The 72089-nt window shown below is 32.7% G+C and overlaps 3 protein-coding genes across 3 annotated transcripts in view; 2 read left to right on the top strand and 1 right to left on the bottom strand.

The window, feature by feature from the left end:
• The first annotated feature begins 18902 nt into the window (after positions 1–18902).
• LOC134692073 (neuroligin-4, Y-linked-like) lies at positions 18903–46396 on the top strand. Its single transcript, XM_063552439.1, has 12 exons — positions 18903–19395; positions 21112–21267; positions 27840–27984; positions 31226–31411; positions 32165–32361; positions 33512–33656; positions 34276–34305; positions 35335–35379; positions 37004–37062; positions 39633–39771; positions 41059–41194; positions 45210–46396. Exons 1-12 carry the CDS (start codon positions 19207–19209, stop codon positions 45457–45459), a joined length of 1677 nt encoding a protein of 558 aa, XP_063408509.1. The 5' UTR covers positions 18903–19206; the 3' UTR covers positions 45460–46396.
• Positions 46397–50247: 3851 nt separating this feature from the next.
• LOC134711312 (neuroligin-3-like) lies at positions 50248–65826 on the top strand. Its single transcript, XM_063571849.1, has 11 exons — positions 50248–50948; positions 54748–54903; positions 55154–55298; positions 55660–55845; positions 56526–56725; positions 57490–57631; positions 59903–59998; positions 61052–61110; positions 62975–63113; positions 63981–64116; positions 65410–65826. The coding sequence occupies exons 1-11, from the start codon at positions 50751–50753 to the stop codon at positions 65660–65662; spliced, it is 1710 nt and encodes a 569-aa protein (XP_063427919.1). The 5' UTR covers positions 50248–50750; the 3' UTR covers positions 65663–65826.
• Positions 65827–71678: 5852 nt separating this feature from the next.
• The window catches only part of LOC134692062 (cholinesterase-like), a 17422-nt gene continuing 17011 nt past the window's right edge, over positions 71679–72089 (bottom strand). Inside the window, exon 11 of the mRNA XM_063552429.1 lies at positions 71679–71967. The gene's annotated coding sequence lies outside the window, so the exon portion shown is untranslated. The remainder of the gene's footprint in view (positions 71968–72089) is intronic.

Below are 72089 nucleotides of genomic sequence, written 5' to 3'. Positions count from 1 at the left end.
AATAATAGGGTCTGGGACAAGCTTTCAATCCCACTAGGTGTGGGAAAAAACTTTGCCGTAGGGAACTGTACAGAAAGACTGAAAAATGAGCCCATACCCATAACTGTATAGGTACCTCAGACATTGGATGGTCAGTGAAGTCTTCAGGTGCACTTTCCCACCCAGGGATTGATACGAGTTGAAGATATGCATAATAGCTTTCATTCTAACTACCTGCGGTCAATAACTTTGCCGTAGGGGGATGGGAGTAAAGCGACTGCTGCCACCACCCGTAATGGACCAAAATGAGAAACTGAGTATGTTGTTGTCAGCTTCTGGTGCACTTTCCCACCTGGGCATTTTCATGAATAATAGGGTCTAGGACAAGCTTTCAATCCCACTAGGTGTGGGAAAAAACTTTGCCGTAGGGAACTGTACAGAAAGACTGAAAAATGAGCCCATACCCATAACTGTATAGGTACCTCAGACATTGGATGGTCAGTGAAGTCTTCAGGTGCACTTTCCCACCCAGGGATTGATACGAGTTGAAGATATGTATAATAGCTTTCATTCTAACTACCTGCGGTCAAGAACCTTGCCGTAGGGGATGGGAGTAAAGCGACCGCTGCCACCACTCGCAATGGACAAAAATGAGAAATTGGGTATGTGGTAGTCAGCTTCCGGTGCACTTTTCCACCCGCGCATTTTCATGAATAAAAGAGCCTGGGACAAGCTTTCAATCCCACTAGGTGTGGGAAAAAACTTTGCCGTAGGGAACTGTACAGAAAGTCTGAAAAATTAGCCACCCTTGTGATGACAAATAAGAAATGTGGTATGATGTTGTCAGTTTCCTAGGGACTTTCACACTTAGACGTAGACAAATAATTGCGCTTGTTGCGCCGTTGTTTGGCTCCTATTTCTATACATCTTCTATAATGGCCCCTTAAATAAAATCCAACCTTCCTACTGTGTTTTATAATCTTGTATTGAAATTTAGATCGGTTACTGATTCTAAAGTAGTTGCCTGCAAACTAGAAAAATAGTTTTTGTAGGCCCCATTACAAATTTGACAAAAATGTTTTTGAAACCCCCTTTTTGGCTCTTATTCCTAAACAGCTATGACAATAACCCCCAAAATTAATAAAACAAATCTTATTGTGATTTTGAACTTTGTGCTGAAATATTGATCAGAGAAATATCCCTTATATTTAGTTTATTTTTCTTAAAACCATACAAATGATTGTGTTTGGCCCCTTTGTGGTCACTGTGAACCTCCAAAACCAATCCGAAACGTCTTATCGTGGTATAGATCTTTCTTCTAAAAATGTGTTTTACATCTATACACTTTTACTAAAGTTCTTGTCTTTAAAGCAATTCATTTTCCATGAACCAGTTAAAGTAACATTTTTCGCCCCTTCTTACAAAACTGCTAGGATAAATCCACCAGAAACATTTCCAACCATACTACAGCACCATAACATAATATGAGCACAAATAAGTGTTCAATTGTATAAAGTATCGATAAATTATTGAAATTGAACTATATAGTATATAGGTGAAATAGAGCATACATATAAGTGAACAATGACTAAGTGTGAGGAGTAGAACGATGAATGTTTTAGTCAATCCGTAAACGTACTCGAAGAGAAAGCCACAGATCAATATCGTGAAGTAATAAAATGGAAGAAAATTCTTAATGAAGTGTTTAAATAACATCGTAAATGTAGAAGATGTGTAGAGTAGGTCTGGAATGAGCAATATTCAGTCAGTTAAAGACCGAAAGGTGGCATCTTTAATGTAGAACAGGTGTAAAGGAGGTCTGAAATGAGCAATGTTCAGTCAGCTAAATACCGAAAGGTGGAAACTTTGCACATATTATTTTTGTACTGAATTTGCAATGTGTTACAAGGGGACATACTTTAAAGGATCATACATGAGAAACGATGGTTTAAAATTGACTAATAACAGGAATACTTTCTTAGACACTCCTGTCAAACTGAGGATCAAAATTTCGAAAGAAAGAACAACATTTGTGTCGAACAAATTGGATTAATAATTATGATTTAACGAAAAATTATAAGATGGAGCAATATGCGAAGTGATTCGTTTAATTTTGAATTAAAAACGAAATGTATTTTAAAGCACTCAAAACAAAAACAAGACACCAACATTCAAAGTAACAAAATCATTTAACAAAAATGGATAAAGTAATGATTTAAAAAATAAATGCGTTGATAAATTAAAATAACTTGCCTTCAATTTTTAATAGATAACATTTTAGTTTGCTTTGGAGATTCCGTATATCGACAAATTATCGAAATACCAATTGGAAATAACTGTGCACCACTTATTGTGGACTTGTTTCTGTATTGTAATCAGTTAATATTATCGATTAAAATCAGCAAAGACCCACCGAATCAACATCTGATACAAACATTTAATAATATTCAGTATGTTAATTAAAGAATTTATGATTGAAGAGATGACTGTTTTATTTCCTTTTGTTAATAATCCATTTTTAGATGGTGACGTTTCCTTGTCACCATCTTATGGTGTTTATATATCTATGTATGTAACAAAGTATTAGATTTTTACCGAAAGAAATCTACATATTACTGCAAAATGTATTACATCAGTGTTTTCAATATCAAACATGTATTAGGTTTTATCATCAGTACAAGGACTTCATTTCTAAAATATAAATCAACAAGCAGAAATCTTATGTCCGCATTTAAATAAAAACGTGATTTGTTGTCCGACCCACTTTTTAAAAAAAGTGTTTGATCTTTTCAAGTAATTTTTTGTGAAATCAGTACATTGAATTAGATTTAACATTTTAAAGCAAAGAAACATACTGTTTTTTGAGGAATTAATAAGATATTGATTCCTGAATGGTTCAAAATAACCAAAATGGCATGTCCCTAGACCGCCTGTTCAACATTCATACTCTAATTTATTGTAAAAAAGGTAGAAATAAATGTTATTTTTACTTTATGTAATTTTTTTAATTATTCAAAAGTATGTTTAGAGCCAACATATCTTAATAAACAGCTTTTGACAAAGGATTTTTTATTTTAGAAGTTGTGTCCCTGACATTCCTGACCAAATGTCCACTACAAAACGAAGTCATTAAATTTTACTAATAAACAGTTTTGTAAAATCAATGTTTGCAAGAGAAATAAACATAAGGGTCTTACAAAAGAAGTGGTGCTTTAATAACGGCAGTTAAACTGTTGGCCAAAACAAAAAATAGACCAGAGTGATACCGTATTTGTATATGTCCACTACGAAACGGGTCAAATCTCCTTCAGTATCTAGTTTTAAAATTATGCAAAATATCAGTGCACAGCTTAGTACGCGCTTTGATGAAAATAATCATTATTGTTACTATTGCAATATAGGGATTGTGGGGATTGTGGGGATAAAAACGTGATTTCTTGTCCGACCCACTTTTTAAAAAAAGGGTTTGATCTTTTCAAGTAATTTTTTGTGAAATCAGTACATTGAATTAGATTTAACATTTTAAAGCAAAGAAACATACTGTTTTTTGAGGAATTAATAAGATATTGATTCCTGAATGGTTCAAAATAACCAAAATGGCATGTCCCTAGACCGCCTGTTCAACATTCATACTCTTATTTATTGTAAAAAAGGTAGAAATAAATGTTATTTTTACTTTATGTAAGTTTTTTAATTATTCAAAAGTATGTTTAGAGCCAACATATCTTAATAAACAGCTTTTGACAAAGGATTTTTTATTTTAGAAGTTGAGTCCCTGACATTCCTGACAAAATGTCCACTACGAAACGAAGTCATTAAATTTTGCTAATAAACAGTTTTGTAAAATCAATGTTTGCAAGAGATATAAACATAAGGGTCTTACAAAAGAAGTGGTGCTTTTATAACGGCAGTTACATTGTTGGCCAAAACAAAAAAATAGACCAGAGTGATGCCGTATTTGTATATGTCCACTACGAAACGGGTCAAATCGCCTTCAGTATCTAGTTTTAAAATTATGCAAAATATCAGTGCACAGTACGCGCTTTGATGAAAATAATCATTCTTGTTACTATTGCAATATAGGGATTGTGGGGATTGTGGGGGAAAAACATGTGAATATGTCCACTACGAAACGGTCACCTACTAAACAAGTATGGGAGAAATAAGATGTGCTTTAAGAAGCAGTTTCGTAGTGGACAAATGTCCCCTACTAAAGAGTACATAAATTATGAAAATCATATTATTTTACAGAGTATTTAAGATTGCACTTTTTATTTGCAAACAGGTCAATAATAGAGGTATTACAAATAACTCTTGAAATAAAATCTTAGACAAGTTGATTTTCCATATTTTTTTTTGCGGTCTGAAATTCACACTTTTATTGAAAAATGCCCTTGTACGTTCATGTATTTCATTTTCAATTTTTTATGATAATATTCTTTACAGTGCAAAAAAATGTCGGCATTTACTTCAAATGCTTACCAAAACATTTAACAGACTTATTTAGAAGTGATATAGTTACGATACTGTTGTCAGGTTATAATTTTAAGATGGCATATGTTGACGTTAATATTGGTTCATTCATAGGGTCTTTGCATCGGATTATACACATTTCTTGTAAAACCAGTTGTTGGCATGACACGGGATATGTTCCTCTAAAATATTTTAAGATGGTATGATACTAAATCCCTAACGGAAGGGATTGTGATTGATATTCATATGATGAAGACATAATTTATCAATCAGTTTAAAGCTGGCATGTCAGTAAATGCTAGGAGTCCTCTGGTAATTCGTGTATCATTCCCATTGTGCTTAGTTTGTTTTGTTATCTTTTCTGACATCGAACTCGGACTTATCTTAAACTGAGTTTTACATTGCGCATTGTTGTGTGTTTGCTTTACTACATTGGCTCGAAGTATAGGGGGAGAGTTGAGATCTTACAATGCATATTCATCCCCGCTGCATATTTAGGGACTGTCCCAAGTCAGGTGTCTCTGTTCTTTGTTAGTTTTGTAGGATTTTCAATTCTTCATTTATATTATTCGGAGTTTATTATGACATCCATTATCAATGTACTAGTACATATATTTGTCAAGTGGTCAGTTGAAGCACGCCTCCGGGTGCGGGACATCTCGTGGTGTTGAAGACCCATTGGTGGCCCTCGGCTGTTTTCTGCTCTTTCGTTCGGTTGTTGTCTCTTTGAAACTCACCATTTCCATTCCCAATTTAAAAGTAAAATTGCTATAAGAAAGAAAAGTGGAACAAGTGGTTACATTGATTTTTCCATGATTTTGTATTTAGATTTAGAATCTAAGTTTGAGTGTGAAGTAAAATCAAATCCAGATCATGACAAGTTGGTAATTCATAACACTACAATTGTTGGTAGATGAGTTCAAGTTTTGCGCATTTGCTTTTCAGATTCCCTCAAAATTAAAAAAAGAAAGATTCAACATGGTTTCAGTATAAATCTTCTTTTTATACGGAGAGGAAGTTGAAGCCTATCTCTTAAGAATACAAAAGAGTAAAGGATTTAACGTAATAGACCTTTTATCGATAATCAATGTTAAAGATCAAAGGCTTCTCCTTTGGATGACAAGTTTCAACTCATGGACACTTTTTGGTGTTGCACTATTTAAAACATTTTACTAAACAGGACAAAGACCCCCTTTCCCCCCAAAAAAAGAGAATGAATAATAAAATCGAGAATGGAAATGGGGAATGTGTCAAAGAGACAACAACCCGACCAAATAAAAAAACAACAGCAGAAGGTCACCAACAGGTCTTCAATGTAGCGAGAAATTCCCGCACCCGGAGGCGTCCTTCAGCTGGCCCCTAAACAAATATATATTAGTTCAGTGATAATGAACGCCATACTAATTTCCAAATTGTACACAAGAAACTAAAATTGAAATAATACAAGACTAACAAGGGCCAGAGACTCCTGACTTGGGACAGGCGCAAAAATGCGGTGGGGTTAAACATGTTTTACGAGATCTCAACCCTCCCCCTATACCTCTAAACAATGTAGAAAAGTAAACGCATAACAATACGCACATTAAAATTCAGTTCAAGAGAAGTCCGAGTGAAGACTACTCATTATTCAAGTTTGTATTTGCGATGGAGGGTAAACAAAAAAGGATCGCTACCGCTATCACTTTACTGACCACGTTACTGAACAATATCGCGGTACGGCTCACAAAAATGAAAATTTGAAATATCAACTTACAAAAGTATTTCTTATTCGTTTTCACATTGGGTTAAACGCACATTTGTTTAAGAAGAGTTGACAATTAGCAAGGGAAAGATTAATTTTATACTCAACACTATTTTGTTCAAAGAAAATAGGAAAGATAATTACGATTATTGACTCATTTCGATTGATGCCGAATTCCTCAGACAGTCTGGCGTAAAATTGAATAAAGGGCCTATTAAAAACAATAAAAACAGAAATTGACGTATATCATAATGTACTTATACAAAAGGTTGCATATCCATATGACTGTGTAGATAAAAACAAGAACTATCTTTAAAAAAGATATCCGAGGTATTTAAATTTGAGTATATGTTTAAAACTATCATTTCGATAACCTTCAGAAGCACAATGGCTTAATGATGCAGGGCCTCTTTAATAAAATCTCCATCTGAATGTAACTACAAGAAGTTCTTTACTAAGTCTGTTTAAGGCAATAATATATACGAATATTGTAACGACACCTTAAAAAATTCTTTGTCAAAAAATCCAGTGCAAATAACAAGAAACAAATATACATTTACTACTGTTTACATTAAACTTAATTCATGGTTATCAAAACTAGAAACTATTGGTAGTATAAGTAGTATCTTTCTGTTTACATTCACCAAAACCCCGCGGAAATCTCACATGCGTAGGTGCGTTCTAAAAGTCATGTACGTTCGTACAACAAAGTTTACATTAAAAATTATAATTGTTCCGAATAAACAGCTGTCATGGATGCAAAGAGCTATTGGAGAAACAATTATTTTAATAAAAATATAAATCTTTGTAAGATCTAGTGCAAATATTTATAGGTTTTCACTTGCTTTCCATCACGATATAATTTTCGAGACGTTTTTTCAAACACAACCAAATCACCCACCATGACAGCATTTTGTCCAATCACAGAAAGGATTTTCGAGCATGCGTATTCTATTGCCATAGTTAAGCGTCTTTAAGTTCAAAGGGCACAACCCGAACCTATACCGACTACGTCGGAAAAAACAGATTGAAAGAAACAAACCTACCACCAAAAGAAGATTTGCATAAAGGAATTTGATGCGACTGTCAAGTGGGACGTTTAGCGCTATAAAACCAGGTTCAGTCCACCATTTTCTACATTTGAAAATGCCTATAGCAAGTCATGAATATGCCAGTTGATGTTCATTCGTTTGATGTGTTTTATTATTTGATTATGTCATTTGATTAGGGACTTTCCATTTTGAATTTTCCTCGGAGTACAGTATTTTAGTGATTTAACTTTATAAATGGTGAACATATGAGTGTTGAAGATTTTGTTTATGTTCAAATGCTCAGTATTTGAAACATTTGAGCAAAACTTTATGATGTAAGCGTCAAAACTACAAAATTTTAATTGGAACTGCTTTCAGATAACAGATGTGCTGCTTTTGCCTGAAAGGGCAATTAAAGCAAGAATTTCCATGAAAAAACAAAAACATGGTAAAGCCTATAATCAATTTGAGGTTGGCCATGAATAAATACAAACAACTTGATACTTGTTCTGTTATTAGCAATTTATTTGGTAGGGCTATGGCACAACCATTACCTACAAGGAGATTTTGATTGGGTAAATCCATATGAAAGGGAACAAATTTGAAAAGTCTTTAAGATAATAATTGAATGCGACCTTAAATATAAAAAAAAAACCACTTGAAGCACCAAATGATTATCCACTTCTAACCAACATAAAAAAAAACGCAACAAGTATGTGCTCAATTATTGGAATCTTAAACAATATGTGTCATTAGGAATGTAATGGACTTGTATCATATTTTTTTTTTGCTCATACCCTATTGCTTGATAAATATATATATATCAAAATACAACTTTCAGATCAATAGCCATGTCAGGATATGTTCATGATGTGAAAGATCTATGTTTGCAAAAACTATAAATAATATATGCATGAGATCCGATTCATAAATGCAAAAATAAATGTGTGGCTAAACCAACGTTTTACACCAGAGTTACTTATACAGAACAGTTGATAGCAGTTCATATAAAAAAAACAAAGCTGAAATTTATTTAGCCAATTTTACTTTTAAAAACATGAATATCACAATTTAATTACAAAATTATACGAAAATTATATGAAAATTATGTTAAACTTTTCTTTACCGACACAGATAGTGTAGTTCGTGATATTCAAACGGGTCGATATCTTCCCACATGTTGAAAAATTGAAACAGGTGATGACCAAACTGAAATTGGCATTATTTATGATAGTTTAAATAGTGACGAGTTTGTTGATTTAAATACCAAAATGTACACCCACATAGTAGATGGTAAAATATATGTAAAGCAAAAAGGTGTTAAGAAAAATGTCATTTAAAAACTATAAGCTTTGAAGAAAAGAAACAATGTTCAGTATCACAGCAAATCAATTAATATTATTTAGAGACATCTTCCCAATATTTTTAAAAAGTTGACAAGAATGCTTTGTCAGCTAAAGATGACAAGAGATACATCTTGACCGTTAAAATTCATACATCAGTATATGGACACTATAAAATGTATACAAAATATTAAATACACACAAATTATAATTAAAAATAATGACATTGAAAATGGATAGGAAATAATTGGTTTACGACATTAGATCAGACGTCAAATATGTTGAACTTGGTAATTATTAGTTTGATTATCTTAAATCAGTAGACGTTAACTGTTTTGTATAGGAAGTATCATCAATATCCCGAATATCTTGTAAAGATGATAAATTAATTTGTAATTTGGCTGTAGTAAATTTACGCCCTTACAAGTACATACAGCTAGAAGATACGTTTAGTCTTTCAAACAATAGCACATAGATGGTGTGCAACATTATATACTCCATTTCTCGACCCCTGAACAAGCCGATGAATTGATTCGTGTTTCGAATACTTAGTAAACAAACTCATTAAAGATACCGAAGGCAGTAAATTTTCGCTTTCACTGCTACATAGTAATTGTAGATACATCACGTTTACGGAGTATTAGTTTACTAACGTGTTTATTTGATTATAATTACTATGATTTGCTGATGTATTTATACCGTCCATATTTTCCAATGAATTTTGATTTTGTATCTCGACTGCTATGCCCTTTTTATTCTTGGTCGATTCGTCCAATGCTATATGAGAAAGACCCCGATGATGCTTTGAATGATTTTAATATCCCTTGATGTCTTTGGGGGGGGGGGAATTCAAATCAAAGAGATTATTCCATCAGTATTCAAAGTTACTTCTACACACAAATAATCACACGTTGATTTTTAAACTTTTATACTTACGGTGGACGAGTTTGCGTATCTCCTCAGCCAGTTTATTTGACAAGTTTTCTTTTAAATCAAGTTCAAATCAAACATTGTTTCCAATTAGATATTTAACAATACCACAATTTATTATATTTTAACTATAGAATTGTTAAATTCGATTGCGTTCGCTGCTCAAATTCGTGTCGGTTCCAATACGAGATTTAACAATACCTTATCTAATTTTTGCGAATAGAAGGATTGTGTTCACCTAGTATTTTTGTCACAAACAAGATTTCGCATATATCCTCCTTGTGTACAGAATAACATAGCTCGTGTCGATAGGCTGTCTGGTCCTTTCGGTTATTTAGATATAACTTTAGTTTTGGGTGTTTTACAAGGGGTTTGTTTTTTTGTTTAATTCTGATCAGGGACCAGTAAAATTATGCACTTCGAAATACATTTCAATCAGTGAAGGATGAATAATCAACACAGATCCTTTATATTCGACAAAATTAAACTTGCCCGAACAATCCCATTCTTTTGGTGTCAACCATTGTCGATCCTCGTTTCCAGTATGTTCGCCGTGTTTGTTTTTATTGTAAATTTCATACAGTAGATCATCTTTTTATTTAAATGAATTGAAGTGAACGATTTTTCTTCACAAGAAACTACTACACAGAGAAATGACAGCTGAAAGCAGTGAACAATTAACTCCTTTGTAGATCGAGCGTAATGGATTATGTTTGTATGTATACGAAAATCACTGCATAAACTCTAGATGACTGGTTTGAACGAAAAGTTTTCTGAAGAAGACATATATTATCTCATCTCTTAAATAAGCGTCTTCATTTGATACAGAATATGGTAAACAGTATACACTCATTATCTTCCACACAGCATAATATGTTTTTTTTACAAAACAAATAGATATCCGATCCACTGTTACTCGAATGAATTTGCTAACAAAAAAGTTCGAAGATTACTGGTTGTTGACGGTACAACTAAGTCATCTCCGTTTATCTGTCACAAAATTGATCAAACAACTCATAAATACCAACCAAGAATCTAGATCATATGCATAATAATAAATCAACTGTTAATAAAAATTCAAATTTTTGAAATACAAAGGCTTTTCTACCTCAGGAATAGAATACCTTAACTGTATTTGGCAAAACTTTAAGGAATCTTTGGTTCTCAATGCTCTGCAGCTTGGTACTTTATTTGGCTTTTCAAACAATTTTTGATTCCAGCATCACTGATAAGTCTATTGTAGACGAAACGCGCGTCTGGCGTATATATAAAATTTTAATCCTGGTATCTATGATGAGTTTTTTTACAACCACTGGGTCGTTGCCACTGCTGGTGGAGATTTATTTCCCCGAGAGTATCACTAGCCCAGTAGTCAGCACTTTTGTGTTGACTTGAGTTATCATTGATATGTGCATACTTATAAACTAACTGTTCACAAAACATCAAATTTTTGAAATACTAAGGCTTTTCTACCTCAGGAATAGGTTACCTTAGCTGTATTTGGCAAAACTTTTAGGATTTTTTGGTCCCCAATGATCTTCAACTTCGTACTTTTGTTGGCCTTTAAACATTTTTTGATTCGAGCGTCACTAATGAGTCTTTTGTAGACGAAACGCGCGTCTGGCGTATATATAAAATTTTAATCCTGGTATCTATGATGAGTTTATGTATCGAGAACACTGTCGTGATATCACAAGAGCAGAGTTCATGTCTGCTGTGCTATCGGTGTTGGTCAGAACCACATGGTTATGCCACCATTAATCTCGCCAGTCAGAACTAAAGAAATTATTTGGCTAGTTTACATAAAAGTGTAAATGAATACTCTGAATCTAAATTAGAGATAGATGCAACATCTAGAATACATATACATCACAGCTTGGAATAATAGGTTTAATAAGCGCTCAACGGAATATAACTTCCGATGAATGGAAAAAAGACGAAAAAGAATATCGTCATACCAAGGGCATGATAGATGAGCGGAGAGAAGTTTGCTATCGATGTCGTATGCAAACTTTATTAAATCCAAATCGGGGGTGAAAGTGAGTGCTGATGAGTGTGTATGTACACAAGTGGAAATTGTATTTCAATAGACAAAGTCGAATTTGAATACCAATTTGCCGAGAAACAAAAATCAAATCCGCTGAAAATTATTTTGCGAAGTGACTATTTGCCATTTCAAAATCCATCCCTTCCTCTACCACTGAAATAATGACTCACTTGGAGAATCTCTTAGATCGGTCAGCCGTCAATCGTTAAGTTGGACTTTAAGTATGCGACATACTGGGTTCATCCCACCATATGCTGACCAACTCTGACTTGGTCTTGGCATACGTGTTATTGTCCACTTTAGAATCCTTAGTTACCTCTTCCTCTGGTTTTATGGCCCATGTGCAAAATCTGTTAGTTTGGTCAGCCGGATGAAGTAAAGTTTGACTATTTGACATAATCAGTACCTCACTTCATGCTGACAAAATATTGTATTGGTCTAGGGCATAGTTAGTTCTATGGGATATATGTGAAGTTAGAGGCCGTTTCGTTATTCGTCATTCGATATTCAATATCCAACCGGCTGCTAGCAGTCGGTTTGATATTGAAATTTGGTTAAAAATCCAAACAAAATTAAAATATTCGATAACTTTCAAAGCATGATTGTCATATATAACATTATAAGAGGAGTCAAAAGATATGTAAGAAATTGTCTAATGACCCCTTCAAGCTGTTGCAAACTCTCGTTGTCCTCAAATAAAAACCCTTATGTGAGTCGAGATTTGTGTTTATGAAATGTAGATCTTTATCAATAGAACGACAACAAAGATGTAACTTTAGATATATTATTTCTTAAAACAAAAACAAAACCCGATCACGCTAGAAACATTTAGAAATAGTTATGGAAAGACAAACATAAAAGACTTTTTAAGCGAAAACATACTGAAGACCTCTTAAATGACAGTGAGACACACCTGGTCTTTCAATGTTCATAAAATTCGACTACTAGTATGTATATGTTACAGTGAATCTGTATAATCAAGGATCATGTAGAATCCCTAAAATATAATCACTAGAAAAAACGTGAGGGATTATACAGAATAACTGAAATGATACTAAAATATATAACATATTGAAATATATTTTTAAAAAGTTAACTGTTACAGTAATATATCCAAATAATAACCTCAATATTTTAAAACGTTAGGCATAATATATTAATATGAAAGACACAAAAATATTGAAATGTCAAACACAATATATTTAAATGATAAGCACAATATAATTAAATGATATGCAAAATATATATAGAATAATTGATGTTTTGTTTTTAATACTGACTTTATCAGTAATAATATCAAGCGAGCCCTTTTTCATACTGATTGTATCAGTATTAATAATTTGAAGCGAACCCACACGGGCGGGTTGATAAAGTCAGTATGAAAATATTAAATGGCATAATGATTATCCTTTTTATCGTATTGTTTTAGTATTTGTTTTTAGGTTGAGAATATGAAATAAAATGAAATTGTTGTTATCAAAACTATTTCTATGGGTACAATCATTTTGACAAATGTAATAAAAGATAAGAAGTTAGCAATATCCTTTAACTCTACTTTCCGCTATATAGATGATGTTCTTTCACTAAACAATTCAAAATTTGGTGACTATGTGGAACGCATCTATCCCATCGAACTAGAGACAAAGGATACTACAGATACAGTTAAGTCGGCTTCATATCTTGACTTACATCTAGAAATTGACAATTAGGGTCGGTTGAAAACAAAACTTTACGACAAAAGAGATGATTTCAGCTTTCCAATTGTGAACTTTCCATTTCTAAGTAGCAACATTCCAGCAGCACCTGCATACGGGGTATATATCTCCCAATTGATACGATATTCCCGTGCTTGCATTTCCTATCATGAGTTCCAAATGGTGAAGTTGAAATCATCCCTTCGTAAATTTTACGGACGCCATCACGAATTGGTTGACCGTTATGGAATAACCATTTCACAAATGATATCGGATATGTTCCTTACGTCGTAACTACAATCCCCTTCTCTTTCATGAATGTGACCTACCGAATTAGACTATTTACCGGATTTGTAATCACATAAGCAACACGACGGGTGCCACATGTGGAGCAGGATCTGCTTACCCTTCCGGAGCACCTGAGATCACCCCTAGTTTTTAGAGGGGTTTGTGTTGTTTATTCTTTAGTTTTCTATGTTGTGTCATGTGTACTATTGTTTTTCTGTTTGTCTTTTTCATTTTTAGCCATGGCGTTGTCAGTTTGTTTTAGATTTATGAGTTTGACTGTCCCTTTGGTGTCTTCCGTCCCTCTTTTAATGTTATGCACAATGTTTTAAAAATAAACATTTTATTTACAAACTAAATTTGGATTGCATCTACTATTACACATTTGCCCTGCTTTTTACAGGCATATCTATCAAATTCACATCTGTTTTTACCACAATATCAACATTGAAAAAAACCTTGTCCGCCATATCAAATCAGATTTTACGGCACGTCTCAGAGAAATAGAGTTTTCAGTACAACAATCTAAAGGTACCAATGAATTGAAATCAGCAACCGCAAACTGATTGCTTGTATTAAAGATCCGAGCAGGATTCCATGATATATGGCAAGGCGATATCCTTCTTCAGTTTTTTCGTGAATAATGACCATTAGTTTTTGGGATCTCCCTTTCCTGGAACCACTAGTGTAATTGGTTTGAGAAATGCATATGTTGCATTTTGTTTTTCCTCTGCAATTTGCTTTAACTTTTGAGGATACGTTTTCTTCAACCCAACATAATGAGGTTCAACACTTGAATTAAGTATAAAGGGGAAAACTCATCACTTAAGATTCACATATAAGTAGATCAGGAATGAAAACTGTTTACTTAAAATAGTTTCAAGGAATAAGAAAAGAAAATGATAATTTGTCTATGTTAATTTGTTTCATCATCTTTTGAAGCTTTAATAAGGTGATTATCCCTGAAATCATATTAGGGAATTTGTAGAATAATAATTAAAATTATCAGTGATTATAAAAAATCACTAGTCATTTTCAAGGAATCTTTATAACACTAATTATTTTAGTGATTCTACATTATCCCTGAAAAATCAGGAATTCTACATAATCCCTGATTATAAAATTCACTGTAACATATATATAAAGATGCAATCAAAATGAATTTCAAGAATGATGTCATCTGTAGTATCTACGGAGGGCTTAAATTGTCACTTTTCAGCTTAAAACTGTCCAAAATTCAGGTTAAAGGACATTAGGCGATGTTAAGATCCCTGATCTCTCAATCTTCCCAATACTATGCAGATAATAAGTTCATATAAAGATAAAACGTGACTTTAATGCATTTGGGTAAACTTCTTGTCTTCTATGTTTACGGAGGGCTCAAAGTGTCAGTTTGATATTCAAAATATGCACGAAGGATAAAAGCCGATGCGACAGGTTACTCCAGTCACCCAACGTCAAAACAGTAGCACTACAAAAAATGTATACGCAAGGTAAAGTAATGTTTAGTGAAATGTCAAAAGGAGGGGGGGTCTCAATGTTTTTACAGCGGTCACCGGTAACTATAGGTTTTCACTATACTTTTTTAATATCGGACTGGCACTTTAAGCACTCAAAAAATATAGAAGACGAAAAGTGTAACCGATTTCCTTTTGATATCATAAATATCTATATACTAACTAGCTTTGTGTCTGAAATTTAGGAAGATTGATAAATCAGGGAGATCTAAATAAAAGCAACAGTAGTATACCGCTGTTCAAAACTCGTAAATCTATGGACAAAAAACAAAATTGGGGCAACAAACTAAAACTGAGGGAAACGCTTTAAATATAAGAGGAGAACAACGACACATACGACCTGTGCCCTTCTATCTTATTTTTTGACGATTGTTATTTGAAAAGTGACACTGTAAGCCCTTCGTATACATCGAAGATGATATTTCTCTTGGAAATCCTTTTCATAGCATCCGAATATATATAAACAAAAAATAGACAAACTTATCAAACTGTATGGATATTGAAAGACAAGGAGGGTCACACTGGTTTTTTTTCAGTTGTCTCCGGTAGATATTCACTATATATTTTGAATATCGAACTGGCACTTTGAGCCCTTCATAATTGTAGAACGAGAAGGATATTCAAATTCCTTATTATATCATGTATATCTATATATTAACCAACTCTATGTGTAATATTAGGAAAATTAATAGATCAGGACGATTTAGCCAACGCCTTGTACCCATCTATCTGAATTTTTACGATTTTCATTTGAAAAGTAACACATTAAGCCCTCCGTACATATCGAAGATGGTATTTTCTAGCAAATCCTTTTGATAGCATCTATTTATATACGAAATAGGCAAGATTAACAATGGTTAGGTATAGTGACAGACCAGGAGGTCTCACTCTAGCGATTTCTGTTAGATTTTCGCTTATATACTTTGATTATCAAACTAGCACTTTGAGTCCTCCGGAAATATAATTAATATTTAGTCAATCAAAAATATATTTAGGTTTGGCTTTCCATAACTTTTCAAATCATATTTTCTAGTCTTACTAGAGCGACGTTACTGTATTTTTTTTTTTAACTTTTTGTCAAAATATCATCTTTTAAGTGAACATCTCAGATTATATTTTTGTCATACATTGTAAAGACGAATATCCGATGTACGTAATGGTTTATATTTGAGGGCGAAGATTTACGATAACGTCAGCTTGTCGGCAAAAAGGATTTCCTACATCTCTTAATTTGAATTCCTTTTAACTATTACTATCATGCCGTTTTAAAATTGACTAATGTTTACTCATTTTCTGTGCTTAATCAACCCTTAATTTATTGATGATTCAGTGTAAATCATTTCACTAATGACATACTATCAATGAATGTTTTTTTCGATCAATGTGAATAGAGGCATCAACCTTTTTATTTACTTTCATTTTAATTGTGTTATAAGACGCAGCCCTTACAGAAAGTGGGATTGAAAGCTTGGCCCAGACCCTTTTATTCATGAAAATGCCCAGGTGGGAAAGTGCACCGGAAGCTGACAACAACATACTCAATTTCTCATTTTGGATCATTACGGGTGGTGGAGGCAGTCGCTTCACTTCCATCCCCCTACGGCAAAGTTCTTGACTGCAGGTGGTTAGATTGAAAGCTATTATCCATATCTTCAACTGGTATTAGTCCCTGGGTGGGAAAGTGCACCTGAAGACTTCACTGGCCATCCAAAGTCTGAGGTACATATACAGTTATGGGTATGGACTCATTTTTCAGTCTTTCTGTACAGTTCCATACGGCAAAGTTTTTTTCCCACACCTAGTGGGATTGAAAGCTTAGCCCAGACCCTTTTATTCATGAAAATGCCCAGGTTGGAAAGTGCACCGGAAGCTGACAACAACATACTCAATTTCTCATTTTGGATCATTACGGGTGGTGGCAGCAGTCGCTTCACTCCCACCCCCCTACGGCAAAGTTCTTGACTGCAGGTGGTTAGATTGAAAGCTATTATCCATATCTTCAACTCGTATTAGTCCCTGGGTGGGAAAGTGCACCTGAAGACTTCACTGGCCATCCAAAGTCTGGCTCTAACTCCAAATATGGACAATTTTATGCTAAGAGGGTCCTGGAATCTTTTGAAAGCTTTCGATGTGCTATTTGTTAACCTTTTCTTATTAACCGGACCAAATCACTACTTTACTTTAAAATTCATGACCCAAATTTTTTTACAGTGTGCTTTAATCCCCCTTCTTGCTATTTGAGGCATAAAACATGAAGAAATACATTTGGAAGGGGTATACAAAAAAAATGCAAGTAACACACTGTCCACACTAAGGACTATATTCGTAAGCCAGTATATAGTAATTCTTTCGAACATAATGTATTTCTTATTTCGTTTATTTGAAAGCTTATACGTTGTACACAGGAACGAGTTTAAGTCAACTCAAATTAAATAGTTATTCTATGCTCCGCACACAACAGTAAAGACCAGAATGTTGTCTGGTCTGTAGGTTTGTTCGTTCGTTCTTTCGTTTGTCCGTGTATCCATCCATTTATACTGTATTGGATTGAATCTAAGATGACGTTGTAGTCAGATCAAGTTGAAACTAGGTACACATGTTTATTAAAATATGTTCTTTTTAAAATTATTTACGGTTCTCTGAATATGAAAAATAATCGTGCGAGCAAATCCTCATAGACAAACACTGTCGGTTTTTTTTTCTAATTCAATTCGTTTACTTTTTATTCTCATTTCGTATCCGTAAATTACTCGTATATAACTATTATGTGATTGGGGGATATACGATCCGTTTTTAATATTTTATTTGCAATCCTTGTTTTTTGTTTACGATCTCGGTTAAGAGTTTGGAAAACCGAGAAAACGTAAAGAAGACCTCAAAATATAGTTTACATTTTTTCCAAACTGCCCTTCTCGATAGAGTAAAATACGTAGAGGAGCGCACTTGCCATTCTATAAATACATATATAATAACATAAACTATGTGTTTATGTAGGGGAATGAAAATCGTTCGCTAAAAAGATTGTTCCTTTGCTTTTTGTGTATTTTTTCGCTGTGCATTTGCTGATTAAAGATACCCTATCTCCTTTGTTTTTCTATTGTATTACGATATTTTGACTTTTTACGATTTTCTGGGACGTTCTCCCTTTACTGATTTATATTGATGCTGACATTTAGCAACCAAACTAGTCAGTCCATTAGGCTACAAACGACATTGATGTTGTAGTGTCCCATCGGACTTAATATGATGGATATCTCTAGTTATTTAAAGGTTAAAAAACAATATAAACCGTATTGGTAGCCAGATTTTATTTTTAACAAAACGTTGTTTCATTATGTCGTTTTGTGGTTTTTCTCGTATACCACATTATGATTCTTTGACAAGTTGATTCTCATTGTGTTCTTTAGCGGTCGCTAGAATTGGTCGCTAGCTTGATTGGTCGCTAGGATTGGTCGCTAGCTTGAGTTTGGTCAGTATTTTTGTGATTTTACTTTTTAGTACCGTTTATGTTTATTACATGTATTATACACTGTATTGGCGGCAGTAATTTTCGAATAATGGAATAGTGTTTCCACAAGATTACTTAACATTTGATGAAGGGTGATTGGAAGAAGAAATGAGGAATGACGTGACTTGTGACTTTCAGTGTTTACAACTTGAAGATACTTACGCAAAGATTCATTAGCAATTAAGGGTAAAATCAATAGGTTCTCTACTGCAATATGGCTAACAGGTGACACATTTATCTTCTTTAAAGTACGTCGTTCAGAAGTCAAAAGATACATTACTTTTTAAACTAACGTCGAAACATAACGATAAAAACATGAAATCACTTGACTTAATTAGTTTCCGTTCAACATGTTTATCAGTGTATATCATTTCTCAATCTTATATCAGATTTACTTATAATTTTGATGTAAATGAACTGCATGGAACAATAATGCTCTCTTGTGAATGACAGCCATATGCCCTCTTCAATCCAAAGAATCTACAGAAAAGTTAAGCCACGATTTACTATCAGATAACTCATGCTAATTTTGTGTTAAAGCAAAGGAAAATGGCTTATCGATTTAACTAGTTTTCATATCTTATCCAACAACAAAAAGCGACTTATGCAGAAATAATGTAAACAGTACTGCACGTGTAGCCTCAATATTCAGACCACAATGATGCATGCTATTACTATTATCCTTACAACATTCGTTTTGTGTTCTGGACTAGACAATAATCCGATACGTAATACAAAATATGGTAAAATTCGCGGGAGAGTGACAACACGACTTCCGGGGACAGAAGTAGAAGAATTCCTTGGAGTGCCATATGCAGCTCCACCCATAAAAGCACTTCGTTTTAAGGTAAGTTGGTTTTATGTGATACATTAAATAGTTGTTGTTTTATTGCCATTCTCAAACAATTATGTATTACATGTAATATAGACTTAATATGCTTAAAACAGCATTATTATACACAAACTATCGTGGAATGTAAATGTTACAGGAGAAACTATTACGTAAACTACCTACAATGTGCATGTGCAGAAAGTATTTGTCTTAAATTATCGATTCAAATAATAATGTATGAAACACACATTTTGTAGGACATATTTTTGCTTTTATGTCTTGTATCTCTTATGAATGCTTGGGTGAACAGGCTAATGAATTTTCCCAACAATTGAAATGAGTATAAAAACTCTTCTATTACGCTTTTAAATGCATAATATGCAATTTTATGTAAAAGCAAAAATCGTTACGTTGTATCGTTAAATAACCGTTATAAACTACTATATGCTGAATTAATATATTTATTTTGAAAACGACATACATTTGTTCTTTTGGGGAAGTGACCTAGAAGCAATAACTATCATTAAGTAAAGAATCACTCATCGCACTGTTTAAGAGGAGAGAGCACTGTACTTGTAAATAAGTATACTATTGAAAATCCTCGTTATGTAGATTTTTTTTACAATCTGATTCTTAAAGTCATCGAGGTTTCCTCAACTTTTCGGTTATAGTCAAAAGTAAATGTGACTTTATATGTTCACTTATGAATAAACTCATCATAGATAACAGGACTGAAGCGGCCCTTAAGTAAGGTACGTGAATTTTCCCATAAAGAATTAAGTTTTGCGAGTACCGCTATCGACGGAAATTCATCTATTGATGTTCAATAAAAAATGTACATTTCTATCTCAAAGGATATCGAGAATTTTCGTGGCCAGTAAAACATCATCAAAATAAAAAAAATGAATGTATGCTAACATTATGTATTCTTTGAACTTTGAAATCTAACAAAAACTGGCGTTTGGGACATCGCGCGAGTTTTGCTCTATGCCTCAATATTCACTAGACTAATAGTACCTGATTTTATTTTCAAATGGATGTACTAGCTTTACTGAAGTGAAACATACTACATATTAAGCATTTGAACACTCAAAAATAAAAGGCGTAATTGGACAAAGCTCAAGCCATAAAACAGTTATTTTGTGAACATTAACGCTGTTATTCCCCTATTTTTTCTGACTTTTGTAACATTTATTTTTTTTGTGCTGAAGTTGTGACCCATTGACTGCTATTCTTTATCAGTGATCAAAACATTGATTAAGATTAAAGGAAGATGTGTTGCAATCGTCAATAAAACATCAATCAAGTATTGCACTGACAGTTAACATTTTTCATATGAAATTAATTATTATTTTTAATCATGTATTTATTTCAAAGACGACTAAGGCATGGCCCTATAATTAAAAATGATTCTATCTTTTAAACTGGAAAAATCGATATTTTCATGTCAAGAGATTGAGTACAGTAATATTATCTTAGTTGTATTTGGCAATTCATTTTGGTATTTTAGGTTTTTAATGCTTATAATCCTGTAGTTAATTTGGCATGTTTAACCTTTTTGATTCCATCTTCACTGATCAATGATCTTTCGAAGACGAAACGCGCGCCTGGCACAGCAAAATTTAATCTTGGTATCTTAGATATGTTTATTGATAGTATTGGTAATTCTCAAATTTCATAAAGCTGACATGATCTAATACTTTTCATTTCTTATTTGTATTTTAATTTAAGAGACCTACAGATCCAACACAATGGGAGGGCATAAAGAATACTACTACTGTCCCACCTGCCTGTCCACAACCAAGCTGGACTTATTTGAGTACACATAAACCAGACTTCATGTTATCCAACGAAGACTGTCTCTTTATGAATATATTTGTACCTAGGGTGAGTACCGGAGTCTGTTCTTTAAGCATGCAACAATTATAGCCAAAACTAAGGTAAGTACCGGAGTCTGTTCTTTAAGCATGCAACAATTATAGCTAAACCTATGGTTAGTACCAGAGTGTTTGTTTTAAGCATGCAACAATTATAGCCAAACATAGGGTAAGTACTGGAGTCTGTTCTTTAAGCATTCATCAATTATAGCCAATTACAACAATTGCTATTTATGTAATGGATTCTTTACCGGGATTTAACTAGACTTTCTACTAACACATTGTTGCCCAAATAACTCAGGACGATCAGTCTCGAAAGCGACATCACCAAATAAAACTCATCGCCTACCTAGTACATGTACTTAAAAAGCAATCCGATGCCACATGTGGATCAGAATAATTTATCCATTCAGAGCGCCTGAGATCACCATCTATGTTTTGTCAGGTTCGTGTTGCTCTTTTTTTTCTATGTTTTGTTTTTTTGACTGTTTTTTGTCTTTCCGTCGTTATCCTATTTTTACCTTGGCATTGTTAGTTTGCTTTCGTAATATATTTCTGATATCTTCATTTTTTTTCTTGCTACGGAGGCGTTTACTTAAACACCTGCATAGAAAAAAACCGCACATCTAATCTGTGTGAACAATAAATAAGCGTATTCGTATTTGCAAAAACCACGGCATACAGAGTAAAACGGCAAAAGCTCCTGATTTTACCACAACCGGAGTTGACTTGATATATGAACGATGTACATTACTAGACAAACGAAAATTCTAAAATAAGAATTCTCTATTAACCAATTTCTTATGAAAACAGGGGAATGAAGATACCAAGGGGAAACTCCACAAGCATGAGTCCGATAAAAACGCCAATAAAAACGGACAACACAATGGTCAAACACAAAGCGATGCAAGGACTAATAACAACAATAACAGCATATAGAAAACTAAACACTGCATGAGCAACGCGAATCTTTCTTAAACCCGGGATAAATAGTTATCAAAGCTACCAAGATTATAATTTAATACGTCAGACCCGCGTTTCGTCTACATAAGACTCATCAGTGATGCTCTATAAAGCCAAACAAGAACAAAGTTAAGTGCTTTAAAATGGTTAGCGGCTCCTGTTTCACATTTTGAACCAGTAAGATATAAATGTAAAGTGTTATTATTTTTAAAATCCTAATACTGAAAATATCAAAGAAGGCACAGCATATTAAGTTATTAATAAAATAAAATATTTATAAACATGACGAAAACGGAATACTAATGCATGGGTACAGGTTCCTATCAAACTATCCAACTTCATACTTAATTCACGTGTAAATAATTACATTAGATGTATGTTTCATTATAATACTTTATTTTGATTGGCTAACGGCACATCACTTGTTATTCCGTAAGCAGTTGCATCACTCAATAAAACTTTTCATTCATGATAACACGTGGTCCAACAATAAAGTGCACAGGTGAATAATATACAAAATTTATAAAATTCGTGTTTTCATGATCATAGCTAAAAAATGTAATTATAAGTATTGAATGCTTCTTTTTGTAACTTTATAGGGTTGTAAAAGCGTTGACCGTGCGCACATTTTTAGTATGAAGCGCTTCCGCGCTTCATACAAAATGTACTTCTGTCAACGCTTTTACACCCCAATAAATTTACAAAAAGAAGCATTCAATTCTTTTAAAAATGAAAAGGCGACACTCAGAGGAAATCGTATACATATAGGATACATGTGACCATGTTTTATATGTTTTACATCCTGTTTTAAATATATGTTATTTATTAAGTGATAATATCCGGTAAAGGTCGCTAATTTTGAATATATTGGATTTCCACTTTCGTTTTGATATATAGAAGGAAGATATCATGTCAAATAGTGTAGCACTTCTGCCATCTGACATTTACTTTCCACAAGATTCCATTTCTAATACATTTTCGGAAAAGGGGAAATATCAAGGAGCAAATATCGGAGCTATTTTAGACAGAGTTGTTTCCGGAAACATAAATATCGATGACTTTATACAAGATATGACTGTCAGTCAAACGGAATTGAAGAAAGGTACTAAAACGGTCAAACGATGGGCTTCAATGAATAACCGATCATTATGGGTTGTAAAGGAACTGCAGGTAATTGGTAAATTTACAATTCGAAAAGATTTTCAAATCGGTGAGAAGATTCCTGCAAGAATGAAGACGACGAATAATGGTGGGGAATGTGTTGTTGTTCGAAAACGGCCAGTGTCTGGAGTTTCAGTAAAACCTGCTTCATTTTGGAAATTCTATGATCAAATGACCGCACCTAAACGATTAGAATTCTTACAGAACTTTAGATCTGTTCGATTACAGAGCAGCTACTTTGCAGAAGATTTGACACTAGGACCTGAGGCAACAGACGACGACGAATTCTCAGAAAAACAGGAATGGTTCTTTAAAGTCAGCCAACCATTCCAACAAGAGCTAGCTACTTTATAAATGTCATATTATCATTGAATTGTAATCATTTGCCTAAATTGATGTTTCAAATACTTTTAAATATTCAGTTTGACTGTGTTCAAATGTTTAATGATGCTCAAATTTTGTGATGGATTTATTAGAACTTAATATCATTAGTAAACAAAACTATATCATTGATAGCTAATATAATTTATTTTATTAAACAACTGAAATTTGCCTCTTTTACAAAGAATGGAGTTTGTTAATAGTTTGAAGCCGAAATAAAAACAAACGCAGTGTGGCTTTATATGTTTGCAACTCATGCCTTTTATTCTGTTTTTATGCCCCACCTACGATAGTAGAGGGGCATTATGTTTTCTGGTCTGTGCGTCCGTTCGTCCGCTCGTCTGTCCGTCAATCCGTTCGTTCGTCTGTCCCGCTTCAGGTTAAAGTTTTTGGTCAAAGTAGTTTTTGATGAAGTTGAAGTCCAATCAACTTCAAACTTAGTACCCTATGATATGATCTTTCTAATTTTAATGCCAAATTAGAGTTTTTATCCAAATGTCACGGTCCACTGAACATAGAAAATGAAAGTGCGAGTTGGGCATTCGTGTACTGAGGACACATTCTTGTTTGTTATCTTATGAATTATAAATTCATTATGCGCACATTTTTGGAAATCAGAAATATTCATACAAACAGTGCATAAATACTCAACATTTAATGATATGAAAAGCCAACTCTGTCTCGGCATGCAATGGTTCTTAGAAAAAAATTAAAGTCGGAAGAGGAAAACGAACAGTTGGTTATTACAATTGCATTACATTTTTAATAAACTTCCGACCATTTTTTTTTCTTCTTTCAGTTACAAACTTTGTTTTTTAAATCATGAGCCAATATAGAAGGGACGAATGAAAGGGTTCAAAGTGAAAACTCATCATAATTTCCTACACTCCTAACCAAAGTAACGAATATGCATCAGGAGCCTGTAATTCAGTGGTTGTCGTTTGTTTATGTGTTACATATTTGTTTTTCGTTCATGTTTTATATAAACTAGAAAACACCCGTGATATCGCGGGTCTGTAACTGAATTAAAGTATACAACTATGCGTATACCTTATTTTGGTATTGGTATTGTCATCAGATAAAGTCATGCCGATTATAAGATGCACTGTTTTGTCTGCTTTCAAAATCTTTCTGTTTGAACCCGTCGACTTCGAACCTATCAATTATTGGTAAGATTAATAATTTGGTAAACAAAAGGGCCTGGAATGCAGTATTTTTTACTCAACTCAACAGTATACAGTAAACCTCTAAATACACCGTTTGGTGGTGCGCCTGTCAGATGCGGAACGTACAGATAAGGTAATATGTAACAGGTGAATATAGTACTATTGGTATCGGTATCGGATTCGATCCGGAACTTCTTAGTTATTGGCAATATCAATTACGTGGAAAACAAAAGAGCCTGGAGTGGTGTAATTTTTAATCAACACTATTGTACTATATTAGTTATATATTAAGTTGAATTCTTTGATTCATCGTTTTTACGTGATGACGGCTGACAAATTGGACCTCGTAATTTTAGTATTATAGATAAGCCGTTAGTTTTCTCGTTTGAATTGTTTTACATTGTCATTTCAAAGGCTTTTATATCTGACTTCTGTGGTATGGGCCTTGCTCATTGTTGGAGACCGCACAGTGACCTATAGTTGTTAATTTCTGTGTCATTGTGGTCTCTTGTGGAGAGAAGTCTTATTGGCTATCATACCACATCTTTGTTTTATATCCCTATATAACGGTGTCAATTACTTTGTTATTGGAGTAATTGAATTTGCATTGTCATTTGATAAGGGTAGCTGAATTAACTGTGTTGAGAGATGATATTATTCAAGATTAAGGACGATATCTCGAGAAACATTAACAAAGCTACGATAGCTAATTACCTTCAGTTTAATTCACACAGTCCTTAAAGTGTTCAAGGTGTTATTCATTCTTGGTTGTCTTACGCAGGTCATTAAGCTTCCTCAAATATTGAAATATTTATGCATTTTTTTTTTATATTTAGGATTTGATATATAGCTCAATATTTATGTTCTTTAGTTTTAGTGTCTTAATTTTTAGCTCCAATTCAATATCGTTGTTAGTGGGCTCACATTATGCAAAGGGATCATCTGTTCTAACAGCAAGTGATTCGGCACTGAAACGAAATAACATACACTTCAAAGTTATGAATTATAAAGTTGACCTAAGATAGATATGGCCATTAACTTAATATCATTTTTGGTTATATAGCTCCTTAATTCCTCAATGATATGATATTGAAGTTTTTAAAAGGTTGCTATCAATAAAGTATGGAGTACCGGTGGTTACTAACCAACAAAGCTCATTGCCAGTTTCTCAGATTACGTACAGGTAGGTGATTTTTTGTGGTCATTTTCAGGATCTATTTTTTTTCTTTACATTTTCTATCATGATTTTCCTTAAAATATGGTTGCTGCTTATAAGAAAGCAATCAAACCCTTAGTTCAAAGTTGTGAAGTTGAAACCATCCCTTCAAAAATTATTTCTTTTCATTATATCCCAATGACTCTGAGATAAAGGATACCACAGAAAGTAGAAGGACTGGTCTACTTCGTAACTAAATCTTTTCTTTTGACACAGCTAGACTATTCCTAACTAGAATCTAAGACCAACGTGAGGATTTAACATTATTTCAAATGTCAAATTCACAACTCTTACACGTTAAAAGTAAAAAATACCTTCTGCTTCATCGCACGGCGTTTAAATATCTCCTGCAATACATTACACACGTATCTGTCCATATCAGAGCTTTCTTATTATTCTCAAATTAAAAAAATTAGAAGTACATACGTAAGAGTTTTCTGAGTGTCCTTTACTTTTGCCTCATTGTTTGCCGATTAAGATCTTTTATGGACAATTTCATTGCGCGCAACGGCATATGTTTTCTTGAATTTTAGTACGAAATATGAATTTCGGTACGTTAGAAAGGGAAACATATAATACCACCAGGGGGGATAAATGTTCTTAAATATAAGCTCGACAGGAGAAAACAAAATACTCCTGAAATGAAAGATTGTGCTCAACACCCCTCAATCCCACCAAACAAAATGTAAGAAATCTATTATAGTGACTTCATTTGCAAGGGTGTGCTCCTTACGCAAAAAACTGCTCTTACAAAATTATGCGGAAGAACTCAGTGTCTCAACTCATTTTTCGGGTCTTTTATCTTTAGATACTGTAAAAAGTCGTCTGATTTATAATGTTACCGATCGTGTCCGATTTTCGATTGTGACATTTGCATTACAGGATAGGCATTTGTGTTATTCTAGCCACGATGACGTGCCTTTTGTAGACGAAACACTCGTCTGGCGTACAAGTATATAAGCTTCTCTCGATGATGAGGTTTGTTCACTGTGTCGACGCATACGGTGTCTTTCCTTTTGGAGTTCACCAGATTGTCTCAGTTTATATTTTTTACCTCGATTTGTATCTTTTACATCGATTTATGAAAGATGAACACAATCGCCTTTCTTTGATTCTCTTCAACTTCATATTTGATTTGACTTTACAACTGTTGTGAATCAGCTGCCACTTATAAGTATAAGACGTAGAACGTGTGTTGGGTATCGAATTCAAAGACTGGTATATTTGACAGGTTTTAACTTCAAGTTTCAAGTACCTTTTTCTGTGACTTTAATTCAAAATTTATCTCATAGAAAGAAGTATCATATTATAACGCACTTCTTAAACAAGTATCATAGTCTATTTTAAAAGACTTTGAAAACAAATATTACCGAATATAAGGTTTTATAATATATGAACTTATATGGAAATATGGGACCTAAACCATTTAAAGAACTTGACCGGTTTGTAATAGGTATCCACAAAAGTTGTTTCGACTTAAGAACGAATCTTTGAAATCTTCATATGTTCAAGGTTACACCTATGAATAAAAGTCAAACATACTCAAGAGTAAAAGTTTGACATAAAAAGGGAGCAACAATCAAATAGACATGAGAGAAGGAAAAAAATCAAGGTTATTTTTAAGAGAGGGCAGAAAACCCGAGTACATAAACATATTTAGAATCAATATAAAGATTTTTTTTTAAACTTTTGCAGGTGAAGGAAGAGTCTTTGCCTGTCTTGCTTTACATACATGGCGGTTCAAACAGAGTGGGGATGGGTGCAATGTTTGATGGAGATATATTGTCGGCATATGGCAAGATAGTGGTGGTCAACTTCAACTACAGGCTAGGTGTACTAGGTAAGCACATTTAGATACGAAGACATTTTTCCATCTTTAAGAAGAGGAGAAAGATACCAAGAGCTGAGCAATTTTAAAATGTATCAAGCGAAGAGACACTTTCAACGCTTTGTAAAAACATAAAATCATAAAAGACACAAAAGTCAACAAAACACTACATAGATATGTAATAACTGAGCAACATGACCTAAAGTAGTTAACTTCATTGTGATTTGTGCATATTTTGCTCACAAAGGCAATTCAAAAGTCAAATGGTAAATGCTTTATATTATAACATGTATTAATTAACCAAACAACCACAATGCAATAAACACTTTGATAATGATTTGGGTAAATACCACAGTTACGTAAATGAGGGTTTTTTCTGACCGAAAATCGGCGCAAATGAAAAAATGAAATCGGCTCTAATGAAAGAATAAAAAAAAAATAAAAAATCGGCGATAATGTCATACACCCGAATCATCTGAGAATTTTTGTTATTAAACGTAAACTGTTAAAAAAACCAAACACCCAAAACAACAGTCTATATTTCTCTCCACAATGAATATATAGCCATTGCAAGGTTTGGTACAACTTTTTTGAATTTTCGGGGTTTTTTTGTGCTCTTTGATAAACTCATCATAGATATGAGGACTAATTTTTTTTAAATACGCCAGACGCGCGTTTCGTACTTTTTATTTGATTTAACCAACCTGTGTTTATTCCAACACATTACTGATGTCTCGTATGTACTCGAAACACCAGTCTATTTAAGAGTGTATGTAGCTACCAACATATGATATACATTACAGTTATGATTCTTCCTCGTCAAAATTTTCTCCCCGTTATCCTAACTATTGGTTGTTTTCAATTGCGAAAAAAGAAGCCATTGTAGGAATGACGCGCTGTCCACATTAAAGCATTACAATGTTTGCAAGGAAGTTATATTTTAAAGACAAATGTAACTACTAGGTATTAACAAAAGAATCATGTAACTGCGTTCACGTTTTTTTCTTCTTTAAAAACATATTGTCAAAAGTTAAAAAATACATCGCTAGAAAAATCTTATTTAATACTGCAGTTTCACAGATGGAAGATGAACAGCCCCAGAAAACACACTAAATTTTCAATATATGCATTGTTATGATCCACTTGCAATGTCTGTTGTCAAGTGTTCTTGTTATTATTTTTTAAACATATGTAACCAAGACACACCTAATGTGTTGTTATGACTCATTAAAAAGGTATTTCGCTAACCATATATTTTGTATTTTTTGTACAGTGAATTATTAGATGTTATTATATCAAAATGTAGATTTAATTTATAAAGATAGAATAATCGGAAAAGATATAGTGTATCAGATACTATTGCTTTATAAATTTACAAGACAAAAAGGTCAACTCAAACACGCCTGAACATGAATAATGTGTACTCAACTCTTTTTTTTCGATAAGATTAAAGCCTCTTTATATGATTTTTACCATAAACAATTTGTCAAGGAGTTTAATAGATGCAAATGGATGCGTTAAAAGATTGATCTTTCTGTGGATTTGTATTCGGTGACATTTAAACTTCCTCGTGTATTTACACCTGTAATCGACTGTTTAGTGTCTTAATTTCCAATCTTACAAATATCTCTAAGCTCCTTACTATTTATACACACGTATAGAGGATGAAAAAAACAATCACAAGTGATGTACATACATTTAACTTTTAAAGCCCATAGAAACTTATGTTACCAGATCAAATATACCATCATGGCAATCTTTACCTTTTCTAAAGAAAGGGGACTATTTCATTTGTTAAGCTTCAAATGTATTGATGTGTTATGCTTTTATAGTTGACCATGCATGAGTAAGAACCTTTACGACCTTGTTCGAAATTCCAGCGTATGTATTGATACATCTTTACTTATAAAGCTGAGTATTTATTGATATATATTTGTTCAAGAGTCAGCAAACGTGTTGGCTCTACTTTTGGTTATGTGGCTTTCTATGTATCGATTCGTCTTTTAGCTGCGCATGCGTTCATTTATCTTTTGATCCTTTCAACATTTTCATCTGACAAGCCCTCCAAAACAAATTAGGTCTAATCATGTTTCAAAAAATGCCTGTAAACCACAGCATAATGAAAGTATCAATGTAGTTCTTATTAAAGTTTGACATATCGCAAACGTTTGGGAAAAGCATTAATGTTTCCTATCTTTGAAGACGAAAAATAAAATAAGCTCGGATAAAAATTATTCGTCCTTGGGACTTACAGAAAAAGGTGAAATATTTTTAGTAATTCAATACTTTTACTTTTCTGTTTTTAAAATGGAAAGATTAAAATGACATTTTAACAACTTAGATAACTTATCTTTCAAACTGTTTTTACGTTTGTACGCAATTCGTTAAATTTTATAATTACATTTTTATCTAATCTTGTTTTTCATGAATATATTTATCTTTCTATAGATAGGAAGTTTTGAAGTAAACATTGTTCCAAATACACATATCCCTGTTCACAACAAATAAGACAAAAGCACGTTATAAATGCCAATAGAATAGAATTACAAGAAAAGATAACCAAGTTTTATTTGCGATTGTAATACTGGGTTAATTTATTTTCATGTGGAAACTAGGTTTCTCCCCTGCATAGTTTAACTTACCAGAAAATACGTTAACAAGACGATAGCTTGTTTTTATTTCAGTGGCGAATACGGACATTTTGATAAGGCGGAGCACTTTCTGACTAAGAGAGGGGTCCTTTTCAGTCATGCCTCAGTGATTTCCTATATCATCAACGAATTGTTTTTCCACAAAAGGGGGCATGGGCACCCTGGCCCAACCCCTTTATTTGCCTCTGGCTTGACACTCCAGATCTACTCAATTCTGTATGACAGTTTTTCTATGTCGTTAGAACGAGTTACTAAGTCGTGATAAAAGTTAGCTAACTCGTAAAAACAACATACACTTTGAATTTAACCGGGCTCCGTTAATATTAATGATATTAATCTATATACTAGTAAATACTTCTGATTAAGTGTGCTCTTATCCGTTTTCAAATGCTGAGGATTTATTCGTAGAATATACCTCTTTTATTTTTCAACAAATATTGTCACGAGTATCCCCTTCACCAATTATATTCAGGTTTTGTATTTACCAATTATATACGATCGCACTTCATGAAAACTCCACAATGGACGTTTTGTAAATATCAGTACATCATTAATTCAAATTACTTTTCTGATATTCAAAAAAAAAGGTATGTTCATTCCAGGTTTCTATGCTGACAGAAGTAAGGGCATTGAAGGTAACCTTGGATTACTTGACCAAGTAAAGGCGATGAAATGGATACAGAGAAACATTCATTTCTTCAACGGAGATCCAACAAAAGTTACTATACACGGACACAGCGCAGGCGCTGGAAACGTTGGTCTCCATCTTGTATCGGATTTAACAAAAGGTAATTGTGTACAATTAATTCCGTTTCTGTTGCACTTTTTATTTTTATTTTAGATATATATATTTCTCTGAAATATCCCGAGTTATTCAGAATCCTCATGAAGGGCTCGAATATCCAACTCATGATTCATTCTATCGTTTTGTCAATAAAACACCCAAAGCTCCCACCATTCATGTTTCTGCTCTCATGAAGGCATTTTGATAAGAGACTACAATCAACATATTGTATTGTGTTGTTTTTTATTGTTCCTCCCTTTTCCAATTCAAAATAGATCTTCAGAATGAGACAGGTTTTTTAGTCAAACATTTTGTAATTAAGATGAGGGTTGATTTTCTTTTTACCCGAAAATAGTGTTGGACGAGTTGGAATGGAAACCTTTTGGGATATACTTTGTCTTTCAAAATGCTATCTCGAGAGTTTTTGCAAGGACAATTTATTAAATGTAGGAAGAATGAATGATCGCAACTGCATGGATATAAATATGTAAACTTAAGCAGATACTTAAACAAAAATTTCTTAGTCTAATGGTATAGGAAATCAATGTCAAAATACATATATAGAAGGCTAGCGCTTTCAAAGTACTTAATTACAGTAATTGTAACTATATATACTTACCAGCTAACATACCAAACTGTGGTCAGTAACTAACATCAAGATGTAAACCTCGATTTTTCGAACAGTGGTATACTAATTTTGCCGTTATTTAACATTTCCCCTAAACCAGACACTTCTTCTTTTTTATTTTACTTCTAGGGTTGTACAGATATGCAATCGTTCACAGTGGGTCTCCCTTAGCTTTTTGGGGTGTTTCTGATTGTATACCGACGATGAAAAACAAAACAGTTCCAAAAGATTGTCAACAAGGATCCAGTCATCTGGTGGAAAGTATTAACTCTGAGGACCCTATGTCGGAACCAGTCAATTTTTATTTTTTAACTTCAACGGGAGAGGTAATCTCGTTGTTTTACTTTTTCATAACCTACTATTAGCAATTATATTACCTTCTATACCTTTCTATGTATATGATTGGTTAAAATCGTCCGCGTGGAGACGGTGTATATTTGATATTAGATTAGTAGGGAGGCTATTTCATACACGGTTAGTAGTGGAGTTTCGTCCCTTGATAGTCCATATTAGGTAAGAAAGGAGGCAGGGCTTATTTTATACACGGTAAGTAGTGGAGTAACATCCCTTTATATTTTATTTTAGGTAAAAAGGGAGGCGGTGTTTATTTTATACACGGTTAGTAGTGGTGTTGCGCCCCTTTATAATTGACAATAATAGTCATATTTCGGATTAATGTTTTATACCTATCTAAACCTCCCGCTTGTATGGCAGTCGCATCAAATTTCATTATATTGACAACAATGTGTGAACAAAACAAGCATACCTAATTGGTAAGAATGTAAAAAAAAAGTGCTACAACATTGTGTTATAAATAAAGGCAACAGTAGTGTACCGATGTTCAAAACTCATAAATCGATAAAAAAAAAATCCAGGTCACAAACCAAAAAATATAAGAGGAGAATGACGACACAACATGAAAATGTAACCCATATAGAAACCAACTAATCATTTGACAAAATCCTATGAGAATAACAAATATGACATCAAAACTAAATTCATGAATTCGGGATAGAAAAGTATCGTGATACGTCTTATAATAATGTGAATTCACACTAAGAAATTAGAGGAAATAAACGACACAAAAGAAACATTACATAATGTAACCATATAAAACATACCAATATGTCAACAAAGAAAAACAAGAAGGCATATAGACAAGGCTCTCATAAACAAAAATGTACCAAAGTACATAATACAATGACGAGGTGTCTAGCTAAGTACCGAACCACGTCAAAGGGATACTATGAAAACTTAACAAAAAGGTAATAATTTACAAAGAAAAAAAAAGAACACTGGAACACTACATATGTTTCCTTTAAGATAATCAGGAATTTTCTAATTGTACTTAATAAAATTTAATTAACCTACAATTGATTTAGATGATAGATGACAGTATTTATGTTGTCCAAAAAAATACAGTATTATGTTTTCTTTCATAAAAAAAAATATGAATACAAATAAAATTATTTTCAGAACACACCATTTAATTTAGTGCCATTTCGACCGGTGCTTGATGGCCATTACTTAACAGATATACCTGATAAAATGTTCCAGTGTAATCAAGTTCACGCTGAATCAGTTCTCATGGCTATGGCCAAAGATGAATTCTTTCCGAGTCGTAAGTTTCCATGTACAGAAAACATTCAAAGTGTTATAACTCTTTGTACATTTGTTATGTTATTTTTTTTGTACCCACGCTAAGTTGATGTTGTAATTTTGTAACCAAAGATCACCATACAATAAGCTCAAGATCGGAGATAACACAGCATAATGACCATGGAAGGTGTGAATGAATGACACAGAGCCTTTGAGAACAGATAAGAAAGATCAATCAAGTTAATTGAAATAGCATATGAACAAATGCAGATACAATAGTTCATAAGTTTTCTTTTTGGTTGTCTGTTCTTTCGACGGGTTATTGTCTGTTTGGCACATTCCACATTTCCAGTCTCAATTTTATTTGTTTTTAACTAATAAAATTTATAGGTGGAGAGGTAAATCATTAAACAAGTTGTTCCATCAAATCACATAAATGTCTTTTTGCCAAAATAAGTCTTGTATATCGTGCCAGACATAACTGGTGTTGAAATTTGACCAATTTAATGTGGATGGGCCGTTCGCATTTCTCTTAATTTCACTCAATTGTTTTAAAGTTTATGTGAATTTTGCATTCTACTTGTTTAAGACACTGCTAAAGCTGAAGTGAAGTTTAAAATATTGAAAACTTATTGTTTCAGATCGCGATGCCGAATATCAAAGAGGTTCAGGTAAGTTGTTTAAACAGAAAAGAAGAAAGACATAACTACACATATTTATAGATTATCGTTGATCTCTCGCTTGAGCCGGGACGGCAAAAGCAATGAAAGGCAATCAAGTTGAGATGACCAATGTTTATCGCTGTTTTACCCATGACGACGTTGTCAATTTCATGTCAATTTCGTTAGCAACGCTACGTGCCTGCTTAGTATCTAGCGATAATTTTCCATCACAAGCGAGATCCATGATATGAAAAATATCACAAAAGAAGATCAAAGGAAAAATACACAAAATAGCGATAAAATTAGTTATGCAAGGTACCAGGATAATATTTTAATACGCTAGACGCGCGTTTCGTTAACATAAGACTCATCAGTGACGCTCAGATCAAAATATTTATAGAGCCAAACAAGATAAAAGTTTTAGAGCATTAAGAACCCAAAGTTCCCCAAAAAATGTAAACTACACAGACTAATTTCATTTCATTTTATTTAGACGAAAATATCTATGTTTACTGAATTTTAATTCAAGAGGATATCATTGGACCATCAGTTTGGAACTTGGCAGATACAATCATCCTACACGGTTGTCAAATCTTTGAAAGAATTATTTACTTACTTTTTTAACCTATTTAATTCTTCACATTAAGAATGCATTGTGATATGACTTAATTCAGTTTTATTGATTTTATTGATATAACTCAACATGATAAATAATACAGATACATCTCTCCATGTTAAATTATGTTTTACTGGGTTTTAAACAGAATGTCTATCTGTTTTCCTCCTACGATACCCAATGATGTTTAACAATAACAATTTAACTGATAATATCAAAGACAAATATTCCATAAATAATATCTACAATTTTCAAGTCTTATGTTGTTTAAGAATTTGAATGTTACGAGATACCACTTGATAACAATTACATCATGCACTGTCAGTCAGTACATAAAGTGGTTAAACGTTATAGCATTATGTTTTTAGTTTAGATATATGTCATATATGTTTATTCGCGAAGTTATGTTTGTCTTTTTCCAGATGAACATTTCGACTTTGGCGGTTTATTTACTAAAGATGAAGCAGGTAATTTGCAGAAAATATATATCCTATATATCTTTAAGAATAACAAAAATTAAAATCTACTATATTTATGTTGTGTAACTTTCATGGTTTACAAATTTGGTCTACCTCCAATTTCGAAATTCCATAAAACTACTAAGATTCAACTTAAATAGAGCTTGTTATGTTTGGTCTTATCACCTTTCAACCAACATTACTGTCTTAATTGTATCAACTTAAATAGATTAAAGTCGAAAGTAAAAATATAATTGCACAATACCCGCAAGTCTTAGCCGAATTCTCCAGCATTTTATCACTGGTGTATTTATTAATTATTGGTAGACTTATTGCCATAAAATACTTTTTCGATATAATTGTTTCTAAGACAACATCCAAAAAAAACCACAGACCTTCCTAGCTAAGCAATAGAATAGACATTCAAAGATATTGTCTGCATTTGTCAATGAATCATGTTTTGCTCGTCATGTAATACCCATCCTGATAAACAGTTTAAGAATCATTATAGGTATAAAGAAAATGAAGCTATGTTTTCCGCTTATGTTATCAAGATAAGTATATTATATTCATTTAATCGATGTATACGCTTCTAAATTTAAACTGATACAAACTTAGTGCATAATGATAATTTGAAGAAGACAAAATATTAGTCTGCAAACATTTTCGATCCCTTATCAAGAATTTATGGAAATAATTTTAGATCTGAATGTCGACTTGTACTTATTTCCATGATATACATGACGTTTTCATTACTAATGGTTTCATCCCCCTAAAATCGAGAGCAATCTTCTCTTTTAAATATGCTAATTTACTTTCGATCTTCAAATTTCACATAGAAACAGTTAAAATATATACAGTATTAAGTCAATGTCAGGACAATATAAACTTGAGAAACTGGGGAAGGGCGGGGTTCTACTGAGCCGTTCCCAAGTTTTGCGCCAAGTACAAAAAAGTTTATAGTTTATGACATTGACCTATTATAGTTTTTATGCTGCAACTTAAATTAATTAAATAATAGCTTTTTTAACCGTAACACAAATGTCAACCTTATTTTAATCCGTTTATTGAACTCTGATTGTTGAGAAAAGGTTCCATGATGAAATTGACATAAACACACCTTGTTGCAGTATAAAATACTATTATAATAGAATAACTTTATTTTGGCACATCAAGTTGAAAATTAAGAATTATTGACTCCTTAAGTATGCATTTTCGTTGAAGTTATCAATAAATCTTGACTGCTTTTAGCATGATTTATCTCTCTTCCACCAAATGTTATGAAACTTATAAACAATGATTAATACCACCAAAAACTTTATCCGTTCTTGGGTTATGGCCTCTTATTTATAGAAAATTAGTGAATTAACTGTTTTGAGCCATCTATCACTTTTACTGTTCATCAGTTAAGTCCCTTTATAACTGGAAATGTTTCTGTTGTCCACACTATATCTTTGTGATTTTGACCAAACGTTTCATTTCTACGATCAAAAGTTTGAATAAGTATATTGCCTCTTGCATATTTACAAGCAGGGACATTTGTGTCCTATGAACTATTTTTTTTTCTATTTTTGTACAGAACGCATGTTAAAAGTGGTGCATAATTGTTATATATATTATCTTCTTTTGACAGATACTATAGAACAAGTTTACGAGGAATGGAAGAAAAATAATATATCTCAATACCCACATGTAAGAAACTGAAATATTAATTAATATAGTACGAACAAAACTTGGAAAAGGGGCGAATTTCCCCTTGAATTCATTTTACTGGTACTGGTTCATATAATTTATTGCAAAACTTATCCATCAAGGTTACCAGTTCTTCTTTGTACTAAGGTCTTTAAAAATTGTCTTCAACGAAACTATTATTGATTGTATGTTTCAACAGTTTAACTTATTATATAAAAAATGTTTGCTATTAAGTTATAATTTATTTTCAAGAGTTTTATCTAAACTAAAATATGTCCGGAAAAAGTGAAATCACAAAAATACGGAACTCTGAGGAACTTGCAAAACGGGAAGTGCCCAATCAAAAGGCAATCCAAAACAAATGAATAACAATTGTCCTGCTCCTGATTTGGCACTGGCATTTTCTCATGTAGAAAATGGTTGACCGAACCTGGTTCTACAGCCAGTCAAACCGCCTACCAGTATGACAGTCACATCAAATTCCAACATGCTGACAACAGAGCGCGAGGAAAACAAACAGACACAACAGGCAACAAATGTCGAAAACAAGTGCAAATATTAAGCTTTCGACACTTAAAATCCTACATGCTTACGATTCATATTTAAGAAAGGTCATGCCCATGCTTCTATCAAATTTTCAAATTTTTAACTTGTAAATGAAACCTTTTTATTTCCCGTACACATAACGTCTTTAGAATCGACTTAGAAATAGCGTTCTGTAACTGTGGGTATTCTTAAAAAGTTACTTGCTGTCTGTAGTCTTTTAAGTTGCTTTTTGCCTAGTATCAGTTTAGTGTATCTATTCCTTTCAAAAGAGGAAAACACAAAAATACCGAACTCCAGGGTAAAGTTACATCGGCATTAAAGTTCCTAATCAAATGGCAAAATCAAAAGCTCAAACATTTAAAACGATTGTCATATTATGACTAGGTACAGGCATTTCCTTATGCATAAAATGGAAGGATATACTGTGTATATCATAGTTATCAAAGGTACCAGTCGTTTAATTTTATACGCCAGACACGCGTTTCGTCTACATAAGACTCATCAGTGAAGCTCAGATAAAAAGAGTTTGAAGGTCAAAACAAGTACAAAGTTTAAGAGCATTGTGGACCAACAATTCAAAAAACGTTGCGACACATACAGCCAAGGTAATATATGCCCGGGTTAAGAAAATCTTTAGTATTTCGAATAATTCTGATTTTTTCAAACAGTTAATTTATAAAAATTACCATATAATTTATAATCATGTCAACACCATGCTGAATACTAAACTGATGATAGGTTACCCTCGGAGACGAAACGTGCACCAGCAGTGACATCAACCCAGTGGTGTACATCAGGAGCATACACTTTCATTATATTGACAACAATTTGGAAACGAGACTAACAGATATAATAGGGACACAACAATTCAAAATAGGGGTACAGCAGTCAAAAGCAAAATCACAAAAAAACTGAACTCCGAGGAAAATTCAAAACGGAAAGTCCCCAATCAAATGGCAAAATAAAATGACATGGTGTTATCTATAATCCAACAAATTTTGACAGCTTGTTCCAATGTTTAGTTTAAACATATTTATTTGGAGTTGATTGGGAAACACGTTTTGCTTTATATTATTCCCTTTATCACTTTACGGGTGCAAGTGCTGCCTTGTAGCGGAATTATACTGCTCTTTTTCGAAATCTACAAGGGTGCCTTTAACGTGCAAGAGATATGGCTCTCTCATTCTTTAAGCACCTGTTCCGAAGCATTTGTAAGTTTACATCAGTCTTTCGCATTGATGGTGATGCTTGCATATAACAGGAGACATTAACTCTGTAGATGTTTCTTAAAGTTCATTATTCATCCGATTAATAGATTAATGAGATTTGGTTATCGTCAATTTGATCAAAATAAGAGATATATCGAAACTTGCTTACTCGTCGAGCATAACGAAATGAGATATATATATGGTAATTAGTTTAACTTCTATAGCATTAATTATAACCTATTGTCTCCTATTGTTATATTATAAGCCTTGTATACCATACTTTGTGGTATCGTTTGTACTTGTTGTTAAAGGCTATACCATAGCTTGAAATACTCACATGGGTTTTTGATGGATATTTGTTACATTGGTTAGTTATCACATTACATCTTGTTACTTGTAAATGAAACTTCATTTGTAAGCAAATAAACTCTCGTCGAAAGTTTCTGTTGAAGGTTATATGCAGATCTTTAAAGAGTAATTTTATCTCTGAATGTTAATGTGTAGCCATTTTTGCAATATTTAACACGAGGAATAAAGAAAGAAAGGTCTGAATTTTTTTCAACGCTCAACCTGTTTATCCTTTTTGACAGATCAAATTTCAATACATAAACACATGGCTTGGAACCATTATACGTTACCTTTTATATACTGCAAACATTATGTTAAACAAAATGTATCAATAAATATACCACTGTGTCATCCTAATAAAAAGGGATGACTTGCCTTGAATTACAAAAACTAGCTTGATGTTGCTTCCCATAGTAATTTTCAATATGTCCCAATTATAAATTTGAATATTTTTATCTTTTATTTCAGTATGCTCAGATAGGATCTGATCTCATTTTCTTCGCGCCTATGGTGAAACTGGCCGATTTGATATCAGAATGGATGAAACGGGTGTACATGTTGAGTTTCGAGTATGTTTCTCAAGATCTGACCGGACCTAAGTGGCAGGGTATTTATCCGTTTATTACCTGAATATTTTTAAAACAAATATGATTCAATCGGAAATGAGATTGAAATAGATTTTGTGTTCTTCATTATTATTGAATATATCAATATTACTTTAAGGGTGATAGATGGAATCGAATTGTTGAAATGATCAGCAACAGTATTTCAATTGGAAATAGAAAAGGACTATTTTCTACGCATATTTGTACATGAAATACCTAACGCAAACAACTTATAAAACCTACTCGAATTCGAACATTATTAGTCTTTATGATATACTTTGAATATTTCATGTGTCTTTTATTTAACGTTTTTTTTCAGTCTCCAACAGGAACCCTCCAAATTAGAATAAATTTTAATTAATTAAAGGAGGTTAAAGTACACGAGTATACTGGGAGGAAAAAATAACTGGAATGCTTTTCTTTTAATAAACTTTGTTTATTCTCTCGTAATAGCATTAACAATACTCCTGCACCAGATGTAACTGTTAAGTTAAAGCTGTATTTATTTATCATTGAATAAAAGAATGTAGGAAATGTAAAAGTTCTACTTTCAGGAGTTACGTATGCAATAGCATTTAGCTTTAATTCCACAGAAAAACATTTTGCCAAACCGTGTATTCTTTTTCCAGAGATGCCAGAATAACATTCATGGAAGATGTTCCTATTTACTTCATTCAATTATCTTTTCGTCTGAATTTCAGCGCCTATAGTGGGTATCTGAAGTAATATAAATAACAGAAAAAAATAATAATGAAAAATAAAAATAAAATTCTTCTGTTAGAACATTTTAAGGTCAAATTCTAATGATCTTACTATTTGGTTTTATATTGCTTGAAATAATTTATTTTGGTTTGAAATTATCATTTAATGTTTCTCAAACTTTTGGTTTTAAGCAAACGTGTACACTGAAACCGGTTTTGTACTTTTCATTCAAATTAGTGACGATATCAAAAGGTGGGAGAAGGTGTAAAGTTGGTAATTGAACATTAAAAGAACCAGCAACACTATGGTCTTACATATGGTGCAATGACTACTGAAACAAAAGGCAGTTGAAAAGTAGCTGACAACACCATTGGATTAAACGAACATTGACGAAGAGACAATTAAGTCTATAAAACACTAAAAGTTTAGCAACACGACACCACAAAAGCATGGTTCAACTCAGTTTACTCCGGAAAAGTATGCAAATCCGTCTCTCCTAGTGACAACCATCATGAACTTATATTTTTATTTCGCAAGAAATATATCGATTCATTGTAATACTTACTAAATTTTGAAATACTTTACAGGCGTTCCCCATGGCTGGGATCTATTTTATGTATTTGGAGCTCCACTAGTTGGTCATTCATGCCATGTTTACACACCAAGAGATATACAGGTTTCTAAGACAACCATGAAATTGTTTAGCAATTACGTTAAATATGGGTAAGTACAAATATATATTTTTAAAATTAGTATTACCATTTTATGTGTGTAGCAGCATATAAAACGAGTTTCTTGTACTTAAACTACATATGGAAAATTATTTTACATTTATAACGCATCCATAGCGTATAATCAACACAACATATTGCATTCAATGAATGCTAATCAACTTTCGAGGTAATTATTTTGGTTTATCGATCGTGATTTTAATAGCAATCAACACAGAAATATGCAAACACGCTAAAAACACGAATATAACGACGTCTTTTTCCTTTTTATTTTGTCCATGCGGGTGTGTCGATTAGTAAAGAGGGAGGGCCAAGTTTGCCGGAGATTTGTTTCATTCGATAAGATAGGTAAATCATGTTTTAAATAGCCCGATAGATGCTAATTATAGTACAAGAAAATACGTCACATTATTTATTTTCATACCTTGAATAGGTATTCCTACAAAAACAAGGCCAAGACTATTGTTCTTTTTTTAATATGGATTTGTTTTTATTAACATCCTTAAAGCAAGGTTGCATACTACTTAACTTGTCAAGGAGCCAAAAATATCGAACAAATTCAAATCATGATTTTCTCATTCTGAATATACATTTATTTATATCTGTATTTGTCCTGGTCTTTTAATGTTTTATCGTCTATAAGATAAGATGAGATAATACATGAATATATTTTGACCGGAGAACATCTTACATCAGTTGGTCATAGATCAATGTTATATTGTCGTTTCTGTCATTTTAACAAATCGGCCCTTCGTTGTGATACAAATGCAACAGCTTCTTGATGTTTTACCTACAATCACGATTTGTAGTGTAACTGATTTGTTCTGTTGTGTTGTTTTATTTTCTGATGCCTTGGGTACCGGTGTAGGGACGGTGGTAAAAAATTCAGTACTAGTATCTATACAGTTTGTGTATTGGCGACAACATTGTTGTTGACTGCATTTGTTAAATATAATACCATTTTTTTAAAAGGTTTCGAAAAAAATGTTTGTGTTGTTTTGAAACTTGTATACAATGGCCTTATTTGGATTTGTGTATATATTACACCTGCATAATGTAGAATTCATTGCTATAGAATTAATTCTCGTGTTATTAGTTATGTTCAGTTCAGCGGCAGTTGTTCCTTGAATATATGTAATATATGTAAACATACGAATAGAAAGTGCGTCAAGAGTATGGACAGTCATAAGAATGCCCGCAATAAGCGATATTTTATTTTTTCTTTGATACATGTAAAATGATAAACTAGTAAACTATATTGTCAAAATGAACCAGAATGACTCTATGAATTAAGCAAACATAAAAAAAAATATGTTAGAGACATTAAAATTTAATATAAAAACACAAAAAATGCAACTCTTTCTGAGCGAGATTCGAACCCTTGAATCAAAACCATCTATAATTAGTAGTACTGTGCTTTACGGATGGAGCTACGGCGATACTTGTATACATATCAGTTATTAAGACTCTATATCTGTACAATTTATCGATGTTACAATTTTTTCTTTAAAAATTTGTTTTTTATAAAATAAGGACACACTAAAACCAATTTCATTTTTAGGGAAAAAGTAGTATAAATAACAACAGTCTTAAAAAAAAAAATTGGTTTGAAATGTCCTTCTGGAGGGATTCCCTGTTTTTCTTACCTCAAAACACCCGAAAATCCGCATATTGGACTTTCATCCTTTTTTAGGGTTAAATAAACTATTGATCACACATATCATAATATATGTAAATCGATATATTGATAAAAAAGCATTTTTTATTTTTTTTTATTGTAAATTTTATTCTGTCGGCACTTTTTGAAATTGGCCCTGCTTTGAAAAAAATACTCGGCAAATTGGCCCTCTTTATCTTTGTAATAATAATAGTTAAATAATTTGGGATATCAAATCTGTTCTTTTAATATAAATTAACACTATCGACCTTCAAAGCTTGTTTCCATTTTATTTCTTCGCGGGTTTTCATCCGCACTTGCGCTGTGCGGTTTCCTACGTTCTGACGGGAGGTCTCTTTGGTTAAGGTCAGAACATACGAAATAGCTATCGAATTATTAGACAACTAGAAGGCAGTGATTCAATAGTAGTATATTTCTGCAGATTTTGATAAGATTAAAACAAATTAAAATCACAAAAATACTCAACTTCGTGGATAATTAAAAACGGAAAGTCCCTTATCAAAAGCCATTATCATATGATAAAACACATAAAAATAAAAATGGCCAACAACTCTCATATTCCAAACTTGGTACAGACATTTTCAAATCGAATTATTAGACAACTAGAAGGCAGTGATTCAATAGTAGTATATTTCTGCAGATTTTGATAAGATTAAAACAAATTAAAATCACAAAAATACTCAACTTCGTGGATAATTAAAAACGGAAAGTCCCTTATCAAAAGCCATTATCAAATGATAAAACACATAAAAATAAAAATGGCCAACAACTCTCATATTCCAAACTTGGTACAGACATTTTCAAATGTAGAAAACGGTGGATTGAACTTGTTTCTATAGCGCTAAACTTCTCACTTGTATGATTTTTTATGGCCCTGCAACGAAGTTGTCGGTGCCATATAGTTTTACTCTTGTCTGTCATTCCATCATTTCGTATTCCCCAACAAACCATTAAACGGAGTTTTTTCTAAACGCCTTCAGATATTGGACTGATATTTGATATGTGAGTTAACCATGATGAGTTACAGATCAAGTTTAAGGTTTGTTCCGCTCCACTAATTTATGCCGAGAAATCGGGCTTTGGACTTTGAGAATTTGTTGAAAATCACAGTTATACGGTCTTTTTTTCTAAACGCCTTCAGATATTGGGCTGATTTTTGGTATGTGAGTTAACCATGATGAGTTACAAGTCAAGTTAGAGTTAAGTTCTGCTCCGCTAATTTTTGCTGAAATTAAGAGCTTTGGACTTAGTTAAATTATTGAAAATCACAGTTATATAGATTTTTTTTCTAAACGACTCCAGATTTTGAGCTGATGTTTGATATGTGAGACTACCATCATGTTTGTGTCCACATGTGTTTATATTAAAATTTCAGATTTTTCAACTTTTTGGGACGGGGCCATTCGTGTCATTTTGACACATCTAGATGTACAATAAAGTCTATGTGAATGTGTGTACAATAAAACTTAACTATCAAGTATATGAAACATATTCAACTTTGTTTTTACTTTTGACGTATCATATGACTTGAACAGTTATTCGCATACCGTTATGTCATACTCTGGGTTAGTACTAGTTTTGGTTTTAGAAGATCCAGTTGTTGTCTGCTATTTTTAATTCCTTTACATAACTATCATCCGAAATCTAGATAGACTTTATGCAATTTTTAGATATTGAATGCAATCTTTAATTATAAGTAGATTTGAAAATGTTATACAAATATGAGTGTGATAAATAAAAATGTTTAGATAACTTAGAATGAACTGCATAAAATTCTTGCTAAGGGTCATGGGGTAGGGAGCTTGTTCTAAAATATCGGATTGCGAATGAAAACAAGGAGTATTTAAATACAAAACAGGTTGACAATCAACATCAAACTATGAAAACAGTATTGATCATGTAAGTACCAAAGCAGAAACTTAGCTGATAATACCAGCGAGTGACGCATTCCAACAGTAGAACTGTCGAACAATTGCTAAATATGCTAAATTGAAAAAAAAACACAAAAAAAACACTTTAGAAATCGGCACGTCTGGAGCGCTTTTCTGTATTTATCTTTATCAGGCGCGCTCATATCTAAACATGTATGAATATGTAAAAACGTCAGTAGCTACGAAAAGGGATAAATATAAAATAGAATGAAAATTGAATACATCGAAGTTCATTTTTACCCGTAGGAGGTGCAACCTCAGTTTCTATAAATAATTCCTAAAAATCAATCAACAAAAAATTTAAGAAAACGTAAAACCAATTCTGTCTTCTTCTCAGCTAAAGATACGCTTGGAGACTATCAGTCGAAACTATATCATCTTTATAAACTTTATTTTAGATATTTAAGTGTTGATGGTAGGCACCAACTAGATATGTATAACAGTACGACGAAATCTTTCAATAAGTTACATTACCAGAATGGGAAACCAGTGGTTACAGCTGAATACAACTTTAGAAAACCAAGAATGGACTTTTGGAACAAATATTTGTTTTCGGAGAAACCTTTTACGTGCAATCAAGCTTGTTATGTCGACTTCAGAATACATTTATTTATATGTTGCTTAATAGTTGTGTATTTATTCAACTGATTTACTACCTCATTGATGCAACTGTATATATAATGAATGTAAATACATATGTATGTTATATAACTGTTATTGTAAATAACTAGTAATTTTCCTTTCTGTTTCTGTCATTTTTGAAATGTACTTCTTTATTTAGCAACACTATCGAATACTATCTTCAGCTGACGTCGTTAGATTCTAGCGTGAAATGTGACTTTCGTGTATTCAAACTATGTTTTATTTCGTTTGCGTAAAATGTGACTTTCGTGTATTCATACTATATTTTATTTCGTTTATGTCGATCATTTTTAAAGTTTACCTACATGTTTATAGCTTCTTTTCAATTTCATATCCGAGGCACCAATATAATCCCCCAAAACACTACTGGATTGATTAAATTGGCGGAGGATCAATATGGTGTCGGATCTTGAAAAACATACGTATCATATGCATTCATTATATATAGGTTAATTAAATGTGACGTACATTTGAGTACAATCGTGCTAACTTAGAAATCGTTAAATTATATTGATATCAGGAAAAGTTTCCGTGAACGTGACTAATATCGATATGGATTCATAACGTCATATAGATAAGAGGCATACAACCTGTACAGCCGTGACTGATATCGATATCATCACGGATGGCTGATACAGCACGATTGTCATCAGTTGTATTATACAAACAATTTCCCGTTTGATATCGGTTTTTCAGGTTTTTCATTTCTATAACAATTAAATCTGCTACAGCGCTTCTGATAAAGAAAAAATGTTCTTTGTATTCATTATATCATTTCTGTCTCTCTTCGAAAACAGTAAAAATTAATGAAGTGATATCATATTCATTTGTGTTTCGCAAGTAAGAAGTGTTTTACGAGAAGAAAAATAATTGTTATCATAAAACTTCTTTGATTTGTTGTACATAATTGATTAATTGTTTCTAAATAAAATGTGTTTTTCTTTGTTGAAATTAAAAAAACATTCCTAACAGGATACAATGGTAACATGGCTATACCGGGGTTTTTTTTAGTAAAAGGCCGGTCGGCTCATTAATTTGCTTTTAAGATTATTTCTCTTGTATGAGCTGATGAATATAAAAAAGAAGATGTGGGTATAATTGCCAATGAGACAACTCTCGACAAGAGACCAAATGATACAGAAATAAACAATTATAGGTCACCGTACGGCCTTCAACCATGAGCAAAGCCCATACCGCATAGTCAGCTTTTAAAGGCCCCGAAATTACAATGTAAATCAATTCAAACGAGAAAACTAACGTGAGCAGTATCTGCTTACCCTGCGGAGAACCTGAGATCACCTCCAGTTTTTGGTGGGGTTCGTGTTGATCAGTCTTTAGTATTATATGTTGTTTCTTGTGTACTATTGTTTGTCTGTTTGTCGGTTTCATTTTTAGCCGTGTCGTTGTCAGTTTATTTTCGATTTATGAGTTTGACTGTTCCTTTGATATTTTTGCCACTCTTTCATGTACAAAATATGAACGAAAAACATATATGTAACACCTAAACAAACGACAACCACTAAAATACAGACTTCTGAATTGGTACAGGCACATAGATTCAGAATGTGGCGGGTTTAACATGTTAGCGGGATACCAACCCTCCCCTAACCCAGGACAGTGGTATAACAGAACAATATAAGAACGAACTAGGAAAATTAGTTATTAAAGGCTTAACTCATCAGATGAATAATACAAATACTACAAATGCACGTGAAAATCATTCAAAAACACGTGTCGTGTGTAATGCGTTTTCATGATACGTATATGTATCAACCGTTGAATGATAAGTCCCCTTTCTATATCATTCTTGTTAGATAAGCTGTTTCAACATTAACTTTATTAAAATGGTACATTTTGATCGAAATTTACAGTTATTGACTAAGTGGTATTAACAGTTATAATAGATAATGTCATACTTTTATATAAAGCAGGAAAATATTAAGTATTTTACTATTCCTATCTTTGGCGTAAAATATTCTATGGTACTCCAAAAACAATAGTTATGCGAATTGAAAATAAACTCATCATATATAACATGAATGAAATTTTATATTTACGCCAACGCGCTTTTCGTCTACTAAAGACTCATCAGTGACTCGAATCAAAAATGTTTAAAAGGCTAAACGGGTAAAGGAAACGGTAGCATATGATTCATTTATCATGTAATATGAGTTATATAATAATAATGTAATCAGTTTTTTTTATCAACAAATTCTACTTTAGATTTGAAATTCTGGAATCCAGTTTTTATTTGGGGTCACGTTACTTTTGTCCGAATCTTCCTAGATGTCTATATGTAGGGTCAGACGTTAGGATTGATGTTAATTGTCTCCTTTTTTTCATTTTTCTATCTTGTCATGACCGCGTAAGTCTTAGTACTTCTGAAGTTACTTGTGGTTTATCTTTTGTTGTATTTCGTAGGTTAGATGGAGAGGTCTAACAAACAGTCTTTGTATGACTCCTCACACCTTGTTTGAAATGTAGGATTTTTACATAACACTGCGTCTTACAATCGGGAAAAAAAATAATAACAGGGTTTTTGTTTGAAAGCTTCGTGCCGTGTTGCCAAATTTTTATTTATCTATTTCTATTTATTGAATGCTTTTTAAGTCATATGAAATGAGTAACTGGTGAAAGATAATGTTTATCCATTTTTTAAATAAATGCATGTATATATCATTAACGTAGTCTTCTGTACACGATTTTATCATTTTTGACGCATCCATGTCGTATAATCGTCAAAATATATTTCTTTCGGTATGTTCATATGTGAAAATATGCAGCTCATTAATTGTCGTGTTTTGACTTAGCCGTAGTTAACTGATTGTCACCTTATTAAACAACCAAGAAAGAAGCATGGATATTGAGCACGTGTTTAACATGTACAATAAGACAATCGTTTATTTAAATGACAGATTCATGCGTATTGCGATCACCAGATTTTTACAAGAAAGGTCACCCTGAGTTCTCTGTATACGGAAAACATATCGGCGAATTGTTTACTGGAAGCAAACAATTAAAAAAAGAGTAAACTGCTTCTAAATTTGGACAAATTATAGAATTTAATATATATAAGTATAGCTGTTTGATAATAAAAACATGAATTTTTGAAATACACCTCTGGAAATTAACTCATCATAGATACCAGGACTAAATTTAGTATGTACGCCAGATGCGCGTTTCGTCTACTAAAGACACATAAGTGACGCGCGAATCAAAAAAGTTAAAAAAAAAAAAGAAGAAAAAAGCCAAATAAAGAACGAAGTTGAAGAGCATTGAGGACCAAAATTCCTAAAAGTTTTGCCAAATACAGCTAAGGTAATCTATGCCTGAGGTCTAGGTAGAAAAGCCTTAGTATTTCAAAAAAATCCAAAATTTGTAAACAGTAAATTTAATAATATAACCATATCAATGACAATTCATGTCAGCACAAAAAGTGCTGACTACTGGGCTTGTGATACTCTCGGGGAAATAAATCTCCACCAGCAGTGGCATCGACCCAGAATTGATAACTAAATTGTATTTGGCAAAACGTTAAGTAATTTGTCATCCTTTACGCTCTTCAAATTCATACTTTATTTTGTCATCTCACGATTTTTCGAGCGTCACTGGTAAGTCCATTGAAAACATTGAAAACGTGCGTCTGACATAAATGCAAAATTTCAATCCTGGTATCTATGATAAGTTTTTGACCTTTCATTTTTTCGTTTGAAATCGAAAACAAAAACATTTCCAAAAATTTGATCCAAATCTATGGTAATCTATGTCTGAGATACGGTAATCCTTTGTATTTCGAATAATTTATCCTTTTGCAAACAGTAAATGTATAAAAATGACCATATAATTGATATTCATGTCAACACCGAAGTGCTGACTACTGCATATACCGAACGTTTTACCAATGCTTTCGGTGCGTTAAATAGTCGTCATATATCGCACATTTTACACATGTTTTTGATACGTTAAAGAGTCACATATAACACACGTTTTCAAGTACTTTGAATGCACTAAAGAGTCGCCATATATGGTACGTTATAAGTTTCACACATGCTTACCATGCGGTAAAGAGTCACAATATATACTATACGTTTTACACATGCCAATGCGTTAAGGAGTCACCATATACCGTACATTTAACACCTGCTTACCGTGCGTTCAATAGTCAGCATTTACCGTGATTGTTAACCATTCGTTTGATGTGTTTGAGCTTTTTATTTTGCTATTTGATAAGGGACTTTGCTTTTTGTGATTTTACGTTTTACATGTGCTTACCATACGTTTAATATTTACAATATATCGTACGTTTCAAATGTATGTGCTAGATCTTTTGAGCAGCAGTATACTACTGTTACCTTTAGTTAATAGTCCTAGAATGATTTATTCACAATGTGTTTTTTTTATACTTGTGATGTATTGTATTATATACATATGTATAATGTTGAAGGCATTGGGATATAACCCTTTATATGTCCTTATTTTGTTATTTATGTCGTAAGAATGCTGTTCAATTGTCATTTACAGAAAAACTAAAATAAATTCGAATTCGTGCCGGATTTTCTGTATTACTTAAAAATAGTTTCAGTTGCCGTTACTTTTTTTTATTGTTATAGTGAAATGTCAAATATACACATAAAGAACAATTAAAAATAAGATGAAAAATGAAAAACTGAAGACTAAGCAACGCGCATTTTGAATTTGTTAGAAACAAAATCCACCGAAATAAAGTTTATTACATTTCTTTAGGAAAACAGACATGATTTCTTTAGTACATTTTATCTCGATTATCTAGGTCAATATACAAAAATCAAAATAAATATAGAATAAGATATGCATAAATAGTCACTGAACCAGCAGCATTGGACATATAACATAGCCAGATCAACTTGTTGATATCTTACGCCACATGTTCAAAATTCTTTCGAAATTTTTAATCAACATACCATTTCATCAGTAATTTTTTTCTTAATTATCTCAAACAGGCACGATAGTCTGCATTCAATATTATCATATAACTTTTTTATTAGAGCTGGCATTCATCATCGATTTATTGTTGTTTAAGAATTTGACCTCCTGACTACGAAATTAAGCAGACAGAACGTAATTAAGAAGGAACATTATCAATTAATAATAGCGTCAGATTAATAATTTTCATGAACAATAAAGACATAACATGACAGCTGAGAAATGTTGCTAATATATTGCATTATCCATATTATGTAGTTAAAGTTGATGATCTGTAAATACTTTTTCAGTTGCCTGTTGGAGCTTTATAATAGTCGGGCTTCTTTTCTGATGAAATGATAATACTTGATACTTTGATTGTGACAGTGTTGTGCTGTATAAGTGTCACATCAACAAATGAATGGAATCCAATTAGGAATACACTGTATGGTAAAATTCGTGGAAAAGTAACGTCTAGGCTTTCTGGAAAATATGTCGAGGAATATCTTGGAATACCGTACGCTTCCCCTCCAATTGGATCACTACGATTTGAGGTAAGCTGATTTACTAGATTAAATGTAGCATAGAAATGTTGGGATACCATGGATACCTTGAAATGCAAATAACAGCATTAATTTTATCAAAATATTGTTTAAATAAGCAAATTTTAGTACCGGATTAAATGCAAATAAATTTTGAAACTGTTCATTTGAAATTTGCGATTGTATGTTATGATAATACGTTTTACGGAATATTTTCACCAATCCAAAATTTTTGAAGTTTTGCGTTGTAAGGGGAGATAACAATAATATTAAATTTTTTAAAGAAAAGTACAGCAAAGTTTTGTATAAGGTTAAAAAAAATCGCTATGCGCTTCCGATTTTATATATATCCCCTCACGGAGTATCAAAAATGACATACCTTGATTAGCTTAATAACTATTTTGATATGATCGTCACTGATGAGTCTTATGTAGACGAAACACGCGTCTGGCGTACTTAATTGTAATCCTGATATTTTTTATAACTATTTACACCACTGGGTCGATGTCACTGCTGGTGGACGTTTCGTCCCCCAGGGTATCACCAACCCAGTAGTCAGCACTTCGGTGTTGACATGAATATCAATTATGTGGTCATTTTTATATATTTCTTGATACAAAACTTGAATTTTTCGTATTTTCTTGTCCCTGGAATAGATTACCTTAGCCGTATTTGGCACAACTTTTTGGAATTTTGGATCCTCAATGCTTTTCAACTTTGTACTTGTTTGGCTTAATAACTATTTTGATATGAGCGTCACTGATGAGTCTTATGTAGACGAAACGCGCGTCGGGTGTACTAAATTATAATCCTATCTCTAAGAAAATCCTTAGTTTTTCGAAAAACTCAAAGTTTTGCACAACTTTTTGGGAATTTTGGATCCTAAATGCTTTTCAACTTTGTACTTGTTTGGCTTAATAACTAGTTTGATATGAGCATCACTGATGAGTCTTGTGTAGATGAAACGCGCGTCGGGTGTACTAAATTATAATCCTATCTATAAGAAAATCCTTTGTTTTTCGAAAAACTAAAAATTTTTACACAAGAAATTGATAAAAATGACCATTTAATTGATATTCATCTCAACACTGAAGTGCTGACTACTGAAACTTAAACCAGAACTTCACACTAACTTTTTCAGTGTTCAGTGGACCATGAAATTGGGGTCGAGCTTTAATTTGGCATTAATATTAAAAAGATCATATCATGGGAACATGTGTACTAAGTTTCAAGTTGATTTGATTTCAACTTCATCAAAAAAAACATTGACCAAAAAGTTTATCTTGAAGCGGGACGAATGGACGCAAGAACGAATAGACGGTAATATGAACGAAAGGAGACACAGACCAGAAAACATAATGCCCCTCTCCTATCATAGGTGGGGCATACAAATCATCGTGAAATAAAGACAGTACTATTTGTGGAAAGTAATCACAAAAATACCGAAACCGGAAGTTAATTCAAAACGGAATGACCCATATCAAATGACAAAAATCAAAAGTTTAAATACATTAAACGAATAATTAACAACTGTCTTATCCAGGTACAGACATTTATTTTATAGAAAATGATGAATTTGATCTCTCACTTTTTTGGCAGTCGCAATCAATTTAATTATATTGAGAATGATGTGTAAACAAAACAACATAATAAGTAAATATGTCAAAATAGGGGTACAACAGTCAACATTATGCTTTATTCACATTGCTTTATAAATAAATCACTAAACAAAACAAATATGTAATCAATTTTGAATATTGAAGTTCTATAGGACCTAAATAGTAAAGATTAAGAGACGAATTGACATAATGTCAAAACATAAGCTCTTAAGGACCTTAGTGCTTATCAAATAAATGTATGTATTATATTAATGCAGCAATTTATACAAGAACTTAGCCTGTTAATATTAATGCATTGATACTATCATTCTCCTCTGATACAATTCAAGTCGAGTAATGAGCTCGTGAAGTGATGTGAATATTTGCCTTTCGAATATGATTTCACTTTTTCCCTTGTTTCAGAGGAATTGTTCGATTTTTTAACATCAAATTCAAATGTTCCGGGTATTCAAAGTTTGAAAACCACTCATTACAACTCAGAGTTTATATTTTTTTTTAAATGAAAACAAAAGAAGTCATAATGTTTACAGAGCTACATAATAATAAAGATATGGAATGATGTTAAAAAATAATACAAACTTCCTTTTCACTCAAACAACGATATTGAAACGTTTTCCACGTTATGCCTGTTTTAGACAACAATGACAAACTCTTACTTTACAACATTAAATGCTCTAGGCAGGCAGTTATTGCAAACATGAATTAATGAACTTATCATAGATACCAGGATAAAAACAAAATTACCCCAGACTTACGTTTTGTCTCCAAAAGACCCTTCGGTAACGCTCGAAAAGTATTTAGTATTTTTGTATTTTTTATTCAAAAATCATCAAGACAGAGTATATAAATGAAATATTTTTATCTCAGTTTTATTATGATTAACAAAATAACAATTCAATTCAATAATATATATACATAGTGTTAGAAGTGTAGTCTATCGTCTTTAAATACCGGTATAAATTAAATGGCTGAAGAATTTACTCGAGTCAAAAAGACGTCAAATGACGGTGTGTGGCTTTCGTATTACCAGTAAACGACTGAGACATTTATTCTTGGTCTAACAAGCCGTGACTCTTTTTAATGTGATGAGTCGTTTGTTTGTATGGTCTTTTTATAGACCTAAAGTATTCTTGTCTGATTTATTCTAATCACTTTGAAACTTGAGTCTGATATTTATTGAACACGCTAAGCGTAGAAAAGAATGTTGCAATATCACAAAGGAATCACTTATATTTTTAAAAACTTTGATTTTTTTTTTTTTTAAATAAGGATTTTCTTATCCCAGGAGTATATAAACCTTAGCCGTATTTGGCACAACTTTTTTGGAATTTTGGGTCCTGAATGCTCTTCAACTTTGTACTTGTTTAGCATTTTAACTGTTTTGATATGAGCGTCACTGGTGATGCTTATGAAGACGAAACGCGTCTCGCGTATTAAATTATAATCCTGGTACCTTTGATAACTAATTTAATTGAGAGTACTTAGTACTTCGAGAGCCAATTCACGACTGATACTAACTTAACAAAGTGTTATGTATTTATACTTAATTTTTTAACCCACTTCATTATGACATCACAATTATCGATTACGACAATTGATCTGATTTACGGCAGTAAAATATGTAAAATAAATGACTAACGTCAAGAGTTGTATTGGTGACTCACTGTCTAAATTCCGGAAAATCATCCAAAATTTCCTTTTCTCACTCATTATTTGGAGAAATCTCTCACATTTTTTAACCTAACTTTAATTACAAAAGTAATAATGCACTACTAATTGTTTGAGCCTACATATATATATATATATATATATATATATATATATATGTTTATCCCATTAATAACCATATTTATATAAAAATAAACCTTGCGAAGAAAACACAGCTGTAACATGTAAACACAATCATTCATTAATTGAGGACTTGAATACGTTGTATTATTTGTGTCGTAAAATTGATTACACAATTACAGTGTAAACTTGATATTCACATCGCAAACCTCTCACAATAAAGATTGTTAAGTTAACTCATTGTCAATTGAAAAACTTTTTCTATTTTTTTTTCTAGCTTTCACTCATAACATCTGTGTTTTAGTTTCTTAAATCGTCTTCGTGTGAATGATTAAAAGTTTGTTTTGCAATATCAATATATCGCTTGTTAAGTACTTCTCTTACTTATTGTTTTTTTGTTTCAGCGATCTGTACCACCTATAAATTGGTCTGACATTAAGGATACAAATTATTTACCCCCTGCATGTCCACAATACGGATCTGATTACATAGATCTTCACAGAGAAGGTTTTAATAAGTTTGACGAAGACTGTTTGTATATGAATATATATGTTCCAAAAGTAAGTATAGTTTACAAAATTAAACGAATTATCGATATATATTTTTCATTTTGAGTACCTTGACATGTATTTTTAGATCAGGTAAAGAGCTTTATTAATCATCGTTTACCATAATTGTATTACAAGATTTTTCTATTAAAATGGTTCTTGTTTCCACAACTAGCGGCTGTTAATTTCATATTCATTCAGCAAAATAATTTCGAATATCCATTTCATATGACTGACCGAAACATTCGTCTTGGTTTTACAGTTAAAGCAGGAATCATTACCGGTGTTGTTATATGTCCACGGAGGATCTAACATTGTAGGTATGGGCGCCATGTTTGATGGAGATGTTCTTGCAGCTCATGGGGAAATTATCGTAATTACATTTAATTACAGGCTTGGTATATATGGTAAGAGTTAGTTTGCTATCAGATATAAATAAACGACAGAATTTTATTATGTTAAAATTGCTTTCTTTTATTCTCTTAAATTTTTCTCTCGCTTTTCCCGAGCAAATGACTGTCTAATCTTAAGCAACTGCCGGTTGGCTAGTTCAAACATCTTTTCTTGTCAGGGAAATCGTTAGAAGAAACTGTATGCGTATCTGCATAATAAACTCAAAGATTAGTAGTTTGTCTTAGATAGTTGATGTGTATACCGCGAAGGATAAATCTGTACTGAACATTTGTAATCTGTTGATTGTGTTTTAAAATGTTGAGCAATTGAAAATACGGGAGCACTTTAAACAAATTTATGGTTATATTGTTTAAGGTTTCTATGCAGACAAAAGTAAAGGTATTGAAGGGATATACGGTTTGTTGGACCAGGTACAGGCGATGGAATGGGTTAATCAAAACATCAAGTATTTTAACGGCGATCCAGAACGAGTGACCATCCATGGTCATAGCCTAGGGGCCTCAGATGTTGGACTTCATATTGTTTCCAATCGGACTAAAGGTACATTTTGTTTAAGAAAATTAGTTGTAATGAATGTACATTGTTAAAAAGATATATTTTACAAGGAATATTATGTAAAATATTTAAAAGCGGGTATATTTTACTGTTTTTCAAAGAAACTCTTACTTTTTTACCCTTTAGATGCCTGTAAATCACCCATCTGCCATCCTATATCTAATACACTCTCCTAGTACCATTTTGAATTTCCCGTCCTCCATCTCGGTCGACCTATTTTGCAGAACATAAACCCATTTCAATTGATGAATTTTATAATTAACGAAATTGTATTATTGATGATCGTTTATTCAATTTAATCCGTTTTAGTTCTATTTTGTTCGAATAGGCAGACACAGTATTACAGTCATTTCTTATAATTTACTAAAGTAATTCTAAATTCCTTTTTAAACCGCAGTTAATCATTGGAAACGTTAATGACGTCACGATCACAAGACAAAATTATGTTTATGAGCTGAAAGACAGAACACTGTCAGCCAATCAGAAGACGTGTTACATCCAAAATTGAATTAAGAATATTTAAATATAAGTTACAAAATGAATTGAAAACTAGAGAAGGAGCACAATGGCAAGCCTACATTTAGTCTTTAGATAAAATATATAGATAAAACATTTTTGTTTAGTATCAAAACTGTCATGGAATATAAACTACCATTGCATTGTAGGATTATTTAAAAATGCAATCATACACAGCGGTTCACCAATTGCCCATTGGTTTTTATCTGACTGTGTGAGAACCAGTAGAAAAACGTCCTTCCCTGTAGATTGTAGACTAGGGACGACTCGAGTTAATAATAAATTCAGTCCAATACAGGATAAATGGATGAATATATCTGAAGAAATGTTTAATGTAGCTTTAACAAAGGTGAGTACTGACACATTTAAAAATTAAGAAAGTTTTCGTAGTTTTTATTTGAATTTTCAAAACAATCAATCACCTCTCGAACATTTGTCAAAGAATTTCCAGGCGCCTACGTTTCAGTAAGAAGACAGAAACATAGAGATGAAGCTGTTATTAAAGAGATCAATGTTTTTTATATCTTTCAATTTTTGTGTTAAACGTTTGCTGTCGAATTCGCGGACATCATCATTTACCTTTGCATCCATTGATATATGATACATTATTAAGATATGAGTATGACCACGTTAGTACGAAAAACAAAGTTACATGTATGTCAGCTACTATATTTTTATCATTTTGCTCTTTTTTAAGACTTGAAATAAATTTATTGAAAATCACCTGAATATAACCTCGGGAAGTATAGACACGATGCCCTGCGTAAAAATGGGGTTGAATGTCTAATTTTGGCATTTAAATTAGATATACCATAACATAGGGAACATGTGTACTAAGTGTCAAGTTTATTGGACCTCTACTTCACCAAAACCTACCTCCTCGACCAAAAACTTAAACCTGAAGCGGGACAGACGGACGAATGAACGAAAGGTCGAAAGAACGGACGCACAGACCAGAAAACATAATGCCCATAAATGGGCATAAAAACCTACTTTATTTGGTAAATAGGTGATAACCAGTGTAATTACGATCGTTGTAAAATAATGTAACAGATTGACAATTTAGCATACTCAATTCGTGTTTTGTTTTGATTGTTGTTTTTTTTTCTTCAGGACATAACATTTGGAACATATCCAATAACTATAGACGGATATTATACAACAGAGAGTCCAGAGAATATGTATCGATGTGAAAACAACATCCATGCAGAATCTGTGTTATTGGTGTTGTCGAGAGATGAATTATTTCCATCCCGTGAGTAAGTAATATGATTTCAGTATGGTATTGACAACATTTTGTTATCTCGATTATTTTGGGGGCTTTTTATGGTTTCATTTGTGGTTAAAATTGTTTATCTATATCAGCCAAGGGCCTGTCAATACTGAGGATGTGAGTTCGAATTCAGTTGTTGCATATGCGTTCGACTCCGATCGATGTCGGGTTTTTTTCAAGAGACCCCAATTTTCTCCACGAATAATTGACCCCGAAAGTATAGACAAATAAACTCATCATAGATACCAGGACTATATTTAGTATATACGCCAGACGCGTTTTGTTTACAAAAGACTCATCAGTGACGCTCGAATCCAATTCAAGAGTGTTAAAAATAAAGCTTTTAATCAACCAATCTATCAGTCTTCGTTTAAACGAGGAACGAAAATTACCAGAGGGATAGTCAAACTCATAGATTGGAAAAAAACTGACAACGCCATGGTTAATAATAAAAAGACAAACGGACGAATAATAGTACAGAAGACACAACGTAACAAACTAAAGACCTAGCAACACGAACCCCACCAAAAAATGGGGGTGATCTCAGGTGCTCCGGAAGGGTAGGCAGATCCTGATCCACACGTGACACCCGTCGTGTAGCGTTTGTTATTACAAATCCGGTAAATAGTATAATTAGGTACGTCTCATTCGTGAAAAAGGAATGGTATAGTAGTTACGACATTAGGAACATATCCGATATAATTCGTGAAACGGTTATTCCATAACGATCACCCAACTCGTGATGGCATCCGTAAAATTTGAGAACTTCACCATTTGGAACTCTTGATGTAATATCTTCCTTGTAAGCAGCATTCAACTATCCAGAAAATACAAGCCCGGGAATATCGTATCAAGTGGATTATATAAACTCCGTATGCAGGCGCTGCTGGAAGGTTGCTACATAGAAATGGAAAGATCACAATTGGGAAGCTGAAATCATCTCTTTCGTCATAAAGTTTTGTTTTCAACCGTACCTAATTGTCAATTTATAGATGTAAGTCAAGATATGAGGCAGACTTATCTATATCTGTAGTATCCTTCATCTCTAGTTTGATTGGATAAATTCGATCAACATAGTCACCAAATTTTGTATTAATTAGTGAGAGAACATCAGCTATATAGCGGAACGTAAAGTTAAAGGATATTGCTAACTTCTTATCTTTCTTCCTAATAAGTTCCTGTATGAAGTCAGCCTCATAATTATCAAGAAACAAGTCGGCAAGAAGAAGGGCACACTTGGTTCACATTGGAATTCTGACAGTCTGTTAAAAGACACGTCCTTCAAACGTAATAAATATTTTGTCAACCGAGAAATCAAGAATCTAGATAATGTCATTTTTAGGGAATTTTTTGTTTAAATCAGAGTGATTTTATACAAAATAAGATAAATCTTCCCCATGACAAGATATTTGTATATATCCTCAAAAGTTCTTTCAACTTACATTTCGCGGTTTAAAGTGGCTGGGCCGTCTTAATTAAAACCCATTGAATTTGTTAATGATTTGTCAATAGAATTTTTCAATTGTAAAATTATCTTTTCGGAAATAAATTAAATATGGATCACCGGACTTGTTTCACCCTACAGGTTGTGCAAAATCGTCAGATTTTGTATAGATTATGCATGGACAATCCAATTTTGTGTGATAAAAAGAAAACTATCTGCTAGAATTTTGAAATAACATGTGATAGCTCTTAAAAAATATTTAATATAAGAAAAAAAAGAATAGGGTCACCGAACTTGTTTTCTTGCTTCATATTAAAAAAGGCGTATTCAAAACTCTTTCTAATATAAAAAATACTTTATCTGAGTTATTTCCCATACTATCTGAGTTATCTTCCTTTATTTGGCATATGTGTGGAAAAATTGAATCAAACACACATATGGTGTCTTTCAGAAATTACAGCCGTTAATATGATAATTTTCTATGTTTACCTTAAAAGTCATTAATTGCATCTTACTTTCAAAATTTGCACATTTCATCGAAGATCTAGACCAACTATTCTATGCAACTTCACAATTCAAGAAGAAGGCAGACACTCGAGCTTCCTTAAAGTTTTGTGGATTGTATGAACTTTATAAAGGAACACTATTGATCAAGCTTGCATTTCTTTCAATTTGAAACAACTTCAAGTTGTTGTGCAACATGTCAAATAAAAAAACACATATTAAATATATGAATATGTCTTGACAAAATTAACATTATTTTGTTTTTTTTATCTGTGGTAGATATATTCATTTGTTTATAATTCCAGTGTCAACAGAAGGGAAAAATGACAATTATAGTATTACCATCGAAGTTTTGATTAATTACTATCAAACACTGTTTCCTGATGAAGACCAGTTTGCAAGTATATATTTTATAAAATGGCGTCGGAGCTAAATATGCTAATACTTTCATAAACTTAATATGTTAATACTTTTAAACGGTTATGGAATCTGATGTACAGTAGTTGTCGTTTGTTTATGTAATATATACGTGTTTCTCGTTTCTCGTTTTGTTTATATAGATTAGACCGTTGGTTTTCCCGTTTGAATGGTTTTACACTAGTAATTTTTGGACCCTTTATAGCTTGTTGTTCGGTGTGAGCCAAGGCTTCGTGTTGAAGGCCGTACTTTAACCTATAATAGTTTACTTTTTAAATTGTTACTTGGATGGAGAGTTGTCTCATTGGCACTCACACCACATCTTCCTTTATCCATGATAAACAAGACGGTAGAATAATGGTTTAAATGCATGTGCAGACGAGCTTATACTCATGTTACCCGAATATTATTACTGATTTGTACTCCACAACACACTCTGCACCAGATTTTTAATATGCTAGTTCACGAGATAACAGTCCGTATTAGAGATTAACCTACAAAGACGCGTTTGTTTTTACTCTTGCCTTTTGCTCCTTGTTATTAATGCCAAATGCTTAGAGAAGAAGCATCAACTTTACTCCTGAAGGGAATGTTGCTATGTTCCCTAGTTTCGATTAGTCTATGCACATACATAATGTGTTTGTAATTTATAATTTTAATTTTTTCCTATTATTCCTGATAGCTTAGTATCGTAGTGCGGAGCTGTTTCATTCGATATCCGCGACATTTTGAAATAATGACATGTATCGGTTCTAATTGTTTGGTACATTCTGTGACTGACATCCGATTTTCTAGAATGAGATATTGAATCGTGCACATGTTCCGAACAGAACGCAACAATAGATAGCCATGAGACAACTGTACACCGGAATAAAGGACTAAAGAACAATACGTCCTTCAACAAAAGCAATCAGTCATTTATAATGCAAACACCGAATTTCAAAGTAATTTATTTAAATTTCAATACTCCCCTTTAGTTCATGATTAATAACATTCCAAAAGGAAAAACTTATGTATAAGAATTCCATTAATTACAGATGAAGCAAATTTAGTTTTCAATGACTGGAAAGAAAGTAAAGTTTTACCATTCCCACAGGTAAGTGTTTATTTGCTTAGTAATATGACATTCTTATTTAACTTTTGAAGCTAATTCATTTCTACTTAATCATGGACTGCCTGTCATTGACGTTACAATAAAAATATCTACGTCCATTTTGTTTTAAACAACGCCGGAAATCAATATGGACATTTTTTTTTGTGTTGTTCACTATGATGGTCGGTTGAAAAAAAAACTTTACAACAAAAGAGATGATTTCAGCTTCCAAATTTCCAAAATTCCGAATTCATTTTTAAACCAAGAGTTCCAAATGGTGAAGTTGTAATCAACACTTTGTAAATTTTACGGACGCCATCACGAGTTGGTTGACCGTTATGGAATATCCGTTTCACAGATGATATTGGATGTGTCCTGATGTCGTAACTACAATCCCGTTCCATTTTCCCGAGTGTGACCTACCGAATTAGACTTTTTACCCCTATTTGTGACATTTGTACCTATTGTTTTTTGTTTGTTTTGTTTAAACATCGTTGTCAATATAATGGAATTTGATGCGACTGCCAAACAAGTGAGAGGTTTAGCTAGCTTTAAAACCATGTTCAATCCACCATTTTCTACATAAGAAAATGCCTATACCACTTCAGGAATATGACAGTTGTTATCCATTCGTTTGATGTGTTGGGACTTTTGATTTTGCCTTTTGATTTTGGACTTTCCTTTTTGAATTTTCCTCGGAGATCAGTATTTTAGTGTTTTTACTTTTCTAGGAAATTAATTAAAATTATTCTAAATATATGTTTAAATGTATCTGTTCATTTGTTTAATCTGAAACGGCTGATTTCTAATAACGTTTTGGCTTCATCTAATCAAAAATGGATACCTATTAAACGTGTACAATTTACGAAAGTTCTAAATGTTTCTATTAGAATAAACATATTATATCATGCCATGCTCTGTGTCAGTTTAAACATGGGTAGGCATTATCTTTTTGAACATTTGGCTTCTCGCTTTCGCTCGGTTGAAAGATATTACCAAATATAATGACTACCTATGATAAAATCAGCAAAAAGCATGGCACCACAGAACTGTTTCTTAATCATATGATGGACAGTTAATTAAAAGACTATAGCAGATGTTATATCAGTTAAACATTCGTGTTGATTGACGTTTGCAAATTAATTCATAGTTTTTAACGAAAGTAACAAAGTTAATACACACGATAATCATAACATTTACTTCAATTAATGTCTAACTATGCAACGTTGTAACAAAAATTCGAAACGTCTTACATAGTACCTTATTACGTCTAATAAATCTATGTTGTATTTGAATTTATGGCAAATGAAGAATAACATTAACGGAACTAATTTTACCGCACCAGACGCAATTTTCAACAACTAATGTATCTTCAGCGATGCTCGATACCAAAATATTTAAAAATCGCCTCTTATAAACTAAGTTAAAGAGCTGATAAAACCAGAAGTATTTGAAGTACAGCAAATTCCGGGTAAAATTTTAGAGCATTGCATACCTTTTTTTTTATTTATTTAGAATACAATTTAAACAAAATTTTCATTGGCATGCCAGTACTTGCAACACCATTTGCATCACCATTTATAAGGTATTATAAGATGTAACAATTTAAAAAGTTTGAGAAACCCAACGTTAATAATATTTTTTTTCGTAATCTTATCAGACACTGATTACCTTAGCTGTATTTTTCCAAACGTTTAGGCATACTGGTCCCTATGCTCTTCACTTTCGTACTTTATTTTGGCCTTTTTAACTTCTTTGGATTCGAGCGTCACTGATGAGTCTTTTGTTGATGAAACGCGCGTCTGGCGTATATACAAAATTTTGTCCTGGTATCTATAATGAGTTTATATATTATATTTTATTTCAGGCACCACGAATACAAGCAGATCTCATTTTCTATACACCTATGATTAAATTGGCAGACATAGTATCAAGATGGTTAAATAAAACATATTTACTCAGCTTCGAATATATTTCGGAGACACCATCTGGACCATTGTGGCAAGGTAATCACAGCTTTAATTAATACACGTCTCTACACATGCTCTTAATATTATAGCGTCTCTACCCATGCACTCCATACTGTAGCTTAAATTTATTCTCATCTCTACTCATTCACTCGATACCAAAGCCTTTATTAATACTCATCGCTACCCATGCACTCGATAGATACCATGACAGCTATATTTTATACTTATCTACTCGTGCACTCGACACTAAACCTAAATGTACTCGTCATCATAGCTTTAGTTTACACACATCTCTACCTACCACTCACAACTTAATTATTAGTATTTGTTATTTATTGAAATCACGAATCGGATTCTATACAAATACTTCTTCAAATTCAGAAGACATTATGCAGACAAACTACACATAACACTAAAAATTAAATAAAAAAAGTTAATAACCCGAGGATAAGCCCCCACGCTAAAGTATTCAAAAATAATTTGTTTATTAGTGACATACAAAACAAATTGAGAATTAAAATGGGGTATATGCCAAAAGAGACAACACCACATAGTAGTTCTTCTTGACATTATTACCGATTTTGTTTCTGATCCATACTTGATACTGCAAAATAGCTCCATACATGTCTTTGGCATAGAAATTGTTTGAAGTTCATGCTATATCGTAATTGAACGTGAAACATTAAATGAATTGAAATTAAAAGTCATTGAAGATTATGTCTTCTAAAGTAAAACATATCGAATATCAAAAACTCCTCAGTAGAACTTGAATCAAAGTTAGGACAAATTGATTCAAAGGTTATGCAAAAATGAAAACTTCCACAACAAAATAATAGAATATTGTTTAGTTGATAATCAGAAATTTAAACAATCAGGCAGGTAAAATTTTGGTTTCCATTCTAGGTGTACCACATGGCTGGGACTTGTTTTATATGTTTGGAATACCACTTGTTGGACATCATCTACATAATTATACAGCAAGAGATGTAGAAATGACAAAAATTACTATGTCATTATTAAGTGACTATGTGAAATATGGGTATGTACATTATCACTCAGTATTTACGTTTGGTTGTTATCTTTGTTTGGTTTATGGTTTATGGTTTTCCTTTATATACCAGAAAACATATCTTTTAAATATGAAATAATCGTTGTTGTAAGATCGTAATTCATGCAAAAATATATATCTATCTACCAGCTGGGGGACATTTTGTAATCTCGTTAATGCCCGGATGCACATATGGCAAGGATCAGATCTTTCTATTCCTGTCTGTTATGTGCTGTCTTTTTTATCATACCGTAGATGATTCTCTGTTCTTTCATATCGGTTTCAAACATTTGTTGCCAACAAGTTTAGGTGTGTTTTTGTTTTTGTTTTTCTGTCCGGTGTCTATCATACGTCGACATTATTCATGTCCTCAGCTGGACTATGTAAAACAGGACCACTTATATCTTCCTATTTTGATTCAGTAGTGTGGTTAATGATTTTTTATACTGTTGTTACATGGAGGTATTTAAAATCACCTACAGTCCATCGGAGTTCTGGTTATTACATTTTAATTGCTCTGTGTTATTTTTACTAGCATCTCACACAAGTTTTTAAAAGGCTTTTTCCAAGTCAATAAAGTTTATTGTTGTAAGTTGTCGTTGCCACTCGTTTCAGTGTTCAATAATGTCACTCTCGATTTTTTTTCTCAAAAATCTGTTGACAATTGATGTTTAATTCTTATTTGTCAGTAGTTGCCATTTTACTTGGAGCTGATAATACGGTTATTTCTATCCAAATAATGTTGAAAAATTTATGATGTTTCAATCTGACCAGCTGTGTGATATTTGTTATCATTGACAAGTTTTTAGTGTTTGGTGTAAATTTTCGTTGTAACAATTAGATTTACTTTAAATAACTCTGCTAATGTCTTTAATTTTCCTAGGGCTACGTTGTTGTTAAGTTCTTATTTGGTTTTTTTTTTACATGTTTTTGATGGTTTTTCTTTGTTTACTTTGTAAGATATTATTTTGCATAAGTTGATTAGCTACTATTTCTGGTTCTTACCTATTAAATACCTTTTTGAATGTGCCATTCATATACAAGTACTCTCTTTTAGATATTATTAGTGATCTTGTTTGTCACTCACTTGCATTTTAGCATTTCTTTTGTGATCTGATATACATTACATGTTCGTCGCTCTGCGGCAGCCTCTTCAATATACATCATAAAAGTTATTAAAAAATTCAACAAATCGGTTTGTTTGTCACATTTTCTAACCAATTTAAGATAGGTGAATAAATTTAACGATTGTCATTCACCTTTTTTACTTCTTCTCCTGAGCAGATATTTGTCCACCAATGACACTGAATTGACAGGAGTGTACGATTCAAAATTACGAAACTACTACAAGATAGACTACAATGGTACACAAGCTGTTGTTACTACTGGAGTCAACTTCAGGAAGCCATATTACGAATTCTGGAATAGATATCTGTATAAATATGAAGACACGATTTGCGATACAAGTTCTAAGCTGAGTGTGTGTTCATATAATCTATTGTTTTCTGTCACAATATATACTCTCTTTTTTACATGAGATAATGTGTAATTTTGCAAAGTGTATACAAATTTCCTTACAATTATCAGGGTTGTAATAGATGTTGTCTTATAGAATTTTAATTTGGTTGTAATGCAGATAAATAACTAAAAGGGGTTTTGGAAGTGAATATTAACAGTTCAAGACAAAAATTGAGAATTGAAATGGGGAATGTGTCAAAGAGACAACAACCCGACCATATAAAAAATAACAGCAGAAGGTAACCAACAGGTCTTCAATGTAGCGAGAAATTTCCGCACCCGGAGGCGTCCTTCAGCTGGCCCCTATACAAATATATACTAGTTCAATGATAATGAACGCCATACTTATTTCCATATTGTACACAAGAAACTAAAATTAAAAAAAAACAAGACTAGCAAAGGCCAGAGGCTCCTGACTTGGGACAGGCGCAAAAATGCGGCGGGGTTAAACATGTTTATGAGATCTCAACCCTCCCTCTATACCTCTAGCCAATGTAGAAAAGTAAATGAATTACAATACGAACATTTAAAACTCAATTCAAGAGAAGTACGAGTCTGACGTCAGAAGATGGAACCAAAGAAAATAAACAAATTGACAATAATACATTAATAACAACAGACTACTAGCAGGTAACTGACATGCCAGCTCCAGAATTCAGTTTAACTGATTGAAAGATTATGATTTTATCATATCAATATCAGGCACAATCCTTCCAAGTAGGGGTTTAATATCATACCATCATAACATATATGAGAAGAACATAACCCGTATCAAGATCCTGTTACCCAGCCACGGTCAAAATAACACATTAGAAAAGTTCATGATGGCTATGTTTATCTGTCTTTAAATAAGGTACATATATTATCTCACAGAGTAAAAATAACATTAAAAAATGAAACATTGGTTTAAACGACTTCCTGTATATTCATACATATTGCACTGTGAAACAAACTTGTATCAGCTAATACTTTAAAAAGAATAAAATCAATGAAATTCTTCTTCTTGTATTAAAATTTGTGCATGTTTTGATGTCAAACAAATATTACAGAACGCATTTTGCTCTTGAAATGAAAGACAAATCTTCTTAACAAGTTTCTCTTTTCTTCGACATAACATGGATTGATCTTTAAAAATGTCCTCTTTAACAGACATATGATCAAATCATGCACTTATAACAGTCTTTCGTAATCAAGTTAAAGAATTTGAAGAACGATCAACAAAGAAGTGTAATTATAAGATCATTTATAACTAGAAGTGTATTATTAGATACCGAATTAACACAAAAAACATATACACAACCGTGCATCGCCCGCACACAGATAGTTCTTGATAGACAAATAAGGCTCGACCAAGATTGTATCTACTAAACTGACACAAACAAAAGTACTTACAAAATTAATCCTAGTAATTATACGCAGGGAATACTTTAACTTACAACTCAAAGTAATTTCGGTAATCTTTTGAAGCTACGATTGTTCATATAACTTCTCTCTTTTTGGGATATGAGTATTTATATTACCTTAAATTGAAAACGGAAATGGGAAATATGTCAAACAGATAACAACCCAATCATAGGGCAGATTACAGCCAAAGGCAACCAATGGGTCTTCAATGCAGCAAGAAAATCCCGCACCCGGAGATGAGTCTCAGCTTGCCCCTAAATAAAAATGTGTACTAGTTCAGTAAAAATGAACGTCATACTCAACTTAAATTTAAAAACAAACATACAAGACTAACAAAGGCCCTCAAATGATTTAGTTTAAGCGTTCCAAATTGTATACCCAGAATGATGATCCGAACGCACGTGTTTAATTTAAAAAAAAAAATTGAAAAGAAATAGCCAACGATATGAGATGGCTAGGCGGTATTATTTCATATTAGCAGTGTTCTTGAAGTTTGCGCTTAATTGTTGTAAAAGAGGGACGAAAGATACCAAAGGGACAGTCAAACTCGTAAATCTAAAACTAACTGACAACGCCATGGCTAAAAATGAAAAAGACAAACAGAAAAACAATAGTACACATGACAAAACATAGAAAACTAAAGAATAAACAACACAAACCCCACCAAAAACTAGGGGTGATCTCAGGTGCTCCGGAAGGGTTAGCAGATCTTGCTCCACATGCGACACCCGTCGTGTTGCTTATGTGATTACAAATCCGGTAAATAGTCTAATTCGGTAGGTCAAATTCATGAAAGGGAAGGGGATTGTAGTTACGACGTCAGGAACATATCCCATATCATTTGTGAAACGGTTATTCCATAACGGTCAACCAACTCGTGATGGCGTCCGTAAAATTTACGAAGGGATGATTTCAACTTCACCATTTGGAACTCTTGGTATGCAGGTGCTGCTGGAATGTTGCTACTTAGAAATGGAAAGTTCACAATTGGAAAGCTGAAATCATCTCTTTTGTCGTAAAGTTTTGTCTTCAACCGACCCTCATTGTCAATTTCTAGATGTAAGTCAAGATATGAAGCAGACTTAACTGTATCTGTATTATCCTTTATTTCCAATTCGATGGGATAGATGCGATCCACATAGTCACCAAATTTTAAATTGTTTAGTGAAAGAACGTCATCTTTATAGCGGAAGTAGAGTTAAAGGATATTGCTAACTTCTTATCTTTCTTTCTAAGAAGTTCCTGCATGAAGTCAGCCTCATAATAATAAAGAAACAAGTCAGCAAGTAGAGGGGCACAGTTTGTTCCCATTGGGATGCCGACAGTCTGTTGAAAAACACGTCCTCCGAACGTAACAAATATGTTGTCGATCAAGAAATCAAGCATCTTGATAATATTGGTTTCAGAGAATTATTTGTTTGAATCAGAATGATTCTTTACAAAGTAGGATTTATCCCTCCCTAAGACAAGATACTTGTATCTACGTTGGCCAGTCTTTTTTATGAAGCAAAGTAATACCAACTCTTAATTTGTCTTTTAGTTTGGAATGTGGAATACTTGTGTAAAGAGTAGAAAAGTCAAATGTTTTAATACTGTTACAAGATGAAAGAGAGTTAGATTGTATGTACTCTAAAAGGTCTTTGGAATTTTTAAGTATCCACATCTGATTCACGCCACCTCTAGAATAGGCAGTTTCACAATCACTTTGAAACCCGTCTTTGATTGCTGATAAAATAGATGTTAACAATTTAGAAAGGGGTTTCGTGGAGCACTTGGAAGACCCAGCAATATACCGTTGTGTGTAAGGACACTTCTGTAGTTTAGGTATCCAATACAGTGATGGAAGATCCAGTTCTTCATCTTTGGTTGAAATACCAAAGGAACAAAGAACAGACCTATGATTATCCTGGATTTCCTCTTTGGTAAGTGTCGTGAGGGTATATGTTGGGTTTCCAAGTGAATTGTCTATACCTAAATCGTTTATCAAGCAATTAATGTAATGACTTTTACAGACAAAAACGATGTTATTTGGGGCTTTGTCTGCGGGGACAACAACATATTTATCATGGAGGTCAGATAGGTGTTTAGCAACATTTGGATCTTTGAAGATTGACGTAGCATGGGCATTGATGGACCCATTCAGTTTCTTAATTCTGATTTGTATTAACGACCGCACTGCCTTAATCCATTCGAATAGAGTGTCTACGTCTTCCTTCTCGCGCTTAGCCCATTGCCTGGCATAATCCTCGACTGAATCCATCAAAATTTTAAAATTGTATTTCCAATTGATGGATTTAGGCTCACGATATTTCGGACCTTTCGATAACACGTTTCGTAGAGAAGTGTTATTAACAATGTTAAGGTCACCGGTAATAACGTGTAAATTATAATATTACACTGAAGAAAAGAGAAATTACTCATAAGACTCATCAGTGACGCTCAAATCAAAATATTTATAAAACCAAACAAGTACAAAGTTGAAGAGCATTGAGGATCCAAAATTCCAAAAATGTTGTGCCAAATACGGCTCAGGTCATCTATGCCTGGGATAAGAAAAAAAAACTTAGTTTTTCGAAAAATTCAATGTTTTGTAAACAGGAAATTTATAAAAAAAAACATATGTTTTACAACAACGAATATAAAATTCGACTTGAAAGCGCACAGACATTCAAGTTTTATTTCAGTTGTGATGTTGTATTAAGGTGGTTTCATGAATTTGTACTTTCTGTTTATATTTATCCTTTTTTTCCCTTTATTTCATATTCATAATATAAGCCGTATAAGCCGATATATAGGACTTAGAACTGAAAAATTGAATGATTTCAGTCAAGATTAGTCAAGATCAGTTAATTTACTTATATTATTGGCATCATGCTTAAAAAAAATATCTATTAAGAAATGTTCGTTATCTAGTGATGGTTTTCGTACATTAAAATATGTTTTCAACAAACTCTTTGTATTGAAAACATGCTTCTATTGAGTAATGCATTATTATTGCTTATGATTTGTTGGTTTGCAAAGTCAGTATGATTAATAAAGGATGTAATATCCGATGTTATACATTTACGTCACCTTCAATATTCATTACAATACATATTTAAGAGTTTTCATGTACGACTTATAAATGATTCGGGAAAATGACCTGTTATGTCCTTTATCATTAGATTCATCATTCAAATTAATATGTTTTGAGAATAATTAAGCTCTTTGTTCCTCCTTTAGACTATCATCTATTCTGTTGGCTGAATGTTACGTCTGTTTGGATTTGTAAGATGACATTTAGCAATAGAAATTCCGTTAACGTGATTACGACTTATAACGCGAGTCTTTGGGGGTGGGAAGGTAGGATGCCAAAGATTTCAAAACATAAGTTCCCTTACTAAAAGTAACGTCTGTTTGATTGTACGACATGTATAAATACTTTAATCCTTTCACGAAAAGATGTAAATTTAAGATGTAAGTTATTCGAATATTGCGAAGAGAAGAATGTCAAATTCAGATAACAGTTTATACATTTTTCTGAAAGTAGAGAATAATTGTCAGTTAGACAGTTTTCCATCAGAAACCAAATCACATATTCGTTGGCGTCTGTGTCATCGTAATAACGTTTTGCATGATGCCATTAAACTAGAAAAAAAAGGTCCTGTACCAAGCCAGGAATATGGCAGTTTTTATCAAATAGTTCGTTTCTATTTGTGTTGGCGTTTGTTTTTGTTGCACTTTAGTGTTTCTATTTTTCCTTTGTTTTCCTTTCCTGGCTGACGTGTTACCATCTGTTAGTTATGGTTTGTAACCCTGATTAGTATTTTTTTCTCAATCAATTTATTAATTCTGAACACCAGTATAATACTGTTGCCTTTATATACCGCATAGCTACAAAATACCCGACATGAAAAAAATGATTAACAAATTCAAAACTAACGAGGGCTTATTAACACAAAAACAAATAATCGAAAAACAAAGATGATATGATATACAGCAACTCACAATGACTATTTACCAACAGGTTCCCGACTTAAGACCAGAAAACACAGCATGCGCTATAAATAAACTTGTTAGCAGTAACTCGTCCTCCCTTTAACAGCGGACACTGGTGTAACAGCACCGCATCAAAACAAACTATGAAAAGCACATCTAAATTCCCTTATTTAGATATCTTGTTAATTTGCTATCTGCTGGTTTGTCATGACCCATGTTATATGTTCGAATCAACAGTAATTTACAGAAGTTCAAATCTGAAAAACCTTCAAAAGGATACACATTAAGTTGAAATAAAAATTGGAAAACTGGCAGGAACTTTTATGACGGAGCAAGACCTAGAATGATATATGTGTTTGTTTTTTAGCTTTGGTTTTGCCATTTGATAGGGAACCTTTCGTTTTGGAATTTTTCTCAGAGCTCGGTATTTTTGTGATTTTACCTTCAGTACAAATGCTATAATCATTAATATAGGTTATCAATGAAATTTGCTAGTTTCGCTCCCAAAATAGGTTTCAATAAAATTCAATTGAAATCGGCCTCCAGAATATACCTGATAAATGCATTCCATAAAGTATTGCCCGTTTAAAGACACGTATACGTCAAATTGACAGCATTAAATAAAACAGTTAAACACAAGCGACTGTTTTTACATTACATACAAAAATCTACACTTTGCAAATATTTATTTTTATTCATTTTAATAAAATGCAAAGTACTGCTATAAAACTGTAAATCTCAATGTTTATAAGAATTTCACTTCCTCCATTGCATTCAAAATCTTGTGTAAATAGATGGTTGTACCAGAATTCTGTTCTTGGTTCTCTAAAATTAGTTTCCAGGGTGATATTTGTTTGTTGATTATAGTAATCCAGTCTGTAATATGTTTTCATCGAGGAGTTATACGTTTGAAGTTTTCCTCCTGTTTTAACAGATAAATATCTGAAATAGTATAAAATTGATATTAAAAAAATGTTTGTTCTTGTGTTGAGAATTACTCACTTTGAACATGGTCCGTTTGATATTTTCTGTCGTCAACGGAAAACCTGTGGTGTGCATGTGAA

This window comes from Mytilus trossulus, chromosome 1 (assembly GCF_036588685.1).
Source record: "Mytilus trossulus isolate FHL-02 chromosome 1, PNRI_Mtr1.1.1.hap1, whole genome shotgun sequence".
Taxonomy (NCBI): domain Eukaryota; kingdom Metazoa; phylum Mollusca; class Bivalvia; order Mytilida; family Mytilidae; genus Mytilus; species Mytilus trossulus.
Note: the sequence above shows the minus strand (reverse complement) of the source record. Positions and strands in the feature narration are given on the sequence as shown.

Coding starts and splice junctions, on each gene's coding strand:
- LOC134711312 (XM_063571849.1), top strand. CDS start 50,751: ATGATAATACTTGATACTTTGATTGTGACAGTGTTGTGCTGTATAAGT. Junction 50,949..54,747: donor TTGGATCACTACGATTTGAG/GTAAGCTGATTT, acceptor TTTTTGTTTCAG/CGATCTGTACCACCTATAAA. Junction 55,846..56,525: donor TGTTTCCAATCGGACTAAAG/GTACATTTTGTT, acceptor ATTGCATTGTAG/GATTATTTAAAAATGCAATC.
- LOC134692073 (XM_063552439.1), top strand. CDS start 19,207: ATGATGCATGCTATTACTATTATCCTTACAACATTCGTTTTGTGTTCT. Junction 33,657..34,275: donor AGATGAATTCTTTCCGAGTC/GTAAGTTTCCAT, acceptor TTATTGTTTCAG/ATCGCGATGCCGAATATCAA. Junction 39,772..41,058: donor GACCGGACCTAAGTGGCAGG/GTATTTATCCGT, acceptor AATACTTTACAG/GCGTTCCCCATGGCTGGGAT.